Genomic DNA, 60,591 nt, shown 5'->3' with positions numbered 1-60,591 from the left:
AATGAAACCAGGATGATGATACTGCCCTCTAGTGTTGAACAGTGAAAGTACAGCTCATGCTCTCGGTTGTTGGGCAGAATGGGCCTGGCAGCCCATAGATATTAGAAAGCTAGATACCATATTGACTGTCGAGTTCTATTAGGTGGCATCGTAAACGCGGCCGCCATGTTGGTGGGGGCAACAATAACTGGAGGCCAATGGAGAAACACGTGACTCTGACTGGAAATCAAACAGGTATCTCTGATTGCGGCAAGTGTTGCTGTCACTCCTCCATAGACAGTAAACGTGCTGCCCCCACCAAGATGGCGTCGCTATTTATGTACGTTCGGGAGCCCAATGTGGTATCTAGCTTTCTAATATCTATGTGGCAGCCCATGTCCACACAGGATGGTGGCGACAAGGACACACTGAGGTTGGGTGGTGATGGGGTGAAGACACAGCAAACAGCAAATGTGGATTGTGGCGAAAAAAAAGTGCAGATTTATTCAGAGTGCTATAAAAAATATGTGATCTGGCACACACTGCCAACAAAAATTACTTTTGCACAAAAACAAACAAAAATAAACCCAGAGGTTTCTTAATTCTATAGCACAAATTCTAAATTCTCAAATCCAACACTCCGTATACTGTACAACCTGCAGATATTCTATCTATCACAGACACATTGAAATATAGTTCAGCATACATTTCAGGACGACTACTAATAATAACATTAGTATTTGCCTATAATTAAATAATAACTACATTGCAATACAGACAATCATTTTGTATTGTGACAATAGCTTCCTCTGCTCAAATCACACTTTCCCCTGTCCCAAACAGGAATAGACTAACCATTTCTATGGGGCTCGTGTTCCTTGGGGAACTACACTTAAGAACAAAATTATTCATACCCCTGGCAAATATTAATTTGATGTTGATTTTCTCTTGACCAATATGTTTGTTCTGACTGAACATGACACTGTCACATCCCAAAAGGTAGATAATGTGGTAGAAACATGGAATCAAAAAAGAAGCATTTTTATCATTTTTTTTACATTTTTATGAAAAATGGCATGTCCAAAATTATTCATACCCTTTTTAAACAATCACTAGAAACATCTTTATTTGCCATCACAGCTCTCAAATTGATTCATATAATACCTACCAATCCAAAATGATTCTAGACCACACCTTTTTAGCAGCAATCTGGGTTTTGAGGCAGGAACGATTATTTGCCATCACTCTGGCCTTGTGTTCACTTTTTTGAAAGAGTGAGGTCTGGACTATGGCTGGGCCACTCTAAAATCTTGATATTGTTCTCTGTTAACCATTTCTTGTCTTGTTTGGCTGTATGTTTTAGATCATTGTGTGGTTTAATGGTCCAATGCCGCCTATTGGGACAAGTCTCTCGTCACACTGCCTGATCTTTTCCTCTAGAACCTTAATGTGGGTGGGGCAGCCGTGGCCTACTGGTTAGCACTTCGGACTTGTCACCGGAGGGTTGCCGGTTCAAACTCCGACCAGTAGGCACAGCAGAAGTGTCCTTGAGCAAGGCACCTAACCCCTCACTGTTCCCCGAGCGCCACTGTTGTTGCAGGCAGCTCACTGAGCCGGGATTAGTGTGTGTTTCACTAATTCACGGATTGGAATAAATGCAGAGACCAAATTTCCCTCACGGGATCAAAAGAGTGTATATACTTATACTTACTTACTTATGTAGCCTCTTGTTTTAGTGTTACCGTTTACTTTGAGAAAGTCACCAGGTCCCCTACAATCCTACAGCTGCCGACTGAAATTGAAATGAGTTGATGGTCATATTCAAAACTATGAAATTTAAATATGACTGTCAACTCAGTCACTCAGCAAACATAGGAGGACATCAGAAAGATGTGCAGTGGTCTCTTTGTTTTCCCAGAGCTGTATAAAGCAAATCCATGCACTGTGAACTTCCTCATCTGTGTGCTGACCAGGCCTGGTGTATAACGTGGTGTGGCGCGGTATTACATTACAGGTTTTTTTTTCCAATTGCTAAAACACAATTTTGCAAACTAGACTGGTTTTATCAAAATTCACACACAATTCACAAAACCACACACCCAAAACTGCAAAATACCTCATATATCTATATATAACAAAAAGTTGAGTGTGTTCCCTCCTCAACGACTGTGTACGGGCCAGATAAGCTCTCAAAGCCCTGACGCTCTGCCTGTGAGGCAGCAGACGGCTGGAATTGGGTCAGCTCCAGAACCTGGTTGATAGACTGCTGATTTAGAACCTTAGGCAGGAAGGCTGGATTAGGCCAAAGTGACACGCCAGTGCCCCCTGCCTGCCACCTTAGGCAGTCTTCGCTGACGGAGAGGGCGCACAGCTCCCCGACGCGCTTGGCTGAACAAAGAGCCAGGAGAAAGCAAGTTTTAAGAGACAAAGATCGCAGATCTGCATCTAAAATGGGCTCATACGGGCCTTCAGTAAGTGACCTTAAAACAGTGGGCAAATCCCAGTTCGGTGCCCGTGCGCACTGGGCGAACCGGGCGGGCCCCTTTTAAAAAACTGACCAATCAGTGGATGCCTACCCAAGGGTCTGTTATCCGCACCCTGGTGAAAGGCTGAAATGGCCGAGGCATAAACCTTCACAGTACTGACCGCCTTGCCTTGATCCAAATAGGACTACAAGAAGCGCAAAACTTGTGGCACAGGGCAACCGCTGGCTCAAGACCCAAGCTGGCACACCAATCCGAAAAGATCCTCCACCTGAGTGCATAGCAAGCTCTAGTAGAAGGAGCCCTGGCATTGTTCAGAGTCTCTAGCACAGACTCAGCTAGATGTTCAATGACGGACTCTGCAGGGGCCAAACCCACAGGCGCAGGGCACCTGGGTTCGGATGCCAGATCTGCCCGTCTGCTTGGGACAGAAGATCCGCCCAGCAGGGTAACTGCCATGGCTGATCCTGCAGGAGCCTGAGAAGGTCTGGGAACCAAGGCTTCGCCGGCCACCGTGGAGCAACCAGCAGAACTGTGTGTTGGCCCTCCCTGATCCTCCACAGGACCTGAGGTACAAGAGGGGATGGAGGAAAAGCGTACAACAAGCCTGTCGGCCAGTCTTGTGACAGAGCATCCAGGCCCAAACTGCCTCCCTGTCCAACGAGAGAGTACCACTCTGGGCAGTGAGTCGTTTCCGCCGACGCAAACAGGCCCACTTGTGCAGTCCCATACTGAGCCCAGACCTGGCTGACCACCTCTGGGTTCAATCTCCATTCCCCCGGGAGTGGCCCGGTCCTGGAGAGAATGTCTCCAGGCACCGCCTGGACCTTGTGCCGCCTTGGTGATTGACATGATACACCGCCGAGGTGCTGTCTGTCCTCACCAGAACATGTTGGCTTCGCAACCCTGGCAGGAACCTCTGCAGGGCGAGATGGATGGCCTTCAGCTCGAGGGCGTTGATGTGCTCTGGCGTCCAGGAGGGAGGCCACACCCCTCGCTGACAGCCCTTCCCAGACAGCTCCCCAGCCTGTCAGAGAAGCGTCTGTCGAGATGACTTGCCTCTTGTGAGGAAGGCCCCCCAGTGGAACACCCTGGTGCAAGAACCTCCTGTCCCTCCAAGGGCCTTGGGCTCGGATGCAAGCAGGAGACACCCGCAACTTCACATGCCTGTCGTCTCTCGGGTGGAGCTGAAAGGCATTGAACCAACACTGCAGGGGGCCTGCCTTCAGCAGGCCCAATGGCAGTACCGCAGCTGCCGTGGCTATTAAGCCCACGAGCCTCTGGACTTTGTGGGCGGTGACCAGTCTGCCCAGCCGAAAGCCTGTCAGAGCCTCGGTCAAGCTGTCTGCCCTCCGTGGAGTGAGATACGCCGTCATGCTGACCGAGTTGAGGAGGACACCAAGGAAATCCGCCTGCTGGCGGGGCTGCAAATTGCTTTTTTTCCAGTTGACCGTGAAACCCAGGGCCTGGATATGGGTCAGAATTGCTTCGGTGTCGTGCACCACCTGCACCTGAGATGGGGCACAAATTAGCCAGTCGTCCAGGTACGGTAGGATCTTTAGGCCCTGGACCTGGAGGGGGGCTAGCGCGGCTGCCACCACGCGTGTAAAAATTCTGGGGGCCAGTGAAAGGCCAAATGGGAGGACCTGAAACTGGAACACCCTGCCTTGGAAGGCGAAGCGGAGGAAGGACCTGTGTGCTGGGCAGATAGAGACGTGGAAGTACGCGTCTTTTAGATCCAGAGATGTAGACCACTCCCCTTCCTGGATGGACCGAATCACTATTCCAGTGTGGACCATTTTGAATAGCAGCACCTTGAGGTACTGGTTCAAGGGCCTGAGGTCTAGGAAGGTCACAGGCTGCGCTGCAGGGGCTGTCGACATCCTCCAGGAGGTGGGCGGCCCCAAGGCAAGCAGGACACTCTCTATGCCCGTCATTGGGGACCATCGTGGCCCTGTAGACTCTGCAGTAGTGTGCCGCCATAGCCTACCACAGAAAAACACAATGCAATACAATACAATACAATACAATAAGGCACTTACCTTGGCCGTTCAACGCACTGGGTCTGCAAGCAGCAGCCCGTAAAAGAGATACACCAGTGGTGTAATACCCGTGCCGCGGGTGGCCTGGAAGCAGCGCGGGACACGCAGCAGGCTCACACTGGCCCAGCTAGCTGCGGACAGCGGCGACGGGGTATAAAACAGATGTACAAAGAAGGCGGTCACCAGTGCGTGAACGCACCCGCCGACGTACACTAGTGGACAACTGGCAAAGAGACACACAGCAGCCCGCACCTCGTGCAAGACTGCACCTAGCAGGCACAAACAGCTAAACTTACCTTTGCAAGTAGCCTAGCACACAACAACAAAGCTAACAAGAAGCACCCAGTAACATTAGCGCCTAAGCGGCCGAGCACATACGCGCTGATCAGGCCCACACAGGTTCCGGCTGCCAGAGCAGTAAACAGAAATAATAATGGTGGCCCACGCCGGTGCGCGAACGCACCCAGCAGACTCACACCAAGCCCAACTAGCCGTGAACAGCCAGATAAGGTACACAGTAGTTAACAAACAACAACCCGGAAACCTGGCACACACAAAAGGGAAAATAACACCAAAACGGTGGCCCGCAGCAGTGCGTGAACGCAGGCAGCAGGCTCACACTAGCCCCTCCGCCGTGCGGTATGGGGTGAACTCAGGAAAGACGTCAACAAGTTAAACAAAGTTAAACAAAGTTAAACGAAGATTTCCTGAAAAAAAAACACAGGTTACAGCCACATGCAGACTAACAAACACAGTCAAGCAAGAAAGCAGTGAAAATACGTACTCACGTCTCACAGGTCTCAGATGAGGCGATCAAGGTGAGAGACTGAACCGGGCAGCAATCTCCGCTATTTACAAGCTCGAGTCGTTCTGCTTCCGGAGGTCATGGGCATGACTTTGTTGACATATGGTCTCGGTGATAGGCAGAACGAAGGAGATCATTCCTTTTTTAGACCGTAGTGACGGTCAGAGTGAGGTCGAAACAGATCGAAGTCCATGGAATCCAAGCTGCCTAGAAGCGTGAATAAAATTTAAAAAACCCAGGCTATAGTGCAACATATGCACAACAGATATATTTACATCAGAGTGAACAAAAATATGCTCACAAAAAAAAACAGTAAACGAAAGAAAATTGCAGAAAAATGTTTGAACTGCCATGAACTCCTCTACCAGCTCTCACTCTTCCTCTACATTAGTATTAGTTCCACTGTGCATACACATTTGAGTCTTGCTGTGGTTGATGGCACAAAATAAATCAATTTGATATCGGATCGCCCCGTATTACCACCAGCCCTGTGTTTCCATCCTCTTACGTGTATGTGTCACTTACTATTCATTTCTACACAAACCAAGACGGCGGATTCCTAAAGAAACGCAAGTACCCACACCATAAGTGTATCTAAATTAGTACCAAAAATTTACATTTTACCGTGACTCAAAGAGCTATACCAGGCCAGCACTAACCTCCGGATAGTTCAGGCAGTAAATACCCCGGTAAGAACCAAACCAGATTTTGTTCAAATCTACACACCTATGGCTACTGAAAAATGTAAGGTTAATTTATCAAATGTTATTTTAAAGTATGAAAAAACATCGTTTTTTTAGAATTTTCGGAAGAAATGTGTGATAAATGGAGGTGTTACGATAACTCAATAGATGTTCTGGAGTGAGGCTCGTCTGTGGAGGGTGACAGGAAGTGTCCACCACATCATCTTGTTTATTGCCACTTGTATTCACATCTAGATGGTTTGTGTGTGTGCGAGTGTGCCAGCGTGTGTGTGCTAAGGCCATGCGTATTTCTATACAGCAGTTTTAAAAGACAGCTACTGTGTGTTTGTTTTAAAAACATCTTATTGGATTTGTTGATCATTTAGGCAGAATGATGAACTTTGCTGAACTGATTTTCATCCTGACAACTGGACTTGCCTTTGGACAGGTAACCACGCCACCGATGACTTTAAAAACATGATTATGTACATGATTAACACAATACACAGGAAAGACTTGGGGGAAATTGGGGAAAGTACCTGCGTTTCCTTATTTGAGTTGATGTTTCATTTTGGTTTTAGTTCTTCCTGAAGCACTGTCAAGGTTACCCAACGTCTGGTCAATAATGTTTTTCAAAAGGATCATGTAGCATGCAAGGGTCACCCCTTTCTGTGTGTTAACAATTGTGTAATGTTTGATTTGGGAGAGAACCTGAGTTTTCCTTTTGAGTTGATGATTCATGTTTCATTCATTCATGTCCCCCCCATCGTATTAGTTAAACTTAGTGGGCATTCAATAGATCAGCAAAACTAGAAGGAAGGTCTTGTACCTCCCCTTCCTTTTGCGACAGTATAAAATAATACCTCCACACTGACGAAGGTACTGTAACTTGCTGTATGTCTCCTCCAGGTAAGATTTGTGTGTATTTTCAGGATGTACAGGATTCTTTTTGGATGTACTAATTCCATTGCTGTTGGTTACCATTTTCTCTTACTTTATGGTAAGGGTACATGAATTATCATGAATTCATGTATGACTTAATTCAAAATTATGCATTTCGTTATTTCTTAATTGCATGGACCATCAGGAATGCACATTAGTTCATAGGCAGAAAATATAATCATCATGATTATCATGATAATCACCGTACCTAATGCTTTAGGCTACGTTAAGACTGCAGGCAAAAGTGGCCCAAATCTGGGCCAGGTCAGACTTCTTCAGAAGTAGTGTGAACACTCAAAAATCTTGCCCAGATTCCATGTGTGTTATCCACTGTCTTGCATTCAACCCCCTCCACATACATGAATGTATAATGTAACATTGCACATTGTTCATTAGAAGATACTTACAGAGTATACTGTCACATTGACAAGAAGACAAAACTGTTTTGACTATCTTAACATAAACAATGGCATCATGACTTGTCATTTTGATTGTACTGATGTTTCATTAATATTTGCTTTTCAGGCATAAACTAAGCATTTTGAGCAAGATATGTGCTTTCGCATTTTATCCACTATGTAGTGCAGTTTGCACTTATTGTTTTGTGAAATGCACTAACTGTTGTGCAAATGATTATTATGATTTGAGAAATGCACTAAAGCAACTGAGTAAAACTGTAAGATGATTCACTCTTGGCGTCCCCCTACAGTTGGGGCTATGTTGCTACCCAAACACAGAAAGTTGCTAGGCTGGTAATCGCCTCTAGAGGGCCGCTAACACAATGGCAGAAGTGCCGTTTGTCAAGTTATGTGCCATGAAAATGATTTTGGAAACGTAATGTTAAGGTAAAAAAAAAACTCTTAAAGGTGCCTTTAAAAAACACTTTTTTTTTTCATTTAAATTGAAATTGAACCTGCAAAATCTTACAAGATAATTTTTTGCAAACATGATCCTGGACATGCTGCAGAGAAGCGAAGACAACGAGGATGATGATGGTGAAGATGGCCTCACCTGCACTGATTCTTATCTTCACAGCTGGAGTTGCCCTTGGACAGGTAAACTGTGTTGCCATAGTATAGCACACTTGGGCACATCACCGTCTTTTCATTCATGTCTCAGATAACCAAGTCTCTAATAAGGGCCGATGATGTACTGTTGCTTCAGGATGAAAGACAAGCAGTCGAAGGACAGGCGCTTCCACTGGATATGGCGGTGGATTCGGTTGATGACCAATACCAGGGTTGTAGGGACAACATGGCAGAATTGGTGAAGACTGAATTTCTTCCACGTGAACTTCAAAACACGACAGTCTTTGGTAAAGCATGGAGAAACATAGAAACAAAGAACAATCTCTATTATTGTGACAACGATGTCTTGTCAAGGAACCATTGCATTGCTCTGTATGTGTACACTGATAATGATGTATATGCTGATTTCAATCAGGCTGATCGTAAAGGTAAACACAACTACACTACCGGGACTTATGAATGGTACTCACTCCAGTTTTACTTGACGGAGGCTGTCCAGATTCTAACAGGAAAACAAAATAACTGCAAAATAACATATCGTGGTACAAACCTCACTTTTGATAAAAGAAATGTTCTAGACAAAGTGGTCCGATTTGGCTCATTTGCATCCTCTTCTTTTGTTCTTGATGAAGCACAGAAATTTGGAACAAAATCTTGTTTTAATATCACTACGTGCTATGGTGCTGCAATGCAGAACTATTCCAAATATTCTTACGAGGAAGAGGTATTAATTCCTCCATACGAGAAGTTCATTGTCACTGATGTCTTAGAGAAAACAAAATATCCTGACCTCTGGTGTGACACTGTGTATGTGCTGAACAGCACTGGAACCAGAAGTGACCTGAACTGTGCCGTAGCAACAATACCAACAACAACAACAACAGTATCTGGCCAATCTCTCCCCTTGCATCTGGCAGATCAGTCTCTCTGGGTGGCCAGTCTGTGTGTCATAGCTTTATTTCAGACTGTTATGCAGTAGGTAGTGGGGAGCTTGCACACCTTGATAAATTATACTACAAGGTGCAGCTGTTATTCAGTAGGTAGTGGGGAGCCTGCACACCTTGATAAATGATACTACAGGTGTGCAGCTGTTATTCAGTAGGTAGTGGGGAGCCTGTAACAGGATGTCTTTGTACTTGTACTCTGCACAATGACAATAAAGTTGAATCTAATCTAATCTAATCTAATACACACACACACACACACATACCTCTCACTATCTGTATATGCATGTGTGTGTGTGTGTGTGTGTGTGTGTGTGTGTGTGTGTACTTCACTACACTACAAAACATGTTCTCACACTGAATAGTTGCAGAGAGGAAAATGAAATCATCTCACAATGCAACAACAGCACCCCCACACACACACACACACACACACACACACACACACCACACATGCATGCATGCACACACACTCACCACCGCACTTTAAAAAGCGTGGGAAAATAGTTTGTTTCCTGTTCATGACCTGAGAGATGATGCAGCCGTTTACAAGACTCACTAGAACAGTAGGCTGCACTAGTAGAAATCTCCTCCTCATCTCTCCTCCTCATCTGCTGTTCTACTGTGCCTCCATACAGGTAAGCCACCCCATAAAATTAATATATAATACAGTATATAGAGACATTTTTTACTATGATGTAATGTAAAATATGTGATGCGATCTGGGAAAACCCTTCACATTTTAAGTGCAATTTTACCAACTTATGATTCTGATACCATCCTAGCAGCATTTTGGGAGGATGGGATCCAGCATTTTGCTTCTCAAAACAGCTTTAAGTGAGACAAAAACGCTGGGGTACTTTTGGTTGGACCAAAACCAAAGCGAGACATTGTTCTTTTGTTCTTAGTAATCTGGGGAACTTGGCACACGGTCAAACCAAAACTAACAAGCCAGTCGGTGTCATCTTAGATGCAGAATTAAGTTTTAAGCCCCATATCAGTAAAGTTACTCAGACAGCCTATTCCCACCTGAGAAAAATTGCCAAAGTGCGGCCCTTTTTAACTCAACAAGATGGACATATAAAAACATATAAAGAAATTGGCACTCATACAGAACTCTGCGGCTAGACTTCTAACTAAGACCAAGAAGAGAGAACACATCACCCCTGTGTTGACTGAACTGCACTGGCTCCCTGTTTGGAAGTGGAGAAGCTGCTTTTATCCATTATGCCCCAAAACTATGGAACACCCTGCCTCTGAACATCAAGCAGGCGAGTTCAGTAAATATTTTTTAAAAAGATCTGAAAACATACCTGTATAAGAAAGCCTTTAGTTAACTCATCTTATCTTGTAGACTACTTTTTAAGGGAAAGGCAGAGAGCAACTGTGAGAACATACTAAGGCGCTAACCCATAGAGTCCACATCAACAGGCCTAAGCATTTGTTAGCCTAAGGATTTGTTATATATATATATATATATATGCTAAGTATCATATGGATCATAAATCATATGGATCATAAACGGCCACAGCAATGAAGGGAAATGACTGATAATGACTGACTCCTCTTTATTATTGTCTTACACGTTCCAAATGTAAAGTACTTTCAGCTGCATTCTGTATATAAATACAGATTTGCTATACAAATCAAGCTTATTACAAATAAAGCTTATTGTGATAGGAAGTGTCATTTTCAGTTTACTGCCTCTTGTATTCACACCTTACTATTGTGTGTATATATGTGAGTGTGTGTGTATGTGTGTGTGTGTGTTTGTGTGTGTGCATGTGTTTGTGCGTGTTTGTGTGTGTGTGTGTGTGTGTGTGTGTGTGTGTGTGTGTGTGTGCATGCACGCTAAGGCCATATGTAATTCTATACAGCTGCTCTATACAGTTACAGCTACAGTACATTACAGTATGCCGTTACAAGTATGACGTTATCAGCTGTGTGCTTGTTTTTAAACATCTTGTTGCGTTTGTTGACATCATTTAGGCAGAATGATGAACTCTGCTTTTCTCATTCTCATTCTCATTCTGACACCTGGAGCTGGCGTTGGAGAGGTAATCTCACCTCTAATCACACACAAAAAAATGATTACGTATCAATATGGTTGTATTCATGAGTTAATCATATGTGTGTTGGGTTACTTGGGTCTTGTTGCTGCAGGTGGAGTATCCATTGGACACGATGGAGATGTCAGTTGATGATCAGTACCAGGGCTGCACAACAAATATGTCACACTTGGTAGAGAATACATATCTAAAAAAGGAACTTGAGAGAACAAAGAACTTCAGTGCAGCTTGGAGTGAAGGCCAGCAGTGGTGTTCCAGTAATAAGAAAGGAGATAATTTGGGAGGAATTAATTACTGCACTGCCTTGTACGTGTATACTCTACTTGACCCACCGATATATAAAGCTTTCAATACTGACACTCGTGGTGGGAAAACTCAATACACAGGACAGACATATCAGTGGTATTCTCTTCACTTTTTGTTGACACGTGCAGTACAAGTTTTGAAGGATAGAGAGAGGAAAAATGGAACTGAATGCAGATCAGTGTATCGTGGTACAGGGGTTCCATTTAAAAAATATGTTTTGAACAAAGAGATTCGATTAGGCTCATTCACATCCTCTTCCCTCAAACTCAACGTGACAAAGAGTTTTGGAAATGTATCGTGTTTTGAAATCAACACATGCCATGGTGCCAACATCACAGAGTATTCTGCCAATCCAGATCAGGAAGAGGTACTGATTCCTCCATATGAGACGTTTAACGTCTCTCAAGTCTCAGAGAAAAGAAACAATCCTGGCCTGTGGTGCAACACTGTGTATAAGCTGCAGAGCACTGGGATCAAAACCAACCTGAACTGTTTTGGGGTGTCAAATCAGGCTTCAGGCAAATCTCTGATTTATCACACATATGTGTTGCCAGTCATGATTTCATTATTTTCTTACTCTGAAATACTATGCTGATCATTTCCTTTTACCAACATTTTAACCACTCAGTTTATTTCAAATCTTAAAAATATGGAGGTCAAAATATGAAAGGCCTAATCATTCACCTTTCTGATAATCCAGAACATAAAGGTACCTGGATGATCTGTATTTTTCTGATAGTCTGTAACATGCAGTGTAGTATCATTTAGACTGGGTGATGAGTAGTTCATGTTTGTGATAATGTTTCATGTATCAGTGTGTTCATGTATAGACTGGTCAGTCTGTCTGTCCTTTGCTCTGGGAGATGGCAACTCTTAGCATGGGTGATTAGCAGTGTTATTTCCCATACAGAAATTAAGTTTGTCTTATATTGTATTTTTTTAGGCAGTACACGATTCTCCTCCTTTATTATACATGTCATCACATTCCTCCTAATTTACTGTCTGATTTGGGCCTGCAATCTTTATCTTGTTTTGGTACGGCAATCTTCATCTTATGTTTTTTGGTACGGCAATCTTCATCTTATGTTTTTTGAGACTGCAATCTTTATCTTATGTTTTGGGACTGCAATCTTTATCTTATGTTTTCGGGACTGCAATCTTTATCTTATGTTTTTGTTTGTTTGTTTTGGCTTGCTTGCTTTGGTGTGTATCTTTTCTCTTTAAATCTCTTTAAGTTGTAAGCACTATACTTACAACTAGCCTTGCTAATTCTAGCACTTATCTTATATTTGGGGCAGCCGTGGCCCACTGGTTAGCACTCTGGACTTGTAACCGGAGGGTTGCCGGTTCGAGCCCCGACCAGTGGGCCGCGGCTGAAGTGCCCTTGTGCTGAAGTGCTACCTAATCCCTCGCTGCTCCCCGAGCGCCGCCGTTGAAGCAGGCAGCTCACTGCCCCGGGATTAGTGTGTGCTTCACCTCACTTTGTGCTGTTTGTGTTTCACTAATTCACCGATTGGGTTAAATGCAGAGACCAAATTTCCCTCACGGGATCAAAAAAGTATATATACTTATCTCCTGACTAGAACTGACACCTGACTGTATAAAAACAGCACTCACTGTTGCACCTTTTCTTATTGTACTCTACCTTTTAAATTGTTCTATTATTGTTCGGAGAATTGTTTTTAAAAGCTGTAAACTGTTTACCATGTTGTAAGTCACTTGAAAGTGCGTCAGCCAAATGTAATGTAATGTAATGTACTGTAATGTAATGTAATGTAATAAATTAAATGTGCTATGACACGCATACACGCACATTTGCATACACAGAGAGGAGCGTGAAACCAAAGATTGTCTAATTACAACTACTCACAATGCAGCCCCCCCCCCCCACACACACACACACACACATACACACCCACACACACACACACACACATACACGCACGCACAAACGCACACGCACACACACACACTTCACCACCCCCACAACATGTTATCTCACAATACAACGGTTTCACATCTAATTCACAGCATGAGAAAATATTTTGCTTCCTGTTCCTGACCAGAAACTGTCATGATGCAGCAGTAAAAAGGTCAGTTTACAGTCAGTCAGTTCTCCTGATCTCAGTGCAGCAGTTTATAAGTCACTTGACTTTACACATTGAGTCTGTTTTTTTCTGATCTCCTCGTCTGTTGTCCTACCTTGCCTCCATACAGGTAAGTCATGTGTACTGGTCTTTAGAAAACTCATTTTTCACTTTTACGTAATATAACATATAAAACAAATCCATATACTGAGAACTTGCAGACAAAGAGGAGCTGGCTAGAATCTCCAGATATGCTCCAGTTAGTAATGTTGGATTTCTGACAGAATTAACCATATTTTCACATACGCCATTAAGGTGCATTTTTTATACACCTGTGCCTTCTTTTTAGGAGAAGTATTTCATTTCAGCAGGTGTCTTTCGTTACATCGCAGAAAGGATATTCTAGCCTAAATTTTGACTAGACTGAAAATCTGACATGATATTTACCCAGTTCATTAAATTAGTATTAGTTCCACACATGCATACAAGTGTTATGTAGTTGATGGCACAATGTAAATCAATTGATAACCCAATGGATGTGTTTCGTCATAGTTCTGGAGAGAACATTTCCACATTCATTTCACTCTTGATACGTCTGACCGTAAACGGAAGCTTTGTGCGTGAGGCCCCAGAGAGAGGATGAGGGGAAGGCAGACAGCAACTGTGGCCCCTCAGTGGAGGGTGACAGCCCCGCCACATCATTTCCTGTTTACTGCCTCTTGCATTCACACCTTACTGGTGTGTGTGTGTGTGAGAGAGAGAGAGAGAGAGAGATGTGTGACTGTGGTGTGTGTGCATGCGTGCGTGCGTGCTTGTGTGTGTATGTGTGCGCATGCATACTAAGGCCATATGCAACTCTATACAGCTATTCTTTACAGTTACATTTTTCAAAGATCTTGTTGCATTTGTTGACATTATTTAGGCGGAATGATGAAATCTGCTGTACTGGTTCTCATCCTGACAACTGGAGTTACCTTTGGAAAGGTAACCTCACCATTGATCCCTTGCAAAAACATGATTACGCATAAGATAAAATGACCATATGTGTGTTGAGTTATTCGTGTGTCTTCTTCCTGCAGGAGGAGTACGCATTGGACATGGCGGACAACTCTGTTGATGATCAGTACCAGGAATGCACAGAGAAGATGTCACGCATGGTTGAGAATACTTATCTAAAAGATGAACTGAAGAGGTCAAAGAACTTCAGCGCAGCTTGGAGTGAAGGCCAGCAGTGGTGTTCCAGTAATAAGAAAGGAGATAATTTGGGAGGAATTAATTACTGCACTGCCTTGTACGTGTATACTCTACTTGACCCACCGATATATAAAGCTTTCAATACTGACACTCGTTGTGGGAAAACTCAATACACAGGACAGACATATCAGTGGTATTCTCTTCACTTTTTGTTGACACGTGCAGTACAAGTTCTGAAGGATAGAGAAAGGAAAAATGGAACTGAATGCAGATCAGTGTATCGTGGTACAGGGGTTCCATTTAAAAAAGATGTTTTGCACAAAGAGATTCGATTAGCCTCATTTACATCCTCTTCCCTCAAACTCAACGTGACAAAGAGTTTTGGAAATGTGTCGTGTTTTGAAATCAACACATGCCATGGTGCCAATATCACAGAGTATTCCGCCAATCCAGATCAGGAAGAGGTCCTGATTCCTCCATATGAGACCTTTAAAGTCACAGAAGTCAACAATCCTGGTCTCTGGTGTAAAACTGTCTATAAGCTGCAGAGCACTGGGATCAAAAGCAACCTGAACTGTTCAGAGGCGCTAACAAGCAAGGCTTCGTCAGACCAGCACATCGACGAACTTTGATTTGGTACACATCCGCCACCGCCTTTTAGGGGAAAGCAGATCGCTTTGATTGAGTGGAAACCAATGGAGCAGCATCAACGTGGGGAGGGAAAAGGGCTAATGGGAGTCAGGTTTCTGGTTGATATACAAGGATACAAGGATACAAGGAAGTTTATTGTCACATGCATATAGTTACTGGATGTAAGAAATGCAGTGAAATTATGTCTGGTGTCAGCCTATTTGTGCATTTATTGGGGGGGGGGCAAAAGTGCAGTAGAAGAGGGGTTTAGTAGATTAAGTGGCAAGGGCTGCATAAGAAAGGTGGGGGGAGGATTGGGATTGGGGGCACCAACAAGGAGCACCAAGAGCAACAGGGGCAAGGAAAAACTCCCTTACTAAGGAAGAAACCTTGGGCAGATCCACGGCTCAAGGGGCTAACCCAACTGCCAGGGGTCTTTGTGTGTGTGTGTGTTGGGGGATGACAAGGGGAGATGGGATAGTGTGCTGGGTATGTGGGGAGAGGGCAGTGTGCAATATGTCATGAGACAATGTGCTGTGTATTGGGGGGGGGCAGTGTGCTGTAAGTATGTTGCGGATGTGTGTTGGAGAAGCTTCCTGATGAAATAATGTGCTTAATGGACTTACTATTGCAAGCAGAGTACTGTATGTATGATGTATGTGAGTGATGACAGTGAAGATGTGTGTGTGGGTGGGAGGGGAGTGGAGCAGTGACTGTGTGTGAATGTGTGTAGTGTGTGTGTGGGTAGGTGGGGGCAGTGTGTTGTAAGTATGTAGAGGATGTGTGTTGGAGAAGATCCTGAAGACAATGTGCTGTGTATGTAGGGGGCAGTGTGCAGCAAGTATGTAGAGGAGGCTTACTGTAGCAAGCAGTGTGCTGTATGTATGTATATTTTACATATATATTATTATTCGGCTACTCTCATTTTGCGTTCATTGACTGTGGTTTGTGTTGCATTCATTAATCGACTTGTTAAGAAGTCCTTCCTCAAGTGGCCGCGACAGAAAGATCGCTAAGGCCTCTTGCACACTGTCTCCACGGCGTGAGCGTGCACACTGTCTGTGTGACATGCACGTCTCAGACGTCTCTTTTAATATTCAGCGGGGCCGCCACAGTGCCGCAGGCATTGTGCAAACGGCCTAAGGGCTGTTTCAGGCACGTTTCACCCCGGGTTCATGGTATGAACGCGGCGTGTCTGCTGCGTGTCAGTTGCGTGCCGCTCACCAGAAACGTGTCTGACGCTGCGCTGCGGCGGCCTCGCTGCCAATTAAAACGTCTCTACATTTTTTTTCTTTACTGTTTTGAATGGAAACGCTTCCAACACGCTTGCGTGTCTCATGAAAAATAGGCGTCGGTCCTATTCCTTGCATGCACTTGTTTTCGGCGTGGCTCGAGCTGTGCCTGAGACGTGCGTGTCACGCAGGCGGTGTGCAAGCTCTAACCTGTTAACATGGGAGCCGAAATAAAAACGGACACGCAACGCAGCTGACACCCTCACGCCACGCACCCGGTGTGAAACGGGCCTCAGACCAGGTGTGTGGCGTGAACATCGCATGTCTGTTATGTGTCAGTTGCGTGGCGGCTGCGTGCCAGTTTTCTATGTCTTTGCTTACAAGAAACGTTTGACGCTCACTCCATGCACCCGGTCTGAAACGACTGTCTTGCTCTTAAACTGCACCAATTAACGTAATTATGCTCTCCTGTTAACTTCGGGAAATAGACCCTAGGTTGTTTTTGCTCCTTTCCATTTCTGTTAGGCTATTTGCAGGTGTGCCCATTCACGGGATACTAAACGTCATTAACCACCTTAGTCCAGACTAGAAGATTGGAAACTTATCATGGTTTAAACTTACATTGTACTATGTCAGAACAAGTCGTAATTTTGATGTTGGTTAGTTGAACAATGCATCATACCACATTAGTAAAAAGCTAACCTCCGTAGTTGTACAGGAAATGCACCCCAGACTGGGTGATGAGTATTTAAGTTGTAAGTTATATTGTATTGTGTTGTAATTTCTTATGTAGTATATGGGAACATCGGCCCTCCCTGAATTCTCTGTTTTGGCTTGTTGTGTACTTATTCTCTTTACTTTGATGCACACTGAGTCTTTCAAATAAATGTGCCATTATAAACTTGACTTGAGTCTCAAATGGCATTAACATTGGGATCCAGATCATCCAACACACATGCACGCACACACACACGCTCAAGCACGCACGCACATACATACACACACACACACATACAAACACACACACACACACACACACACACACACACACACACACACACACACTTCACCTTCTACATTACAGTCATCCTCTCTCTATATGTTATTTCATAATATGTAACATGCAGTGTGGCATGGCTGATTTGTAGGCCTATTTTATTATAAATTTCTGATAATCTGTAACATTACATTATATTACATTTGGCTGACGCATTTTTAACCAAAGCGACTAACAACATGGTAACAGATTAAGTTTTAACGCAATTCTCAACAATTTTAGGACAATTTAAAAAACGGTAGAGTACAATAAGAATAAGTGCATCAGTGAGTGCTGTTTTTAACAGTTGAGTGTCAGTTTAAGACAGCTGGTAGCCTGGGTTTTCCCATGCTGCCTTACACGTGCGATTTTATTTACGCTGCTAGGCAGCCTGGATTCCATGGAGCAAATTTTGGCCTCAGTTTGGGGACCAATTACGGTCAAGGGAGGGAGGGCAGCAAGACGATGACGACACACCGAAGCCGTTATGAGCTACGTACAGACGCATTTGTTAGACATTCGTAGCACCCAATAAACGGCTCTGGGCATTCGTAAACCACATTTCAAATACGAGAAAATGAATGTCTAGTTCCCAGACTATCCCATCTCAATGATATGAGGTCTGAGTTAGCCAGGCTAGACGGCTGGTAAGTGCTGGTATCAGCATGACTAAGTGGTGTTATGAGAGGAGATGTTCTCTAAAGAGCTGGGTCTTCAGGAGTTTTTTAAAAATGGAGAGGATTGTCCCTGCCCTTGTAGGAACTGGCAGTGTGTTCCACCAACGAGGAACAACAGATGAGAAAAGTTTGGATTGGCCTGAGCGTACCGATGGTAAAGCTAGACGTCGTTCGTCTGAGGAGCGCAGCGGTAGCGTATGTCTGTATGAGGCCATTCAAGTAGGTGGGAGCAGAACCGGAGACTACTAACATGCAGAGTGGTATCATTTAAACTGGGAGATGTGTAGTTTCTGATGTTTCTGATAATCTGTAACATTCAGTGTGGTATCATTTATACTGGGTGATGAGTAGATCATGTTTGTGATAATGTTTCATGTATCAGTGTGTTCATGTATAGACCTGTAAGTCTGTCTGTATAGACCTGTCAGTCTGTCTTTGCTCAGGGAGATGGTAACTCTTAGCATGGGTGATTACAATGTACAAGTTACAACTAGCAGTGTTATTTCCCATACAGAAATGAAGTTCTATTGTGTTGTGGTGTATTGTATTGTATTGTATTGTGTTGTATTGTATTGTATTTTCTTAGACAGTATATGATTCTCCTCCTTTTCCTATAAATGTCATCACATTCCTCCTAGTTTACTGTCTCTGATTTGGAACTGCAATCTTTATCTTATGTTTTGGCTTGTTGAGTAGGCCACCTTTTCTCTTTAAGTCTACAGTATATAAATGAAATGTGCTATAAATGATTAAAGTAGCATACATAAGATAGCATCGGCGTGTTTTGGACTGTTTGCTGGCAACACCCAGAATGCTGTGCGGGAGGTTTATGGTTTATTTAGGAATTATGTGTGCTGTATACTGGTCTGCGTGTAGCCCTTCTTGGTTCTCTGGTGTGTGAATGTGACTACCCTGTTCGTGCATCGGTGTGTGTGAATTTGCATAGGTGCCAACTCTCACACATTGGCCGTGAGACACACGCATTTTAATAGTTTCACACACTCACACGCCACACCCCCGATTTCTTACGCTGACGTGTCAACACGGTCGGTCAGATGCCTGAAAAATGAGTTTAGCCTATCTAGACCTGTTGTCAGAGACGGTGAGAGGGTTCAAGAGCACCCCCTGTCTGTGGAATTTTCTAAATTTTCTTTCATTTGCGATGCTTCAGAAGCCATCCCAGGCGCATTCCCCCCCCCCGCATTTCCCCGGCTTCAGGTATGCTTTGAGTATTATTGAGTATTTTTCACGCTGAAGTGTCAACCTGGTAGGTCAAATACCTGGCAGATGAGGTTCAACTAAACTAAACCTATACATATGATATCACACATCGTGAACATGAACGAATCTAAGCTTTCCAATGATATTAGCGCCAAGTTGCTGTGATAAATGGTTCCCGAGTGCACTTTAGGCTAATCATATGCATTTTGCACACAGTGCACACCCATTACTCTCGGTTTAATATTTCACTAACCCTTCACACAACACGTGGCAAACCCAATATCAGAATAAACAGCAAACCGTACCGAATACGAGGATATAAAGCATGCCTAGCAACTATAACAACCTGTTAAAATGTAGACCTACCAGAATTCATGAAAGTACGTCTAGTTCATCATTTTATTTAATGGTGTAATATTAGGGCCATTGCCATAGGCTATGGAGCAGGGCCGGTTCTCCACACTAGGCCCAGCAAGTTAATAAAGGCCCCCTCCCCCTATCTCCCCTTCAGTCAAACTTGCGACAGGTAGCCTACAGTTATAGCGACAGCAAGTGCCTACAATTATAAGAAGATGAAGCGGATTTACCCTTCAGGGCATGAAAAACGAAAGAGGAAATTACAGGAGAATGAACAGCGGGAACAACACTCGGGTAAAGCCGTGTTCGTTCGTTTAATGTCGACAAATAATATTACTACGCAAGGCTCCCACCCTCGTATAATGGATCCGACGCCTATGGGGTCAAGTGCCCGTATGCACGCGCTTAGCCTACTCGAGGTGACGCAATGTGACAACGCTGAGCGCACCAGACACCACGCGCAGACAGTCGTAGGCCTGTAGCGAAGTTTGACAAGAAATGGAAGCTACTTTTCTTACAGTTCTTCTAGCTGTTTGCAGGTACGCTCTCTGTAAAGAGGCACACATCTTTGATGGGGATGTTGTTAATTTCGCTGTTGGGGTCGATAAACTGTTAGTCCTCACGGATAGGCCTACTCAGCTTCACCAGATGCGGCTCGACCTCAACCCAGAGACGCGGAAAGAAATATAAAATGCAACAACTTCAAACAAAGTGATGACTTTCTTTTCATCAGTAACGGCGCAGTGATAACATGTGGAACATACGACTGCGGATACTGTGAAGTTCTTGACATCAATAATATTTCCAAGACGATACACAAGGAAACCATGATCGGCATTGGAGCCTATCCAAACATAGCGGTTATTATTGACCATGGACATGGAGATAACAAATACTTAATGGCGGGGGAAAACACAGAAAAATCAGAATGTGAGATCGATGGCCTGGTAACATTGCGGGACACAAAAGATGGACAGTTTACAGGTGGAATTTTCTCTAAAACAGACATCCATGGCAGTGGCGCAAAAAGTGGGTATGCGCTATGCGGCACATAGGGGCGCAGCTCCATGGGGGCGCCAAAGCGATGTTAAAAAAAATAATATATTTGGTATTTTCTATATGTAGCTACTGCTGTCCGTTTCTAAATCATTTCAACATTTTCTCAATGTTCTATAACATTTTAGAGCACTAACAGGCTAGAGTAGGCGCCCTATCTCATAAGATTCCATCATAGAATTTTGACATAGAAGAGGGAGTGGGGGCGCCGTGGACGAACAGATAGGCCTCTGACGAGTAGTGAGTTGCCGTCTATGGAAAAAGATGGATACAGCAAAAAAACCTGTTGACGACTAAAAATAGAAAAAGAAAGAGGGAAAAGGAGATGGCATGTCAAGGGATGCAACAGCAGTTAAATAAGTGGATGGTGAAAGGCAACAGGTAGGATTTAAAGTGATGACGTCTGTACTTGGAGGCTTGCAAATATGAATGTTAACAGACTAACTAGCGTTTGTTAAGCATAATGCCGATTGAAACATAGCCTATTCCATTCAGATAGCTGGGTGGCTACCATGATTAAACTGCACTTTTAATGGCCAACTGCAAACAGAAATGTCATGCTAGCAGCAACATGTTTCCATATCCTAACAATGAAGGCTCCTTGTAATAACTTAATATTGTGTTGTCAATGTGGTGCAAACAAACAAGGCTAGAGTGCCTATCAGCCTTATCCATTGTGAGCAATAGCTGGAAAAAGGACATTATGAGAACCGTTTAGACTCTCTTAAAGTGGCAATGCACCATTTATCAATAGGCTACTTATCAAGTATAACATCAAGTTAAACATTAAATTGGCAGCATTTCTTTAAAAACATATTCAATAGACACTAATGCAAAGTAATAGTGTAAATTGTTGGCCTTTTGTTTTGCTTTAGTTGTTTGTGTTTTTTTTTTTTTTTTTTTGGGGGCAATTGTTGTTGCATACCCCTCAAAAATGGGTAGCTGCGCCCTGATCCATGGGATGCCGTCCGCAAGCATTCACAATATTAGTGGCTCAGGAGTAGAGTTTGTCGATGGCTTCCAGCACACATGCCCATGACCTCGAGGAAGCAGAACGACTCGAGCTTGTAAATAGCAGAGATTGCTCCCGGTTCAGTCTCTCACCTTGATCGCCTCATCTGAGACCTGTGATACGTTGAGTACGTTACTTTCACTGCTTTCTTGCTTTGACTGTGTTTGTTAGTCTGCATGTGGCAGTAACCTGTGTTTTTTCAGGAAACTTCGTTTAACTTTGTTTAACTTTGTTTAACTTGTTGGCGCTTTTTCCTGAGTTCACCCCCATACCGCCGCGGCGGAGGGGCTAGTGTGAGCCTGCTGCCTGCGTTAAGCGCACTGCTTTCGGGCTGCCCGTTTCAGTGTTATTTTCCTTTTGTGTGTGCCAGGTTTCGGGTTGTTGTTTGTTAACTACTGTGTACCTTATCTGGCTGTTCGACCTGGAGTTGGACTTGGTGTGAGCCTGCTGGAGTGCGTTTAGCACCGGCGTGGGCCACCGTTATTATTTCTGTTTACTGCTCTGGCAGCGGAACCTGTGTGGGCCTGATCAGTGCGTATGTGCTTTCGGCAGCTTAGGCGCTAATGTTACTGTGTGCTTCTTGTTAGCTTTGTTGTTGTGTGCTAGGCTACTTGCAAAAGGTAAGTTTAGCTGTTTGTGTCTGCTAGGTGCAGTCTTGCACGCGAGATCACGGGCTGCTGTGTGTATCTGTTGTGTACCCGTTGCTGCTGTCCGCGGCTAGCTGGAACCAGTGTGAGCCTGCTAAGCGTGTCCGCCGCGCTGCTTCAGGTCACCGTGTACTGTATTACACCACTGCTGTATCTCTTTACGGGCTGCTGCTTGCAGACCCAGTCGCGTTAATGCGGCCAAGGTAAGTGCCTTATTGTATTGTATTGTATTGTGTTGTATTGCATTGTGTTTTTTTTTCTGTGGTAGGCAATGGCGGCACACTACTGCAGAGTCTGTAGGGCCACGATGGCCCCAATGATCGGGCATAGAGAGTGTCCCGCTTGCCTTGGGGCCGCCCACCTCCTGGAGGATGTCGACAGCCCCTGCAGCGCAGCCTGTGACCTTCCTAGGGAGGAACGGCTCCGCCGGGCTGACCAGGCATGTGGCCACGTGCGTGGACGGGACAGGCGGCGCTCACCCGACCGACCATCCCACTCTCATAGGCATGGCCGTAAGCATACGCACAAGCGTAAACGGCAACATGAGTCCCCTTCCAGGCATGATCAGGTGGAGGTCCCTGGACCTGCTAAGCGCTCGGCTCCAGCTGCCGTGACCGAGGGTAATGGCACGGAGTCGCTTCAGATTCTCTCAGCTCTCCAGGCTCTGGCTAGGAGGATGGACAGGCTGGAGGGTCTCCAGGGCACGTCATCCCCTTCTCTGCCCCCTGGCCAGGAAGGTCTCTCCCCATCCAGGCCTGAGAGCCATGGTGCGGATGTTGATCTGGGTGATGTGGATGTGCTGTCGCTCCATGCCCCTCGTTCTACGATCGATGACGTAAGCGGGGACGGCCTCCTGGATGAGCTACATTCAGACATGGTGCAGCCAACTGATGAATCCACGGTGCCAGGGGAGGTCCCCGTCGGCTCCTTGATGTCACAGGTGTTGAGTGCCTCCAAGATCCTGGGTCTTCAGGCCCCTATGCCAGACATGGCTTCCCTTGGGGGCGTCTGGGAAGGCGTCTCGCACAGCAGCCCACCACCCTGTATACCTGTGGCAGTGGATTACACGAAGGTGCTGCAGACGGCATGGGGTAAGTCGCTACAGCGCCCCCAGTTCAATCCAGGTTGCCGTCAGCTGGCAAAGGCTGCCTATCCGGCCCGACTCAGGGCTGGGGATATGTCACCCGGTCGAGCAGTCCATCGCCGCCTGGACTTCCCTGGGGCCTGCCAATGCATCTCCCAATCCACGCTGCCAGCGTAAGGAGTGTGCCAAGACGGACCGTCTCATCAGTCACTGCTTTGGCCGCATCAGCACGGGCAGCCCGTATGGGCAACGCCCTGGCCATCACTCTGGCGGCTCTGCGAAAAACGATGAGCCCGGAGGACCATGATGCAAGGGCCCTGGTGGATGCCGCACTGTCAGCCCACTCCCAGCTGACGCGTGATGTGGGGAGTGCTATGGCCTCTGCGGTGCTGTGCCGTAGACAGGTGTGGCTTGCCCAAACCTCTCTCCCTGATGCCATCAGGACAGACCTTTTAGGTCTCCCCGTGGTGCCTGGGCATGTGTTCCATCCAGACTCCCAGGGGGTGCTGGACAGAGTGGAACAGGCTGGCGCTTCTAGAGAAACTGGTCAGCGTGTGTGCCACAGGCGGGCTCCGGTTCCCCACAGGGCAGCATCAGGTAAGTATGGGGGGTGGGGCAGCCCGCCCGAACACCACAGGTAAGTATCAACTATGCTGCCCCACGGGACCCGGCGGCTTTATGCACCAGACCAGGCTCAGCCCCAACTCCCTGGCCCAGAGGGACAGCAAAGACCTCGGCGGGCGCCAGGCAGAGTTGCAGGCAGCGGTGGCGGTCCTGCCCTGGGATCGGGGCTGCACGTCGATTGCCCTTCCCAGCTGTCCAGGACCTCCTGGGAAGGGATTGTGCCAGACTCTTGGGTTGTGGCTACGGTGACTCACGGTTACCGCCTACAGTTTCGACGGCGGCCCCCTACGTTTTCAGGGGTCAAGATGACGTCTGTGAAAGACCCCCTTTTAAATTCCGTGCTTGTCAAGGAGGTCCAGGAGTTGCTTCTGAAAGGGGCCATCTCAGAAGTACCGCTGCACGCACGGCACACTGGGTTTTATTCCAAATATTTTATTGTGCCCAAAAAAGACGGAGGTTACCGGCCGGTCCTCGACCTCAGGCCCTTGAACCAGTACCTCAAGGTGCTGCCATTCAAAATGGTCCACGTTGGAATAGTGATTCGTTCCATCCAGGAAGGGGAGTGGTTTACGTCTCTGGATCTAAAAACGCAGCGTACTTCCACGTCCCTATCTGCCCAGCACACAGGTCCTTCCTCCGCTTCGCCTTCCAAGGCAGGGTGTTCCAGTTTCAGGTCCTCCCATTTGGCCCTTCACTGGCCCCCAGAATTTTTACTCGCGTGGTGGCAGCCGCTCTAGCCCTCCTGCAGGTCCAGGGCCTAAAGATCCTACCGTACCTGGGCGACTGGCTAATTTGTGCCCCATCTCAGGTGCAGGTGGTGCACGACACCAACACGGTTCTGACCCATATCCAGGCCCTGGGTTTCACGGTCAACTGGAAAAAAAGAGCAACTTGCAGCCCCGCTGAGCAGGCGGATTTCCTTGGTGTCCTCCTCGACTCGGTCAGCATGGCGGGCGTCTCTCACTCCACGGAGGGCAGACAGCTTGACCGAGGCTCTGACAGGCTTTCGGCTGGGCAGACTGGTCACCGCCCACAAAGTCCAGAGGCTGTTGGGCTTAATGGCCGCGGCAGCTGCGGTACTGCCATTGGGCCTGCTGAAGGCACGCCCCCTGCAGTGTTGGTTCAATGCCTTTCAGCTCCACCCGAGAGACGACAGGCATGTGAAGTTGCAGGTGTCTTCTGCTTGCATCCGAGCCCTGCATCCTTGGGCCGGACAGGAGGTTCTTACTCCAGGGTGTTCCACTGGGGGCCTTCCTCACAAGAGGCAAGTCATCTCGACAGGCAGCTTCTCTGACAGGCTGGGGAGCTGTCTGGGAAGGGCTGTCAGCGGGCGTGTGGCCTCCCTCCTGGGCGTCAGATCATCAACGTCCTCGAGCTGAAGGCCATCCATCTCGCCCTGCAGAGGTTCCTGCCAGGGTTTCTTGAAGCCAACATGTTCTGGTGAGGTCAGACAGGCGCCTCGGCGGTGTATCATGTCAATCACCAAGGCGGCACGAGGTCCTGGCGGTGCCTCCAGGTGGCGGAGGAGTTGCTGTCATGGGCATGGCCGCGTCTGGCTTCAGTGAGGGCAGTACACGTTCCAAGTGTGGAGAACAGGGCGGCCGACATTCTCTCCAGGACCGGGCCACTCCCGGGGGAATGGAGATTGAACCCAGAGGTGGTCAGCCAGGTCTGGGCTCAGTATGGGACTGCACAAGTGGACCTGTTTGCGTAGGCAGAAACGACTCACTGCCCAGAGTGGTACTCTCTCGTTGGACAGGGGAGGCAGTTTGGGCCTGGATGCTCTGTCACAAGACTGGCCGACAGGCTTGTTGTGCCTTTTCCTCCATCCCTCTTGTACCTCAGGTCCCTGCGGAGGATCAGGGAGGGCCAACACACAGTTCTGCTGGTTGCTCCCACGGTGGCCGGCGAGGCCTTGGTTTCCAGACCTTCTCCGGCTCCTGCGGGGTCAGCCATGGCAGTTACCCTGCCGGGCGGATCTTCTGTCACAAGCAGACGGGCAGATCTGGCATCCGAACCCAGGTGCCCTGCGCCTGTGGGTTTGGCCCCTGCAGAGTCAGTCATTGAACAGCTAGCTGAGTCTGTGCAGGAGACTCTGAACAACGCCAGGGCTACTTCTACTAGAGCTTGCTATGCACTCAGGTGGAGGATCTTTTTTTTAGTTGGTGTGCCAGCTTGGGTCTTGAGCCAGCGGTTTGCCCTGTGCCACAAGTTTTAACTTCTTGCAGTCCTATTTGGATCAAGGCAAGGCGGTCAGTACTGTGAAGGTTTATGCCTCGGCCATTTCAGCCTTTCACCAGGGTCTGCGGATAACAGGCCCTTGGGTAGGCATCCACTGATTGGTCAGTTTTAAAAGGGGCCGCCCGGTTGCATCCAGTTAGCACTGCGGGCACCAAACTGGGATTTGCCCACCGTTTTAATGTCTCTTACTGAAGGCCCGTATGAGCCCATTTTAGATGCAGATCTGCGATCTTTGTCTCTAAAAACTAGCTTTCTCCTGGCTCTTTGTTGGCCAGGCGTTGAGGAGCTGTCGCCCTCTCCGTCAGCGAAGACTGCCTGAGGTGGCAGGCAGGGGGCACTGGCGTGTCACTTTGGCCTAATCCAGCCTTCCTGCCTAAGGTTCTAAGTCAGCAGTCTATCAACCAGGTTCTGGAGCTGACCCAATTCCAGCCGTCTGCTGCCTCACAGGCAGAGCTGCGACAAGTTGCTCACTCTGTGCCCAGTCAGGGCTTTGAGAGCTTATCTGGCCCGTGCGCGGTCGTTGAGGAGGAACACACTCAACTTTTTGTCTGTTATGGGCGGCCGAAGCAGGGACTACCGCTTTCCAAACAGCGGCTGTCGCGTGGCTGGTTGAGGTTATTTCCCATGCCTACCAGGCTCTGGGAATGCCGGTCCCTTCGGGTACAAGGGCTCACTCCACCAGGAGTATGGCTACGTCTTGGGCTGCCCTTAAGGGGTACCAGCAGCGATATCTGTGCAGCGGCTTCATGGGCGGCCTTGCACTTTTACCAGGTTTATAGGGTGGGCGTCCACTTTCGCCCAGCTCGGTTGGCGGCGCTGCCCTCATGTCCGTGACCGGCGAGGTTTTAATGGTTAGCTTAGAGCTCCTCGGCGACTTTTTTGGTATGTGTCATCCCTTTTTGGACCGGAGTGACGGTCAGAGTGACGTCGAAACAGATCGTAAAGTTACGCGTGTAACTATGGATCTGTGAGACCGAGGATGACGCCACTATCCTTGTCGCCGGACCATCCTGAGGCGCTCAAGGTAGGAGACTGAACCGGGAGCAATCTCCGCTATTTACAAGCTCGAGTCGTTCTGCTTCCAGAGGTCATGGGCATGACTTTGTTGACATATGGTCATCCCTCGGTCTCACAGATCCATAGTTACATGCGTAACTTACGTTTTCGACATCAGCCGATCACACACAGCGCCTGTTTCAGGTTTCTGTATCAACAAAGGTGACGCGTGTCAAGATAAAGAAAAGAAAGAGGTAAGAAAATGAAAAGTAGTTATCAATGTCCTTAATGTTGACAGCTACAGTAAGAGCTAAATGTAATTTTGCCGTTATAAAGTCCAAGTGCAATATCCAGTGTGGATAAGCTATGAGCCACATCATGTAATTTGCGTGTTTCTCTTTATTATAGTCTAATAAAATCACGGATAAAGTTCTCAGGCCCGCTGCTGTGGTGTTCAGGAACAGCTCCATCACATCTGTCGCTGCTTTGAAGAGCAACTCCTGGATTGTTCTTTTCTTTGGCACTGGAACTGGACGACTGATCAAGGCTGGTCATAATTTCACAAGTACAACACAGCAAAAGCTTCCTGTTTTTGTTTGTTTGTTAGTTTGTTTAAAGGAGAATTCCGGTGTGATATTGACCTAAAGTGTATTGAAACATGATACCGAGTGTGAACGTATGTCTCATAGCCCATCTCGGCTTGTCCTCTGCACTCCAAAATCTGGCGCTAGTTAGCCGATGCTACCAACAGCTTTTTCAATAGTGGTGCTTCGGCATCGGGCTAGCCATGCAAATAAATCACTGTTTTACACCCATTTACGAGGCTCAATGTATCTCCACACTTCATTGGTAGACTTCCGAGGGCCCTGACATTTAAAACGAGACATTGAGAACTTTGAAAAAGCACTGGTAGTTTACTTACAAGACGATTTCTACAGACAGTATCTTCACGAAGTTTAGCGTTTGCAGCCATCTTGAATTTAGTCACGATAAGTCGAGCAACGAGTAAGAATGAACAGGTATGATAAGGGATCAGATTCCAAAAATAATTCAGAGGAAATGCATGGTTTCCAGTTGCTGCTACTGAATCCATGCTGTTATGAACATTCTCATGCTTTTTAAGACTTCTATTCTCTGTTCCGCTCCAGATGCACGTTCCAGGATGACTGTTCCAGCTCGCACTGGGTCTCTCGGTTCCTGGGAAGTCCCAACAGAGGGACATTATGTCTGTCCACATGGTCAGACGCAGCACTGGGCAGGTAGAGGAGGCTTTTTTTATGAATGATTTAATTGCATAGTTTAATAGTCTTATTATGAGTCAGATCCTGGTATGAGTCTTTGGTTTTCTTGTCTTGTCCCATGTCAGAACATCACAGTGACAGCTGCACCCAACCTGAATGGAGGCATATGTTTCTCATGTGCTTTAGAGAAGTGTGACAGTCTGGGCCCCTCCAACTGTTCCTGCACCTACTAGTGAGAGCTTCCCTGCTTATTACTGCTCCAGTAAACCACAGTGGACAGCTGTAATATATAATAATAATAATAATAAGCTTTATTTGTATAGCACCTTTCATACAAAGAATGCAGCTCAACGTGCTTTACATTTGGAACAAGAAACACAATAATAAAAAACATCAGTCATTCCTCGTCATTGCTGTGGCCATTTATGATCCAATCAGCAACATATCAGAAATATAGAAAAAAACATGTAACACAATAATAGAAAAGAATCAGTAAGTTATCTTCGTTGTAGTGTGTGTGACCCAGAGAGCCTCTGTGTGTGCTAATGTGTGCAGGACTCCGCCTCAGAGTTAGGATCACATTCCAGACGGAGACGCTCACTAAGGACGTGCTTTTGAAAAACTGCTCCAGCATCAGAGGAAGCCCGACTTCTGCTTTGTAAGAAAGCTGTTTTCCTTCCTCATATTCAGTGTGTTTGAAGCAAATGAAAAAGCCCAGAGTTCTTTCAAATATATATATTTTTTTTAATCAATTTTGCAGATTGTGTGTGTGTGTTCCACAGGTGTATGGAGTGCTTCTCTGCAGGGTGTGTGTGGTCTCTCTCAGGTGATGCTTGTACCTGGAGAACAGCATCCTCAGATAACTCAACCAGTACACAGGTGAGACAAGCCTCTGGTACATCATCAACAACAACAACTACAACAGCAGCAGTTCTTCATCTCTTACAATTACTCTCAGATAACATATTGGCTCTTTCTGTCGTCCCTCTCTCTCCCTGGCTAGGATGTTTGCCAAAACTGCCCGTCAGGTCAAAACTACTCGGTAAGTTGCGCCCTCAGCTCCATCTTATGTCTAAGAAGCGCAGGATAGACATGTTACCTGAAAAACAACAGTTGTAAATGGTCACACATGGAGGATCTGATGGGGCATTTGGCTTGACAACAGAACATTTTAACAGGGGTTGCAAATCTTTGGGTGACACACCAAAACAACTTAAATAGAGGCCTAGGCTATTTTTAGTGTCATTTAATTATTTTATGTCAGCCTTTTTATCAAAGAAAAATACTTTGTCTCATGATTGTTTTTTTACTCATGTCACCTGAAGCATGATGGTAGAAATAGTTATTCAAAAGCACAGTTGATCTGTGCATGCCATGACCAACTTTTGATTATTTGATATGGAAAGCAAGTTTATTATTTTGGTCTGCTATTACATTTCAATCATTTCATTTATATTTTAGTATTCTCTCTCTCTCTCCCTCCTCCGTAGTCTCTCTGAGCACCCATTCCCCCACACATGTTCTCTCCTCTTTCCTCAGAAACCAGAGATTTTGTCTCTGATACCAGACAGGGTCTCCCTCAAAGGCACATGCTACGCTCTTATAACTGGAAGGAACCTGGAATCAGTCACAAAGATCGTCTTCCAAGGACTGGACTGCAATCCCAAAGAGTAGGTACCTCTCCTGAAAAAGAATGTTGTCTGAATTGCCCTAGTAATTTAACAATAACAACCTTTATAATAATAATCTTTACCTTTGCCCTGAGGGTTTGACACATAGAAAATCACTTCTCCCAGATAGACTTGTTGAGTTGGAATAAGATTTAACTTATTCATAGATTCCATAGATTAACATTTAAAGAATGAAAAACTCATTGGCATAGGCCCCGACATTGGTGCAGATGTAATTGAATCTATACCTATAGGAGTGACGGCAGATTGCCTTCTGTGGAACAAACAAAAGATTAGATAAACATAATATCTATACAAGGCCTTGTGTAGAGAAAGGATATGGAATGGCAGATGGGGCTTGATTAATTACAGTAATTAACTCCTGAAAAAGAATATCTTGAAATCATACTTACTGTATAGTGATTGGTTATGTTACGACCCGGCTCTAAGCCACAACATAAAGAGGGAGTCGGGACAACAGAGATAACTTTAACCAATCAAGTATTTATTTAAAAGTAACCAAAAGCTATAAATAATAGTGATGGCAGTCTGACACTGAAGCTTCGATACGTGCTTCAAACCATTAACTACAATTCCATTTGAACCACTGCTCCAAAGGTTGCTTTGGTATGGAAAAAGCACGTGACATATGACACCCGAAGCAGAAACTGCTTCATTCTCTGAATGGAATCACCTGAGTGTTTTGCAGCACCACAGCCTCGCGAACCGATCAGGCACGGCCTCGTTTCTAGTCTGAATTGTAGCACGCTCAAAGCATAAAAACTTTAGGCCAAAGCACAACATTGCGTTTGGTTCGTAGCCTCTACTGTGACAAGCATAGTTTGTTCGTATCAATTTATTTTTATTACAATGTAAGAGAGACGTGGGAAAACTTTATTCTGATGGCTCCTGATCTTTATTTATAAAAAGAATGATATCCCATTCTTATTCATGTGCACTACGTATGTGGGGGTGGGGTGGTTAGGTGCGTGCACTAGATTTATTTCACTAGTAAAGCTTCCTGTCCACTTTCTAGCCAGGATAATTTAGATGCAGTCTTGGCTTTTCACCAGGAGAGGTCGCTGTTATTTAAGCTTCAAGTAATGAACCCATTTTCGAATCAACTGTTCAAAGTGGTTCAGTGCTTCACCAAAGCTTCATTTGCCCATCACTAATAAATAACCATTATCAAAAGATGTCTAGGGGAAAGTAAAAGTGTGTATGCAAGTGTGTTCCAAAGTCAGTATGATGTTCAAAGATAGTAAGAGAAGGTGCCAGTGGGCAAGAGATAACCCAAAGGTGCCTGCAACAGAATGTGCCTAACAGAAAAGTGCCCCAAATTAAGAGAGACTGCAAACCCTTAAATACCCACACACTTTTACCAGGCGTGTGTGATTATCTAATTGGGCAAGCTAGGCCTGCATTGCCCATGCAATGGCCATGCCAGGCCTGAAGGGGTCACATGGGGTCGTAACAGTTAGAACAAGATTTTTAATATGATGTCCTACATATAAATTCTTTCAGGCTGTTATATTAATAATAATAATAATAATAATAATAATAATAATAATACATTTATTATGAGAAAAGCGCCTTTCAAGGTACCCAAGTACACTGTACAATTAGGTATAGGCAAGGAAGTACATAAAACATGGAATCACATCCATGGATGGATTCACTGACAGTATGGACGGTACAGTACATTCAGGCAGGGACAATGAGAGAGCAAGCATATAGGAAAGACACAACACTTTTGAAACCACTTTCCTATATACAGACACACAGATACACATACACACACTCAACCACACTTGCACACACTCACACATACTGTCCTACCTGTCTGTACTTTTGACACTCTACTTCCCTGTTTTGTCACATGACCAGGTCCCCAGTGTTGTCCTGTTCAGGTAACTCCAGCTTTGTGGAGTCTCTGACATTCCACATTCCGAGCGGAACCAAAGGTGCCGTGAGAGTGTGTTTGTTGACGCCGGATGCCCAATGCCATGGCAACGCCAAACTCTCCTACGATTCCCAGAATGCACCATGTGACCTCCTGCTAGACTCCTGGTTCCTGGCCCTGCTTCCTCACTGCTTCAAAGTTGTTCTCCTCCTCGGTAAGAGCTTTGTTTTTAAAAGCTTTCACAGAAATATAATATGCAAACATGCTGTGTAGGACAAGAACATCTGTGATGGTCAAACACACACACACACACACACACACACACACACAAAACATAATGGTCACACATTTACTTCCTGTTTCATGTTTGTATGCATAGGTGTCATACACACATACACATACACACACACACCAGCAGCAGCAACTAAAACATATCGTAAAGAAAAATACAGACAGCCCAGAGTGTACAAGGCTGCAGTCAAATGCAGATAGAACTCATATCCAGCTCTCTGAAGCAGATGTGCTCGAATGGCCTACCTGGCCATTTCCAGAAGCAATGAAAACATATCTGTTGTGTGTGTGCGCGAGTGTGTGTATGTCTGCGTGTGTGTGTGTGTGTGTGTGGTGTGTGTGTGTGTGTGTGTGTGTGTGTCAGGTCCTAAGCTTTCTATTGTTAATAGCACTATGTGGATCAATAATGTGTAATAATGTGTTTGACTTTAGCTATTGCATTCTACATGCTCAAGACAAAGCCCACTAACCTGACCCTAGCCAGATGAATTTCGTTCCGCTTAGCTCCGCCTAGCTTCACTCACATCCATCTGGGACCTCTTCCATTGAGAGTGATTTCTGCAACCGACTTTATGGTTCAGCCAATCAGGACGCAGGGTGGGAGTTTCATAGATGTGACGTAGTGGAGAAGCGACCGTGAGACTGTTATCAGCGTCGCGGGTTGGCTTCGATGTGAGTGGTTGAAGTAGCACGTCAATAGATGACGGACAAGTGGCTTATTCAATCATATGCAAGCATTTTTTTTATTAGGCCCAGCCTTCTGAAACACTATTCCAATGGATCGGTTCCAGATGGATGAGTGGAGCTAGGCGGAACGAAATTCATCTGCCATCTGGGTCAGGTTAAAAGCCCACTGCTAATGAGGGTGAAGACAAACCTGTGCGATACACCAGACGCACCTCCTAACCAGGTAAGTTGAACATAAATTTATAACTGTTGTTCACAAATGCTGAAGCTTAATGTTTTAGATCAACACACAGCATAATTTGTGGACCAGAAGACATGATCTACAAAGGTCATTACATAGTTCATAGTAAAACTGGACAAAAGTGTCTGATAAATGCATACAGTACCATAACCATAATTATCATGTTACTTTGTCATTTTTTCTCAGCACTGCTTGTCTGTGTGTGTGTGTCGAGTGTGTGTATGTCTGCGTGTGTGTGTGTGTGTGTGTGTGGTGTGTGTGTGTGTGTGTGTGTGTGTCAGGTCCTAAGCTTTCTATTGTTAATAGCACTATGTGGATCAATAATGTGTAATAATGTGTTTGACTTTAGCTATTGCATTCTACATGCTCAAGACAAAGCCCACTAACCTGACCCTAGCCAGATGAATTTCGTTCCGCTTAGCTCCGCCTAGCTTCACTCACATCCATCTGGGACCTCTTCCATTGAGAGTGATTTCTGCAACCGACTTTATGGTTCAGCCAATCAGGGCGCAGGGGAGGGAGTTTCATAGATGTGACGTAGTGGAAAGCGACCGTGAGACTGTTATCAGCGTCGCGGGTTGGCTTCGATGTGAGTGGTTGAAGTAGCACGTCAATAGATGACGGACAAGTGGCTTATTCAATCATATGCAAGCATTTTTTTTATTAGGCCCAGCCTTCTGAAACACTATTCCAATGGATGGGTTCCAGATGGATGAGTGGAGCTAAGCGGAACGAAATTCATCTGCCATCTGGAGTCAGGTTAAAAGCCCACTGCTAATGAGGGGTGAAGACAAACCTGTGCGATACACCAGACGCACCTCCTAACCAGGTAAGTTGAACATAAATTTATAACTGTTGTTCACAAATGCTGAAGCTTAATGTTTTAGATCAACACACAGCATAATTTGTGGACCAGAAGACATGATCTACAAAGGTCATTACATAGTTCATAGTAAAACTGGACAAAAGTGTCTGATAAATGCATACAGTACCATAACCATAATTATCATGTTACTTTGTCATTTTTTCTCTCAGCACTGCTTGTCTGTATGAAATATTGTTTTGTAGCCTATGTATGTGTGTGTATTTATATACAGTATATGTATGTATGTATATCTGTACATTATTGTCTTATTATTATTATTATTCCACTGCTTGGTTGAATTTCCCATTGTCCTAAGTAATTTAGAACGACCATTAACCACCGTATGTTATCTGCACACCTATGAAGTAGATCCATTTTTTTGGCCGTATCACACTTGTATATTAATTCGCTGAACTCGTTCTGAAGTTTAAATGAACTGTCACGTTGCATCCGAGCTGTAAAATGCAGACGTTCAGAACATGGCAACATTGTAGCATATGACGGAGGTGGCTTTTAGCTAGATGGATGACAGCAGGCTAAGTAAAATAGCGATGTTTCAAAGCTAAAGTTCATCAGAATTTTGGGATACACCCGCTTGACAACGGGAGAGATAGAACTAACGACTGGCCTTTGGCCGTAGCAACCATCCATTTAGAACTAGTAACGGCAGTTTGTCCTGCAAGTTGAGAAATTAGTTGATATGTGTCGGAAGAAATTAGTTCTACAAACAAGCGATTAAAACGTTTAAATTGTAACAGGAAATGAACACAACGCAAGTGGCAACAGTGGAATAAGCGGGATAATGGACTCCATGGTGGTCTGTTCACAGAAATGAATGCACTTACGAGGTTTAAACGGCCCTCCGCTTCGCGTCGGGGCCGTTTTACAACCTTGACCGTGCATTAACTTCTGTAAACAGACCACCGTGTCGTCCATTATCCCTTAGCCTACTTGTAATGCTAGTGTGAAACCAGCAACCAGAACCAAATTCCTTATGTGTGAACAGATTCTGATTCAGCCCAGAGGAGATGGCGCCCTCTTCCTGTGGAGCCAGTACGACTCAATTAACTTCACGTCAGAGTCTCTATTCCTGTGGAAACTGATGTCTTATTGTATAGCCAAAGCTTTTGTCTTATTGCATAGATTTTACATGTTTTCTTCGGCTTGCAAATGCATGCAGCAGTAGAATAATATTGTCAGACATTACAAAGAACTTTGTCATTTTAAAGGTTTCTAAGCTAAAACATTTTTTGTCACATACAGCAAACATCACCTCACAATCCGCTAGCTTCCTGTCCCCTGAATACACTGTAAAAAAAAAAAATCAAGGTCTCTGTAGACAGCCCAGGTTCCGGAAACGGCAACAAATACAGCCTGGTGCAGCCTGGGCTTGCTGTTGTATGGAATGTATGGGAGTTGGTGGCCTGGAGTTTTTATTGATGTGTAATTATAAAATAAGTAAAATCCAAATTAAAAAGTAAAATCCATACCTTTATTATTACAGTATTTCTTGATTGCTTACATGCACTTAATGGTCCTGTGATCTGCTTGACCTTGAGCCTCACCTATGGGCACAGCAGAAGTCATGTGTTATCACTTTTTCATCGGTTTAACACATTTATCAGATCCTTTTCCAAAACATCTAACACAGTTCTCATACAGAGTCCAAGCTCTATTGGATTAACTGTGTTGAACAAATGGAAAGCAATTACTCACATCTAATTAATATTGCTTGCAAAATTATTAACTTCTAATGTCACTGTGTGACACTTTGCACAATTCTTCAATCAGCAATCATTCGTTATCCATTTGCAAGCATAGATCTAAGGCACATTTAGAGAAAGTATTGAGACAATACAAAACCTGACATGTCAAGATGTTTATTGTAGGTCTCTATTTCAAGTTGTAGTTCAATGTATGAAATGTGTCTTTTAGGTACTTATAGTCCTACATGTCAATGACAGTTACATCTTGGGAGGAATGATAACAATTCATTTTATTCAATACATTAACTACCATACCATACAAATTAGATACCATACAAATTAGAAAAAAATGACACGTACATGTATTTTGTTGTCCATTGTGTAATGATTGATTGAAAGCATAGTGATTTGACTACAAGTTGTGTTGTTTGAAGGTAAAAAAAAACATGTTTTTTTTGCTGATTTTTTAAACATGTTTTTTGAACATGAGTGCAAAATGTATAATTTTGGCCAGAGTGCTTTTGTTTAGATTTATATGTTAATTGTTTTGAAAACTTAATGTCTGAGTTGACACAAGCATTAAAGTGATCAAGAAAAAATGTAATCGAGCAAGGCCAAGTTAGTTCAGCTGGTTGAAAAAACAAAACAAAACAAATCCTGTCTTGTCACCTGGATGTATAACTGCAAGCACACCTGCCATTGTCTGGAAATAGGCCAAAGAGAGAGTTGTGACACTGTTTGATGTTGCCGCCACGCGATCAAAAGTTCCAAAAAGCCTGTGTAGAATGGCTGTATGGCAGGAGGGTGGGATGTATTTCTGATGCTGGGGGGCATATTTAGCGTAAAATCTGTGGGTAAATAATGCTACTTCTTTTATGTTCAACACACTTCTCTGTTATTTTATATTCTGAGGATCCACCCCATAAATGGTGTGATGACATATAAGTCATGAAACCCGACACCGCCACACCGCTCACATTATCAGTTATACTGAGAAAGATCCACCCCATAAATGTTGTGATGACGCATACGGGTTACGTCTCAGTTAATGTGCCAGTAGGCCATTGTTTCATCTGTATTCTGGAAAATCTATCTAAACTCAACACAATCGTTGAAAATCCCTACTAAGCCTGAGCATTGTCTTGTTGCAGAGAGAGGGAAACATTTCACAATTAGTGATATTCCCTTCTCTTATTTTTGCCATTTCACAAAGAAAGTGTTTTGCAATTACCAGTCGAACAATAGATGAGTAACCTGAACTGTGTACTTTGAATATGACCATTCACTGAAAAACACTATAAATAAGCAGAGAAATGGTAAGTATACATCATTCAGAATCTCCTGCTCAGAAGCGAAGATCCTGCTCCTTCTTGGACACTACACACATACAAAGACAGTGAGTGCCTTTCAGACAAATCCCAAGATATTTTAAAGCAGCATATTTTCAAAGTATTAATGTCATAAAGAAACACCTCAAACTACTAAAAATATACTAAACTACTAAAATTATAGACTACTAACTACATGTTGTGTCTTCTTGCAGACATGTTTGCGCTGCTGGCCTTGTGTCTTCTGTGCTCCAGTGCCTGGGCTCAACGTGAGTACCTGTACACATCGCTAAGCAGACCATGAAACCCGACACCGCAGTGGCTGACTGCCAACAAATGCAGTGAATCAGACTCACAGCGGCAAATGTCGGCAGGAAACGGCGGTGCTTTGGCACCATCAAACCATGAACGGAGCCGGGAAAGTGGGGAATAATGAGGGTTGTGGCAGCAGGTGATAACGTTTCCTAACGTATGATCTCTCCTCTTTTGTCACACAGACCAGACGGATCGGTACTCTTTCTCTGAAACCGTGGGCAGCGGCACCGGAACCCGGTATGCCACGCCTGGAACGGGCCGCATCACCGCTGTTAGAATGTGGGAGCAGAACAACAACATTGTCACTGGGTATGTAAACTCAGAATGTTGTACTAGTGGGCCAGTTAAGCACAAAAATGTATCACTTTGTATTCAGCAAAGTAAAAAAAACTGATCAGATTTAGAATTTTAGGCGCCTCGGATTTTGGCCCCTGTGATACCAGTAACCACTATGTAAGTTTTCAAAGTGAAAAACAAAGGGAACAATAAAGGTACGCTGTGTGACTAGGACACGTTCAAGTACATTAAAGCAACACCAAAGAGTTTTTTTGTACCTTAAAATAATGTTTCAAAAATCGTTTCAGTGGTTCATCAACCTGTAACAGGGTGAACGGCACTTCTGCATTCGCTTTGCGGCCCTCTATCGGTTATAACCGCACTATGTAAGTTTGCCAGATCTGGTAGCAGGTCTGTAGTTTGATGGAATGAGACATAAGAAACTACAAATTTGACTTGCATCTGATGTCGCAATACATCATACTTTCATAAATCGTGCAACATATTCTACCTTGTCTGTGGACATCGTTATTTGCCAAGCTGGTGCTGGATAAACAAATAGCGTGCGTGCGACAGAGGGAAAGTCCTTTGGTGTTGCTTTAAGAATATCAGGCGCCTACAACTCCAATCCTTCACAGAACAAAAAGGCAGCGCTTTCAATGAGCCACATTAAAATTAATAGGCCAAAATCATGTGTTTTTACAATATCTGTGCCTGAGGTTCCTAATTTAAGTCCAGTGCAGAACTGAACAAGAGAATCACAAGGCTATGTACTGTATCTTGAAGGTCCTGTAAGTGAATAACTTGAAGCACTAAATATCTTCAACCTCAATTATGCTGCTAATGAGGAAATAAAATCGTTATTTAGATGAGGTGAACTTTTCCCCACATTGGAATATACAATGGGATGCTACAAGGAAGGGAAGGATAACTTCCATGTCTTTACCTGCATAGGTCTTTACAAAAGGAGGGCTTCACACAAGGGCTGACGCTTCAGCAATAGCCTATACTGATACTGTGCTTCATTGAACACGGCTGTTTTCAAGTTAGCTGATTGTAATTAGCGAAGACCATTATTGGCTATTTACTCATTATTTATTATACCACACTGCACACTTGCACACACATTCCGTGTGCCCACGCTCCACTCACATCTGCATTATTTTTTTCGAACAAGAACAATAATAGTGGGAGTAGGCTATTATAGTTTTTTTTTACTTTATTTTTATTGGTAACAACAAATACATACATAGATACATACATACATTTTAGTGTTTTTGTGACACAAATAAATAAATAAACTAGATGTACCGCAGAGCGGTACAAAATATGACCGCCGCCCAGTCCAGCACATGTTTTCCACAGAAATAAGTCACGCTGTAAGGCATATATGATTCTAACTGTCTCACTGAATTGCATTATGCACACTCAATTCTCACTGGTATCTGCTAGACAACAAGTACCAAAACATGATTAGTTATGATAGATTTCACATGTAATATACATTTTATACAACCCCACCCCCATCTTGCCTGTTCATAATTCTGAGAAATTCTTGAATTTTGTGCATGTACATGTTTATGTTTATGTGTGTGTGGGTGTGTGGGTGGGTGTGTGTGGGTGGGTGTGCATGTGCTTGTGTGTTTGCCTGTTTATGTGCCTGTGTGTGTGCATGTGCATGCATGCGTATATATGTCTACTGTGTGAGTATGTGTCATACGTAGGATTACTGTGAATGTTTGTGTGTGCGTGTGTATCTGTTTATGCACATGTGTGCATATGGAATGGGTTTACATGACCCCTGGAGGCAAACATACGCAAAAAATTGGTCATCCTAGGCCCTACGGTTCTCAAGATATTCACAGAAAACTGTGTGTGTCCTACCCTCCTTTCGGGGGGTCCAGTCCAGCGGGGGGGCTACAGATCAAAACGAAAAGCGATGGTTCCATGCTATCCATGTGGGGTTACATGCCCACCAAGTTCCGTGTACCCCGGTCTTTCAGTGTCCCGGGAATCCTTGTTGGTGTATGGTCACTAAATGTACACATAAATTATTTTATTGTAAGGCCCCCCATGAACGAAAGTCCACGAAACTTGGCATGCATTCGGAGGGTGTCATAATGATCCTACACTTTCAATTTCGTGCAATTTTGACCATGTCAGCCAGAGATATTGTGATGAAAACACCTAATGTTTTGCTTTTTAATTTTTAACTAGGTGGCGCTATACATGAAATAAGTGGTAATGGGATAGGTTGACATGCCCCCTTAAGACCAACATACAAAAAAAAGGTGGACCTCCTAGGCCCCTACGGTTCTCGAGATATTCACAGAAAACTGTCTCCGCCACCTACAGGCCAGTTGGTGTATAGTAACATAAATTAATTTATTGTGTGGCCCCCCATGAACGGAATTCCACGAAACTTGGCGTGCACTCAGAGGGTGTCATAATGATCCTACACTTCCAATTTCGTGCAGTTTTGACTATGTTAGGTCACAGATACCTCGCGATTACAACACCTCATTTTTACTTTTTGTGTTTAACTAGGTGGCTATACATGAAATGAGTGGTTATGGAATGGGTTGACATGGCCCTTTGAGATCCACATACAAAAAAAAATGTTCCTCCTAAACCCTACGGTTCTCGAGATATTCACAGAAAACTGTGTCTGCCCTACCCTCCATTCGGGGGGTCCAGTCCAGAACAGGAGGTTCCATGCTGTCCATGTGGGGTTACATGCCCACCAAGTTTCGTGTACCCCGGTCTTACAGTGTCCTGGAATCCTTGACGGAAATTTGGACATGCGAAAAAGAAAAAAAAAGAAAAAATCGCTATTCGCTGCGCGGCGGTCATAATAAGGGGGGCTATAACATGCGGGAACATTCATACTCTACATTTTTGTTTTAACTTGGTATGTCTACCTTCAATTCATTTTGTAACTACTTTCCCCAGTTCTTTTCATATAATTCTTCTTTCATTTTTAATTTGTACAGTATGTTATCCTTTCCATCCCTTGGATTTCCTCGATAGTTCACCACTGTTTATGATTTGGTATGTTTGCTTTCAGCCAATTCTTAGTGATAGCCTTCTTACTTGCTGTAAGCAAAATCTTTACTAGATATTGGTCATCTTTGGATACATATTCTTCCAAGTCTCCTAGGGCTATTATAGTTTTACATGAATATTTTCAATTGAATGAATACACAATTTAACATCAATACCAAGATAACTTGTTTCTTTTGACTTTAAAACAACTGTATTAGTTAGTTCATTTCTGTTTTCTATCCTTTTCCACCTAATAACATCCATATTTGACTTTAAAACAACTGTATTAGTTAGTTAGTTTCTGTTTTCTATCTTTTCCACCTAATAGCATCCATATGACGGTCATGGCCCCCAGGGACCAAATCTGAGGCGGCTACGATTCTAAATCTGATCAGACCCCCTTTGTGAGTTTACTCCACTAAACTTAGTTTAACTGATTTCAGCAATGAGGAAGTGCTGAACAAATTGTCTACTAAGCTGTCAGATTTGTAGAATAATTAAATCATTCTAGACTGCTTCTGCAGTTCTAATAAATATAGATCTATGTTAGCTATGTTTGGCCATAGCTTTTGGTAGGTAGACTGATGAAAGGAAAGCCTCTAGCTCCAAAGACGAAGGTCATCCCTCGGTAACTTATATCACCTTCCTCTATATTTGGTGTTCCTCTCAAAGAGGGAAGGCAGCTTTTGCTGCGAACTGGAACTTTTACCCCTCTGGAAACACTGAGAATAACCTGCCTCTTATATGGTCAATTGATCGCATTCAGGTTTCAGTTGAAGTATGGCTTCGCCTGGAGTCCTCAGGTCGGCCGCAACACCACCAACCTTGTGGAGATGTCCCTCTTTAAGGGCGAGGCCATCGTCCAGGTATCAGGGAAGTACATCCCCAGCAACTTCATCTCCCTGCTGCAGTTTGTGACCAACAGGGGCCGTGTCCTGGCAGCGGGCCAACCTCAGGGCCTGTCCTTCAGCCACTACGGCACCAACAGCGAGAGCGAGCTGAGGATCCTCAGCGGGCGTGCCAGCAGAGCGGGCATCACCTCCCTAGGTGCCCAATTTGACAGTATGGACGATATGGGGTACGAGACGCATGGCACAGGCAATACCACTACCATGGTGCCTTTTCACTAAGGGCCACCTTTCATTTTAATTATGTCAAGCTCAGCTCTTACATACTCATAAAAGTCTTTAATTTAATCTTTAGTTTAATAATTTAATCATTTAAAGTCTGTCAAGATTAGTATTTTGTATGTTGAGTAAACGTTTGAGAAAATTACATCTTCTCATATTGGGTTCACATAATGTCCATGCTGGTTGTGGTTTGTTTCGTGACAAATGCTATGAATTAATAGTATTAAATGTATTAAAATATGACTGATTGAAAGACATTAAACATTCATTAAAAGGCAAAGTCTTTGATTACCTATGATGACACATCACATTAAATAGTTTAATACTTCTATTTTAAGATTCACATGAGGGGAAATCAATGTTCCAACACTTTTAGTTTGAAAATTATTTTCGGACTGTATCACAGACCAACCCTTACAAAAACTACACTAGAGGCAAACTATCAGCAAAAAATACACTAGAGGCAAACTACCAGCAAAGTTCTGGCAACAATGAGAAGTTTGCCACTAGTGGCAAATATGTTCGCCAGTGATTTGCCACCACACTTAGCCAGTAGACGGCAACAGTCCCACCCCCTGCTGATTACGGAAGTAAGAATTCAATACAATTTCTCAATTGACAACTGGAGTATGATGTTTAAATTTATATGTCGTTCTGTTTATGACTCCTATGTTTGCATGTGGCCATTGTTTTGAACCTATGATCTTCCTTGTCAAAAAAGAAAGGCATTATTAAAGATAGGCCCAAAAAATAATCTTCGCGCCCCACCTGTCATGTCTGTTTTTCCCACTAGTGAGAACCACTGGTTTAATGTGTGTGTGTCACTTACTGTACAAGAAGCCCAGGCAGTGGCAAGGAGAACACTGAAGACAATTACAGCCCGCATTCTGTAGGGCTGTACAGAGAGTCAACATCAGTATTTTTGAACTGAGTCATCAATATACACCGACTTGAAATGAGAAAGCTAATATGAGGAAATTACCTTGTTAATTTAGTGCACAGTCCAGACTGTATTTAAAGAGAAAAATAAATGCATAAAAATGCATGCTACTTAACAACAATATTCACATATACATTATTTATTGTATCAATTATATTATCTTAAAAAAATAATAATCATAATTTTCCAAAAAGCCACAATAATTATTTTGATAATTTTCAGGATTGCTTGCAATTAATAAGTAAAGGAAGTTGAATCAAAGTGTATACTGTACCACTGGTAAGAGGCTGAAGGCTTGCAGTCAGGTTGGGTCAGCGCATGAGAAGCTGGCGAGCGCTCCGAATGCTCACAGAAAACCTGTAGTAGTGTGGCTGGCAGTAATACACACACACGCACGCACGCACACACACATGCGCACACACACACACATGCGCACACACACACACACGCATTCACACACACACATACACACGCATGCACACACACACGCACGCATGCACACACAAACACACACGCACGCACGCACGCATGCACACACATACACGCACACACACACACACACATAAACCTGTGAGCAGAGTTTTATACTGGAGTAGTGTGGCTGGCAGTAATACACACACACACACTCACACGCACGCACACACGCATGCACACACACGCACACACACAAACCTGTGAGCAGAGTTTTTTATTGTATCGTAAATGTGCTTATTACCAACCATTTCGTTTGAAAATTCTTAAAACAACGATGTTTTTTAATACTTAAAAATAACATTTGCCACGTTGATCTATCTTCTCTTAAAGTTGGCTACACACGTTCACATTCTATGCCTGACACCGCAGCCTCTGCATGGGTTGTTCTCCCCTTCCAAGAAGAGTTGGTTGGGTCCATATAGCCCGTCTTTTCGAAAAAGTTTTTTCAGATACCATAGCCGTGGTGATGAGCGTCAGGGAGGGTGGATGGTACGAAGAGGCCATGAGGGTCTGGAAAGGCCAGGTAAAAAAGACGAAAAGTATTGGGGGAAAATGCTGCCAAGTGTGCCAAGCTTCCAGATACAGCTTCCGGACAGACACAAGTGGCAACTGGTAAAGAGAGATAGCCATGATTATTAGCGGCGTAATTATTGGGCTAATATTGGACATTGTATCGTTGTCAACTTATTTGCGAGCAACATATTAAATGAATTAAAATATTTGCCTTTTTGTATCATCCAATATGGCGATTCATATACTTTGCAAATATTATGCAAATATGGATAACTAATCTCAAGCTTGAGAAGCTGTGTATGCAGTAGCCTAGGCCTAAAAACGAAAGTAGCCTCTGAGCAACAGATCAGTCCCCCGCTGAAAATGATGAGCCCGAAATTAGCTATAACTAGACAAGTAGAAAGGATAATAGAGTTAACCATATGAATTAAAGTTATTTAATGTAAGAAAGAACAGTATATGACGGCAGTAGGCTACATGATCAACCTATATGCCTTTGCTCAGAAGTGGGTGTGGTAAAGGAGTAAATCACCAAACAACAACATGATAGCTGACCCATGCAGAAAAAACATGTAAACAATAGTTCAATATGCCTCTTAGTGAAATTGTGGGATACATTTAATGATTTATTTCTTCCTTCCTTTTTTTGTTAACTTATCAATCTATCCTTGTGGAATAGTGGAATATTGGTACTACTAAAAACTACAGGATAGTAAGAGCGGAACTATTGTTTTATTTATCCAATTTCCACCACCACTAAAAAAGTGGGCCGGTCTTGGACCTGAAACTCCTGGGCTGAAAAGTGGCTCCACTCCGGGCCCTGGTCAGGTGGGTGCGGATGTTAAAAAACCTTAACCCGCGCAACACTACTGTAGAGCATATTGTAATGCAGCGTTGAATGGATGAATAGCTTACATAAGGGTACCCAGCACTTTTCAAACCACACTCAAGCTTATGGTTATTGTCCCCACCACTTCTAAAAACAAACTGACGCCCTTGATCGGGAGAGTCGGGAGGATTCCCGGTGGGGCCGGGCTGATTACTGTAGTGTGATCTCAAAAAGTGCATGCTATTGCTGTTTGAATTAGGGCTGTCAATCGATTAAAAAAAAATAATCTAATTAATTACATACTCTGTGATTAATTAATCTAAATTAATCACATATATATTTTTTACTGTGAAAGTATTTTAAATATTTAAATTCAAATGAATCATTGAATAATCAGCATTAGTGACATTAAAGTTCAAAAACTCTTTTATTATTATTTTCACTGTTCAAATAATGGCCATAATAATCTATGATATGACCTAATATGCTGAGGAAATAAATTCAAAAGTGCTTCGGGAAGAAGTTTTTTTTTTTCACATACAAGGCATTTCAGGCCACAGATATAACCTAGGGGACACAATGAATATAAATTAACACTCCCCTCAATGTCAACACTTATTTCTTTGAATTGATGTGCGACTATAGAGTTGATGAACTCCGGTGATATGCAAATTCCTTGCTGCTGACATTGCAAAGGACTTTATTTTCAACACTTTATTTTTATCAACACCATCAGGCCATTTTTTAAAAGTGTAAAAAGTGTTTTTTAAAATGTTCCAATCAATGATCCAGGCAGCACGTTTTCTTCTCTTATTTTTCCTCAAATTAATTAATCGAAATTAATCAGTTATTTTGACAGCCCTAGTTTGAATATTTTCTTTGCTGTGCTCTCCAGCAGCCTGCACTGTGCGACTGCAGCGCTTCACTTCTCACTCCCCGCGCCCCTTCCCCACAGCCCTGGAAATGACTGCGATGACCTGCAGGCTACCGAGCCAGAGCGCCCTATACATTCACCCACATTGCGTGAAAATTTGCATATTATCAAGCCCTTTCTCCCTGTTGCATCAAGTTAGCGAGAAGATGAAGCAGAACTATCAGGCTGTGTGAGCAGGCTACTCCTGCACAGAACCTCTCTCTCGGGCCTCCTTTTCAGCGGCTCTCTGCCAAAACACACACATCCCTCTTCGCTGCTCCTCAGTCAGCTGGGAAGAGACCACACACACGTAGCCTACATACACATACACACATGCACAAAAACAAACACTCATCAAGCAGCACTGTGTAATAGCAGTCAGGGTGCAAGTTCATAGACACAACTACATTTATGTCAACCATGAGCTCTCGTGGCCTCGTTTCGTTTAGTGTCGTTATCTTGAAATAACGTGATAATTTCATATAAAAACGTGACAAATATCTTGTAAAAACTTGAAAAAATCATATCTTGAAATAACATGATATTTTCATGTTATAACGTGAAAATATCATTATCATGAAATAACGTGATAATTTTATGTAATACCGTGATACATATCTTGTTAAAACGTGAAAAAGATATTGTTATAACAAGAATCTTTTTACGTAGGCTAATTACGTAATACTGAGCCTTTTTATTTATTTTAGTGTGGCAGCAATACGCTTCCGTAAGCTTGTAAACTAAATTTAAAGCAACACCAAAGAACTCTGTCGCACGCACGCTATTTGTTTATACAGCACCGGCTTTGCAAATAACGATGTCTACAGACAAGGTAGAATATTTTGCATGGCTTATAAAAGTATGATGTATTGTGACATCAGATGCAAGTCAAATTTGTAGTTTCTTATGTCTCATTCCATCAAACTACAGATCCGCTACCCGATCTGGCAAACTTACATAGTGCGGTTATAGCCGACAGTGGGCCGCGAAGCGAATGCAGAATTGCCGTTCACCCTGTTACGAGTTGATGAACCACTGAAACGATTTTGGAAACATTATTTTAAGGTACAAAAAACTCTTTGGTGTTGCTTTAAGGATAGGCTACCTGGAAGAGATGCATCAGTAACAGTGGTCTACTTTGTGTTGAGACATAGACTGTATATATAGTTCTATATATACAGTCTAGGTGTTGAGACGCTTGGCCCCCAATTGTTCTGTTAAACTGACCTGATTTCCATGGTCAGAGATGCTATCTGGTGGTAGTTTAGTGTTCTGCAGTGACTCGTAATGCAATGATGTGGTCATGTTCTGGTGGTTGCTTAGTGTACTACAATAGAGAAGAATGTAATTTCGGTGAAAATGTTATTTGCATTTCTTCATGCATCATTACACATTGCAGATCGGGGCTGGGCTCAATGTGGGGCAGAGCTCAACATGTCATTGCCTACACGTCATCCTCTGTAATTTATTACCTGTTTGACTGCACGGTGGACTGCACAGTCCAAATCCTTGCCTACTCCATCAACCCACTAGCCTAGAAATCTAGACGCGCCCCTAGCGGGTGTTACATTTGCTGCCAGGGCTAGTCTAGCAACTCTCCGTTGGCTTGTGAGCTCCAGAAATCGAAAACTCAATCAGGCCAATGAAATCGTGTATAGAGTCATTAGGTGGGCTTAACATAATGATTGATGGCAGAGTTGCAACGGTTTGGCTTGAATTCCCTGCTACTTGTCCCCTACCATTCCACAATGAGTGCATCACTTGCTGTTTCATACTTCAGTAGAGAGGGCTTAGCTCTATTTCCATAAAGGTTATAGGCTACTAGATGTAATATAGATTCTTGTTGCTGGTTTAAATAAAGACCTTTTTTGTATTATTCTCGTTTGAATAAGGTTTGTTTTTAGCTAATGTGCATGTTAGCTTTCTAAGGTGATCTAGCCAGTTAGTTTGTTAACATTGGTCATTCCTTAACTGTGTTATAAGCAGGGTGGAAATTTTACGGTGGTAAAGGTTCACAGGCCACTGTGGCCTTGGTGCACATTTCTTTCTGAAGGCCTGATTAAGCTAGCATTCACAACGCAAATTAATTTAGCCTATGTCTTTTACGCAGTGGAGAATGTGACAGCGCACGGACTAGGCTATCGGAGTATAGGCTGAAATAGCCTATACACCGATAGCCTACTCTTCACAAAGATATTACATGTATCACATCACACGAAAGAGCTTTTTCTCAGCTTTTAAACGATGTTGGCCGCAAGCAAGTTGTGGTAAACGGTTCGCGAGAAAAGTAACTTTAATTTATCATGTTACATTCTGCGCCCATCTCCCTACCCATTCATCTCGGTGAAATACTTCACGAATTTTTCCCGAACACATGACAAACCATATATTAGAAGAAACAGCAGACCTTACCGAATAAAAAGGTGTAAAGCATTCCCCTGTACAGTTAGCCATTCCAGAGTAATCCGGTTTTACATTTGCAGCAATGTCTGCATGTCTCCAACTTTGGGCTTCAGGTTTCACAGTGTGTTCAAATTGTCCAATACATGATTTCATAACAGGCCACATAGAAGAGTTTGTCAAAGTAGCCTTAATGATGACAAAATGCTAAGCATGCATGTAGACTATTTGAGTTTCTTAAAGCTGAACTGTGCTTTAATTCTTTAATACATGATTTCATAACAGGCCACATAGAAAATAAATGTTAAATATAGCCTAGATATCTGTAAATATTAAAATCAGGTCTATTATTAACAGTCTATGTAATATGTCATGTTTGCTATTAGATACGGGTTTTAAGGTGAAAAGTAAGGCATTTGTAGGTGAAACTGAGCGGGGTGTATTCATTGTGCCCACAATGTGCCCCCCCAATCTGAGCAGCCTAGATCCGCGCTTGCTTCTTCTGCAGCTCCTGCGTCAGAAGTGCTGATAACCACCACATCCTGGGCCTGCAGTAGAGGAAGTGAGGAGCAGTGGGAGGGGGTTTCAGCTCCTGTGATTGATGTTAGATTGTATGGTGCAGTTTACATATGTCATACATTTTAGTTCTACTTCCTCCAGTGAAATATCTCTGTGAGCAGAGAGACTTTCCAAGTCTCCACAAACTAATGCCCAACAGAGCATGCTAGGGACAGGAGCTTCAGGACAGCAGAGTCAGATTGTTCACGTCATGCGTCAGAGTTTTTTAATCATGATCTGCCCATAAAATAAAGGCATTTTAAAGAGAAACTGGCCAGGATTAGCTATATTTCCCCCTCTGCTGGAGAAGTTGTGTATTATGCTATTCTAACTGTGGAAAAAGGTAACATAAACATACCTGTCAACATTTAGCTTTCCAAAAACGGGAGAATTTTTTTTTTTTTTTTTTTTTTTGGGGGTCCAGTGTTTATACCGGATCTGTGTTTGCCTATTTAATATGTTTCATACACGTGTTTCAACCTATGGTTTCAACACTGCATTTCGGTCGTTGCTTTTACCTTACCATTACCTTACGCATGCCAGTTATGTATCCACCAGCTGCCTGCCTGCAGCCTAGGCCTGCCAAAACTCCAAAGCTGCTTGCTGTCAGATTTGGTTCCGAGGGCACAAGTTCAGTGTACAACACTCAATAACAGTTTATGTGATGTGTTAATGAATTAAATTCCGACGAGACTCAGGCTGCGCAGTCGGCACCCGGTTGAAATTTGAAACTAAGTGATCGTGTATGTGTAGGGTGTATTTCATACACAATCTGTCAACTTGAGAGATTTCAGACTAATAGAAAAAATTAATGCATCAATGATTTTAAAATGAAGTTTGATGACCATGCAAATTACGGGAGTTTTCCGGGAGAAATAACAAAACGGGAGGGTGCCGGGAGATGACCTTGAAATACGGGAGAACCCAGGAGTGTTGACAGGTATGAACATAAAGCACGTGGATTTGTTGAAAAGGTAGCGAAGCGGTTAGCAAAAGTTTGGCATAACAATGTGGACGTTACAAGGAAAGAAACACAATTTAAAACGAGTTTCTTGTTTCTCACTTCTCTTATCGTGACGGTAGTCCCAAAGTTGCAAGGTAGGTTTTCTGCCTGGGGAAGCTAGGGGGAGCGGGGAAAGTCACAATTTTCACCGAAACAGGTCATTTCAATTTAAATTTTCAATTTAATTTTACTTATAGAGCGCTAAAACATTACACATGTCTCATGGTGCTTTTTCAGAGTGTTAGGATAATCAGAGAAAAAAAAAGAAGGCCCATGGGTAACAGGGGCGAGGAAAAACTCCCTAGAATTGGAGATACATATGAAGAAACCTCAAGCAGATCCACGACTAAAGGGCTTGACCCATCTGTCTAGGGTCAGTTACAGAACAGTGGTCTGTAAACATGATGAATGCATAAGTTAGTCAGATGTAGGCTAGAGAATAGAACATGGTGTTCTATTGCTCAAAATAGAGGCAGCCGTGGCCTACTAGTTAGCACTAGTTGGCTAGTTCAAACTTTTGCCAACTTAATAAAAGCTTAACTCGTGTCACACTGTTCGCCAACAGCAACATTATCTTATTTGTTTTCAAGTAGCAGGGAATTCAAGCCAAACCGTTGCAACTCTGCCATCAATCATTATGTTAAGCCTGCCTAACGACTCTATACACGATTTGATTGGTCTGATAGAAGTTTAATTTTTCGAGCTCACAAGCCAACGGAGAGTTGCTAGACTAGCCCTGGCAGCAAATGTAATTTGCTGCCGCTAGGGTGCATCTAGATTTCTAGGCTAGTGTTTGCCTGGTTCCCCATCTAACAGACCCATTTGGTCTGTTCTTCTTGTTAGTTTTCCCTCCTTTTCTGCTTCCACACCTGTTCCCCGTTATTGTCTAGTTGGTCTCGTCCAGTCCTCTGTCTTTCTGTTGATTGGTCTGTGTATTTCTACCCTCCTGTTTCTCTGTTCCTTGTCGGATTGTCTCTCTGTTTACCCTGTCGAAGTTCTGTCTGTTAGTAGGTTTGTCCATCATTAAAGTGTGTTTTTCTAAATTTTGCCTGGAGGAGTCTTGCACTTGAGTCCTATATGCCTACCCTGACAAAATGACTCATTACAGGGCGAATGAAGACTCTCTTGCCCGCCCCTAGGCCTACTGCTTGTAGGAAGAATATCCCGCTTGCAAGTTCAGTGTATCGTACCTGCTGACCTTCAGTCTCACAAAGTCTCAGACATCGCGAGAAGCAGGATCAGTTTACATCCTGCATTCCCAGCACAGGCAGGCTAACGAAACGCTAGCGATTCTTGCAAACGTGTGTATAATGGCAGAGCCGGCGAAGAAGCATCAGCTTCAGACCGAGCGAGGGCTCGCACACGTATCGACACATACAGACCCTAGGGGGCGTTTCGTAGAGAAAAAGCATCAGGCTTGCCTCGTGTCCCTTTAAAGCCACCTGAGGTATATGTTACAAGAGGTGGGTTACATATCCGGTATGATAATGCATTAATCCTATTTAGCATCAGAAAGTTCAAAATAGTCCAGTGTAGGAAATGGAATTGTCCAGGGGGATTAGGAGTTGTCATAGGGCAAGTAGTGGGTCACTAGGCAGTACGGGCCAGGAATCCAGGTAGGGGGGACAGTTAGGCGATGGTCATTTAACCTTTCAAATGATTTCTAAACGGGTTTATTAAGTTGAAATAGTTGCCAAGTTCCTCTTTAAGTTTTTCACCAGATGAGTACCTTGGTATCTTCTAAGTTTTAGATTTAATTTATTCTTGATAGTCTCATATTGTCATGTGACATAAAGCAGTCTATGGGTGACACTTTCACAGTGAAAACAAAATTGTGGTTATAACTGTTCATTGAACGTAAAAAAAAACGGTAACACTTTCTATGAAGGTTGTATTTATAATGCCCTATGAATGCATTCATAATGTTTTATAAGGTGTCTATAAAGCATTGTAATGCTCATTATTACCATCTATATGTATTCACAAGTCATCATAACCAACTTCATGATGCATTATGACAGCTAATTATGAATTATTATAATTTTAATCTGAATAATGCATTATAAATATGTCAAGATCTGCCTTCTCACTTGTCAGTTTTATGATGCATGATAAATACTTTGCTTTGCTAAATGCGTATAGTGATGCATAGAGTTTTGACTTTTACTGAAACATTTTTAATCTAATAATATTTTATAATCCAACTATTTATTACAGAGTTGTGGTTTGTATTATGTTCATAGTTTTAGAAAAAAATAAGAGACCACTGCAATTTTGAAATCAGCATCTCTGCATGTATGACAGCCATTCCATTCCAGTGTCGGTTGAATTCCAGCACACCTCATTCTACTTAATGGTACTGATTACCTGAACTAAATCGTATTTAAGAAGGAAAAATATAAATACCACTGCTGTGGTCATCACTATCCTCTTGCATTAAGACCATCTGGATGGCAAAAATAGTGCACGTAATTGGAATCAAAAGATAACTATTGACCATGCCAAAAGAATTGGAAAGAACACTATTTACCAAGGAAAAGAAGGGTTCAATTCAGGCTTTACTGCAATTTTTTGAGGTCTGAAAACACTGCATCTTTTTTGTTATTTTGACCATTTGTCATTTTTTGCAAATAAATGGTCTAAATGGCAATTTTTCTTTTTTGGAATTTGAGAGAAATATTGTCAGTAGTTGATAGAATAAAACCAAACTGTTAATTTTACTCAAACACATACCTATAAATAGTATTCTGAAATTCTTATTTTTTTCCAGAGCTGTATGTTTTTTTTTTTTACTATTCTAAGCTATTACTTAAAATTGTTTATTTTAATCTTTATATAATGTTTATTGATGTCATGGTTAATCGCTTTGGACAAAAGTGTCTGCTAAGATCCTTAAACATAAATATAAACGTGATAATTCAGCTTCTACACTAAAATATTCTGTAGTCTATATATCCTTCTTCTTGTGTAATGCCATGTGCCGGAGGTTTGAAATAGAACACAATGTGTTTTCTAGAACTGCACTAGGACATTCTGAGGGTGGAATATCCTAATGTTTCACTGAAGTGTAGAATATTCTCTGTGTAAAAGATGTGGTGTAGACTCTATTAATGGCACACAGAACAAACACTGAAAGATTAGAAAGCTACAGTGTGTCAAATCAAACCGAAACACAATCAAATCATATGTAGCAAATCCTATGAAATAAAAAATAACAAAATAATCCAAAATGTATTATCCAGAAATTAAATTTTACATTATGATAAAACATTTATATTTACAGAATTTGTAGTAGACAACGTTTATTAAAAAAAAAAAAAACATCAAAATCAGTGGTTCACTTTTAAATGTTTCATATCTTCTCAGCAGCAGGAGGCGACAAAGTCCATGTATTCCTTGTGAAATAAACGCTTATCCTTTGATTCCCATTGTCGATAGAGATGAAGAGAACGTACAGCAATTCAGCGACTTTTATCACTAGAGGTACTAGATACAGGATGTAGTTTGGCATTGACCCTTGTGGGATATGCCTGGACCTCCCTGCTAATTTGATACAGTACAGGCCTAGTGAGCTCCTATTCTGTGTGTGAGAATGGGATGGGAGTTTCTGTAGCCTATTAACCTACATTAGTAGTCTGTATTGGACACTGTGTAGTCTAATGGTAGGTGCTTGGAGTACCCTCTCATTTACTGTATACTTTAGTACACTGTTTAGTCAAAGGTGTTGTTTTTTTAACAAAAGACCTTCAAAAGTAATCGGGCCGTATACATTAAAAGAATAATTGTTAATAGAAGAACTGAATAATGCTTGTTATCCCTCTAGCAAACAGCATGTGTGTGTTTTTGGAGATTATATTCAGTTTATACAAATTTGGTTACATTGTGATGTGAGAATGCTGAGGGAACATAACTGCCTGTTTGAAGAGGTCAGGCTGTGGCTGCCAATGTCTTTCCATGTAGCAGTACGCTTCCTCGTAACAGAATTTCCAAGAATCTTGTAAATCTCTCTCTCTCTTTTTTTTTCTCTCTCTCTCTTACACACATACACGTTTTTCTTTTTTTCTCTCTATCTCACCCACACACACACACTATCTTTTTCTCTCTTACACACACACACACACACACACACACACATTATCTTGATCGACTAGTGACTGATAAGACTGAATATTTATTGGGTTTGAGATTTGAGAAAGGTCTATGGTCAATCCGTTATGAGTCTAACCAGTCAGAGGATGAATTTATGAACAGGTTGGCAATGGCATTTGTGCACTCTTCCACTGAGAATGATGAATCTACCTCTGCTTTTGTTATGGGGGACTTTAACATTGACTCATCAAAGAGCAGCCCATTATTTGCAAAACATTTTATACAGTTCTGTAATGACAGCAATGTTGTTTTATCCATCAAAATGCCTGAGACCAGTTGTACTAACATTAGTGAAGTCCAGAACTTTCAGTCCTGGTTTGATCATCCATTGCATGTGTATAGTGGATGCTTATACCTCTCTTGTCAATATGGAGATAAATGATGTGATAGCTACCTCTGATATCAGTTTATATTTCATTAAATGTTGAAAATATACGCTACCGGTGAAAAGTTGGGGGTCACTTAATCATTTCCATTCCACTCAATTATAGACAGAATACCAGCAGATTACATTATGTGCTTATATAATTGCAAAAGGGTTCTCCAATGTTTTCTCAGTTAGCCTTTTAAAATATCAGATTAGTAAACAGAATGTGGCTTTGGAACATTGGATGAATGGTTGCTGATAATGGGCAATGTAGATATTGCATTAAAGATCAGCCATTTCTTTCTACAACAATTGAGAACCCTTTATGTAAGCTCATAATGTAATCTGAAAACCGCTACCCTGATTAAAAAAAAATGCTACTGATCTCAGCTGGTATTCTGTCTATAATGGAGTGGTATGGAAATTTCTATGTGACCCCAAACTTTTGACCGGTAGTGTAGCCTACCTGCGCTGACTTCTATCAGATGTGTGGCTACTGGAAAACTGGACTGGTCAAATTTTACTAAAGAGATTTAAAAATATTTCACCACAACTTAAAGACTTTTAAGCATGGAGATGCTTGCTGTGTTCTAACATAAACTGTCAAAATTGACATCATTGAATTATGATGTATGGCCTTGTGGCAACTCCTGATGGTTCTAGTAAGCATTAATCCAAACTTATGCAAAATAGCATAATAGCCTATTAAACTAAATATATTAAAGCTTACAATGACTTAAATTAACTTATTGAATGTGTTTTCTAGTGTTACATTTACTACAGTAGGCTGTTGACATGATTGACACAATTAAACCCATTTGTTTGGGTACCGTAGGCCTACTTGGGTACCATTCCCACTATTAAGGTGGCAGGAATAATTGCCTGTGAGCAGTTTCATTTGCAAAGTCGCAGATGCGCAGTGTTACGATTTAGTTTGAAATAGCGCTTCACTATCGCTTCTTAAAGGGATATTCCACCATTTGGGGAATTACAGTCATGTTCTACCTCCCCTTGAGTTAATCAATTGATTTTATTACCTTTCTCCAGTTCATCCAGCCGTTCTCTGAGTCTGGCGACACCACAATATCTCCAGCCTAGCATAAATCATTGAATCGGATTAGACCATTAGCATCTCGCCTATTAGCATCACGTTTAAAAATGACTAAAATGTACGGTAATTTTCCTATTTAAAACTTGTCTCCTCTCAAGTTAGAAAGTGTAATAAGACCACCGGAAAATGAAACATGGCGATTTTCTAAGCTGATTTGAGATGGAACTATACTCTCATTCAGGCGTAATAATCCAGTCACTAAATTTGTCTGCTGCAGCTCAACCTTGTTGCTGGAAGTTAGCCTATGGGGACTATTTTCAGGCTAATGCTTACATGTGTGGCCATAAACGGACTATTTTCATAAAAATAACATTTCACCTGTCAGTTTTTCAGAAAAGTTTTCCTTTACACTAACCAGGGTATATGCCTTCAAGAGCATTCCAAACCTGTACGTGGCAGTGTAACGAGAAGCTCATGCCCATGTTAGCCAATCAGAATCCCGAAAATATCAACAACGAATCACTTCCTCTTTCTCTTTTGAACTGACTAAAAATCTCCACCTCGTCACATAAATCTCTGTTTGTACCTCTTTAGTTTAGACGCAAACGAACAAACAGAGTTTTTCCCAAAAAACGATCAGCCCAGAGTTTTTAAAAACTCTGTTTGCAGGGGATAAAACCTCCGTTTGCGTCTAAATTACAGGGTCAAAGGCAAAAAACCATCACCGGTTGCATCGTTTTCGTTGTCGTCTAAACAGGGCCTCAGGTTCTGCATATCATTGTGCAATTTGATTAATTTAGTTAAATAGGTAGTCAAGTGTGAGCTAGGATCTTAGGAAATGGAATTCACACTGTCAGGAAAAACATATAAAGACAGGAGGTGAATTCAATTATTTGTGTAAATTGATTCAAATTACATAGATTTGCATTAGGTCCAGGTGGCCTACCCAGTTGATGTACTTCCAATGTTATTTGTGTCGCACTACCTTAAGAAAACGCTTTACTGACGTACCACGTGATACGATTCCTGGAAAGTTCCTAGAACTCGTTCTTTTGTGTATTGATCTGTTCAATCGGGATTGTTATTATATACCAAAGAGACGCTGCGCTGAAGTCACAGAAAAATACGTTTATTTTGGAGTGGAATGTATGTCGGTTAAACTTAGACTTTCATGGTGGGTAACAGTCTAGCCATTAGGCTACATGTGAGTGAAACGCAGTTCACGCCAACAATCTGTCTGTCCCCCGCAGCTAACGTTACGCCTCCCTCGCAGCGTTTGACACGGCTGTTTTTTATAGCCTATACCTTGCCTGCTCTCATTGTTCTTCGTGACATTTTGCCAGTCGACATAGGCTATGATCATGCCACGGCGCCTACTAGCTACCGACACAATACAGCCACTGCGTTATGTCCAGCACTGTTTCTGTGACAGTTCGCTATCCAGAGTGACAGGCTTGTGAATGGCATTTATTCAGAGTTTTTAATGACTTCCGTACAGTCGTCGGGATCGCCATTGCAGGTTAACGTTAGGTCAGGCGTCATTGAAATATTTGGTTTGTAGTGCTTGCTCGTTTCCAGAGAGAGCATATCATGGACCCTTGTCTTAATCTCAGTTTTAATAAGAGTAAGTGTTGTGTTTGTTTATTACAATAAGTAATTGCTTTATATCATATTGTTTAAATGCAATAACATGCATGCAGATCTCGCATTTCGCCCACACATTTGAATCGAATGTGTCTGTCAGGCCAATACTTTACCGTTTATTACCATGGGTAACATAACAAGCACATAGCAGTACGCAGAACTGCCCAAATGTGATTAAATTGTGATTTGCGTAAATAACTGTTTTTTTATTATTGTCAATCTAATTGCTTACTTTTTTAAGTGGAGAGCGATCGTTTGCGCTGAGAGGACGGGGACTGTCATTGCCATTTCCAAGTAGGCTTGTTAGTGGTGGTTCGGAGAATGCGCTACCCTGCATCCCTGATCGCACACTGAAAACGAGTGTCCACGTTCTGCTGGAATTAAGTCTGTCATGTGTAGACTATTGTGGGTCAGTTTATGCGCTTGTCATGAAGGCAACATTTAACAGTGTATCAGGCTACTCGGTGTAAGACGGAAACAAAGGGAGGCCATTGATAGCCATATAAAACAATCTATAGTGTTGAAGATGTGGTCTCACCAGTCTTTTTTCTCATTTGCAGACGGACATGCAGCTTTGCACATGATAATGAAGAGCTAAAAGGATTATTTTGCGCACAAGGGAACTGTCTTATAAAAGCAATTGGAACCTGTCGTCAGGAAGGGGACTGTAACGTGTGTTGGATGTGTATCGCTCTTCTGGTGGCTAGCAATTCCAATGACTTGCCACTCATCCGACTCCTCGGAAACCATCGAAAATAATCGGAGATCGGAAACTGAAAGCCGCGCCGTAGAGACTGACCAGAGTCGCGTGGCCTCCGCCATGAGAGACCTGAAAAATACAGGTAACAGTATTTGTTTTCCTAGTTAATGATATCTTATGCCAGCGCGGTACATTCCTATCTTGGTTGACTGACTGAATTTTTATTTGGTCTGCAGCCATACCTAATGTGTTCAAGAATAACCCTGAAATTGTGTTTGAAATGGAGTTGTTGAATAGCCTGAGCTCAACCAAGGCAGGTGTAGGCTACGGAATAACGCTTATCTAGGCATATTAAAAACTATTTCCATCTTGCTCAATTAAAGAGAATTAATCCGTCAGTCCCATCCCCTCTCAAAATCAACGATCATTAGGCTATATAAAAGCGGCATAATTAACTTCGCTAAAATGCCTCTCTCATACGTATCCTGTTTAGAATATGGACGTGTTGTTTTTCTTCCTAATTTCCCAGAACGAATAAAAACATGATCATATTTCCGTTTGGGTTAAGTAGGGAAAGCTGCCGTGTGCAGAGCTGTAGGAACGGTCTTGATACAGGCTTTACCGAATTCCACAATATATTTCATAGTCAGAGATAGTATGCATGTAGAACAATCTCAAGGATTGAGGTGTTGTGTGCGTGTGTGTGAACGCGGGTGTGTGGGTGCTTGTGTTAGTTGTTTTATTGTTGAGATTAAATCAACTAAAACTTAGTTAAATCGTGGTTCATATTTTCCGTGACAGTTGGAATGTGCTGTAAAAATGGACCATATTTTGAGTCATGATGTAGCCCTATAACAGCACACCGAAGCTATGGCGATTGGTGAACCTCTGTACTAAACTCTTTACTTCAGACCCTTTTTGGGTGAAATAGGTCAGCATCTACCATACTAGTGTTAAATATCTAACTAAGCCTCAGTCGAAAAACAAAAACCCTCTAAGAACTGATTACAAACTCCAATTTGTATTACCCGATAATATATATAATCTTTATTCTTGCATTTCATCATATTTTCTTATTGCGCATATTTTAAATCATAGCAATGGAAAATAAATACATTTTGCATTTTGTTTTTAGAAATATTCAGTAAAGGTAGCCATGAAACATTCAGGGTACTAGCATTCATATATTGCATTCCACGGAATAGTGGAGCCTGGCTGTACACCCCGTGTGTGTGTGTGTGTGTGTGTGTGTGTGTGTGTGTGTGTGTGTGTGTGACTGTGAGATTACCCTTTGCTGACCAAAACCTATTCACCTCTCACTGGCCATACATGTGTGTGTGTCGTGGGCATGTTTGCCACTTGTATGTGCCATCCAGTGGCATATGAGCTGCACCTGTCTGCCTGGTGAAGGGGGTCTGAGCAGGGTGCAGCTACCCATTTTTGAGGGGTATGCAACAACAATTGCCCCCAAAAAAAAAAAACAAACAACAACTAAAGCAAAACAAAAGGCCAATAATTTACACTATTACTTTGCATTAGTGTCTATTGAATATGTTTTTAAAGAAATGCTGCCAATTTAATGTTTAACTTGATGTTATACTTGATAAGTAGCCTATTGATAAATGGTGCATTGCCACTTTAAGAGAGTCTAAACGGTTCTCATAACGTCCTTTTTCCAGCTATTGCTCACAATGGATAAGGCTGATAGGCACTCTAGCCTTGTTTGTTTGCACCACATTGACAACACAATATTAAGTTATTACAAGGAGCCTTCATTGTTAGGACATGGAAACATGTTGCTGCTAGCATGACATTTCTGTTTGCAGTTGGCCATTAAAAGTGCAGTATAAGCATGGTAGCCACCTAGCTATCTGAATGGAATAGGCTATGTTTCAATCGGCATTATGCTTAACAAACGCTAGTTAGTCTGTTAACATTCATATTTGCAAGCCTCCAAGTACAGACGTCATCACTTTAAATCCTACCTGTTGCCTTTCACCGTCCACTTATTTAACTGCTGTTGCATCCCTTGACATGCCATCTCCTTTTCCCTCTTTCGTTTTCTATTTTTAGTCGTCAACAGCTTTTTTTGCTGTATCCATCTTTTTTCCATAGACGGCAACTCACTACTGTAGGCCTATCTGCTCGCCTAGCGCTCACACCCCCACTCCCTCTTCTATGTCAAAATTCTATGATGGAATCTTATGAGATAGGGCGCCTACTCTAGCCTGTTAGTGCTCTAAAATGTTATAGAACATTGAGAAAATGTTGAAAGGATTTAGAAACGGACAGCAGTAGCTACATATAGAAAATACCAAATATATTATTTTTTTATTTTTAACATCGCTTTGGCGCCCCCATGGAGCTGCGCCCCTATGCGCCGCATATAGCGCATACCTACTTTTTGCGCCACTGGGTCTGAGATGGGCCGTCTATTTCATGACATAGGGAAGTCCGACACGACCGAGTAGTTGTCAGCAATCTCAGCATCACTCCGCATGTCTAAACTGCACATCGTGGGTTGAGCCACTTTCAACCCAGGCATCAATATGATTTATCACAGTCATACAATTTAGTTTATGGGGTTAGGAAAGGGAAAAAAAACACATTAGAGGTTGTAGCCCAATCCTTGCACCAGACACGTGCGTCGGGAGCAGCAGTCATAAAGTCTTGTGCATGCCTTTGCTCACCTGTAAACACGGACACAAAAGCGTCAGTGAGTGTTTTATGATTTGTTGTGGAATGCCATGTGCTGGGTTGGGTCACATGATGCCAGGGTAGGGTTGGGAGATAAGGTGTCGGTATTTATGTAATCCAATGAGAGGAACCAGATCCACATCACTGTTACTGACACAACTTGGTGTTTATACTGCAGGAGTGTGTTGGGTGCTTGTGTTTTATATTATTGAGATTCAATTTTAGTGATAAAAATCATCCAACTTGTTTTCAGTGGTTCATGTTTTCCATGACAGTTGGA

The 60,591-nt window shown here is 43.0% G+C and overlaps 5 protein-coding genes and 1 long non-coding RNA gene across 11 annotated transcripts in view; all 6 read left to right on the top strand.

Moving 5' to 3' along the window:
• The first annotated feature begins 8,044 nt into the window (after positions 1-8,044).
• Positions 8,045-8,941, top strand: LOC125311036 (ecto-ADP-ribosyltransferase 5-like). The gene has a single exon (XM_048268844.1). It carries the CDS (start codon positions 8,045-8,047, stop codon positions 8,939-8,941), a length of 897 nt encoding a protein of 298 aa, XP_048124801.1.
• Positions 8,942-9,491: 550 nt separating this feature from the next.
• LOC125310825 (GPI-linked NAD(P)(+)--arginine ADP-ribosyltransferase 1-like) lies at positions 9,492-12,360 on the top strand. The gene is made up of 3 exons (XM_048268544.1): positions 9,492-9,544; positions 10,896-10,963; positions 11,070-12,360. The coding sequence occupies exons 2-3, from the start codon at positions 10,901-10,903 to the stop codon at positions 11,874-11,876; spliced, it is 870 nt and encodes a 289-aa protein (XP_048124501.1). The 5' UTR covers positions 9,492-9,544; positions 10,896-10,900; the 3' UTR covers positions 11,877-12,360.
• A 1,052-nt stretch (positions 12,361-13,412) lies between these two features.
• LOC125310833 (GPI-linked NAD(P)(+)--arginine ADP-ribosyltransferase 1-like) lies at positions 13,413-15,306 on the top strand. The gene is made up of 3 exons (XM_048268563.1): positions 13,413-13,498; positions 14,291-14,352; positions 14,448-15,306. The coding sequence occupies exons 2-3, from the start codon at positions 14,296-14,298 to the stop codon at positions 15,192-15,194; spliced, it is 804 nt and encodes a 267-aa protein (XP_048124520.1). The 5' UTR covers positions 13,413-13,498; positions 14,291-14,295; the 3' UTR covers positions 15,195-15,306.
• Positions 15,307-28,544: 13,238 nt separating this feature from the next.
• On the top strand, positions 28,545-29,263 carry LOC125310150. Its single transcript, XR_007196251.1, has 3 exons — positions 28,545-28,634; positions 28,742-28,848; positions 29,172-29,263. It is a non-coding gene; the product is annotated as an uncharacterized LOC125310150 (long non-coding RNA).
• A 3,970-nt stretch (positions 29,264-33,233) lies between these two features.
• Positions 33,234-42,794, top strand: LOC125310186 (zymogen granule membrane protein 16-like). Of its 4 annotated transcripts, none has more exons than XR_007196257.1 (5): positions 33,234-33,390; positions 35,280-37,576; positions 37,805-37,931; positions 41,272-41,347; positions 41,710-41,778. XR_007196257.1 is itself a non-coding variant. In XM_048267362.1 (5 exons), the coding sequence occupies exons 3-5, from the start codon at positions 37,525-37,527 to the stop codon at positions 42,071-42,073; spliced, it is 543 nt and encodes a 180-aa protein (XP_048123319.1). In that variant the 5' UTR covers positions 33,234-33,390; positions 35,280-37,375; positions 37,523-37,524; the 3' UTR covers positions 42,074-42,794. The 4 variants fall into 4 exon arrangements, 3 of the variants coding, with proteins under 3 accessions (XP_048123319.1, XP_048123316.1, XP_048123317.1); XM_048267362.1 differs by lacking the exon at positions 41,272-41,347 and having other exon boundaries at positions 35,280-37,375; positions 37,523-37,576; positions 41,710-42,794; XM_048267359.1 differs by lacking the exon at positions 41,272-41,347 and having other exon boundaries at positions 41,710-42,794.
• Positions 42,795-56,329: 13,535 nt separating this feature from the next.
• socs2 (suppressor of cytokine signaling 2) overlaps positions 56,330-60,591 on the top strand; it is a 10,553-nt gene continuing 6,291 nt past the window's right edge. The window contains exons 1-2 of one of the 3 annotated variants that reach the window (XM_048268626.1): positions 56,330-56,444; positions 57,475-57,756. In XM_048268626.1, coding sequence (XP_048124583.1) covers positions 57,630-57,756 — 127 coding nt within the window. In that variant the 5' untranslated portion in view covers positions 56,330-56,444; positions 57,475-57,629. Of the gene's footprint in view, positions 56,445-56,476; positions 56,895-56,954; positions 57,324-57,474; positions 57,757-60,591 lie in introns of those variants that run through there. The other 2 variants (XM_048268625.1, XM_048268627.1) reach the window with 2 other exon arrangements.

Source organism: Alosa alosa, chromosome 17 (genome assembly GCF_017589495.1).
Source record: "Alosa alosa isolate M-15738 ecotype Scorff River chromosome 17, AALO_Geno_1.1, whole genome shotgun sequence".
In the NCBI taxonomy this organism is placed as follows: Eukaryota; Metazoa; Chordata; class Actinopteri; order Clupeiformes; family Clupeidae; genus Alosa; species Alosa alosa.
This window is presented reverse-complemented; position numbering and strand designations above follow the sequence as displayed.

Coding starts and splice junctions, on each gene's coding strand:
- LOC125311036 (XM_048268844.1), top strand. CDS start 8,045: ATGTCTCAGATAACCAAGTCTCTAATAAGGGCCGATGATGTACTGTTG.
- LOC125310825 (XM_048268544.1), top strand. CDS start 10,901: ATGATGAACTCTGCTTTTCTCATTCTCATTCTCATTCTGACACCTGGA. Junction 10,964..11,069: donor CTGGAGCTGGCGTTGGAGAG/GTAATCTCACCT, acceptor TTGTTGCTGCAG/GTGGAGTATCCATTGGACAC.
- LOC125310833 (XM_048268563.1), top strand. CDS start 14,296: ATGATGAAATCTGCTGTACTGGTTCTCATCCTGACAACTGGAGTTACC. Junction 14,353..14,447: donor CTGGAGTTACCTTTGGAAAG/GTAACCTCACCA, acceptor TTCTTCCTGCAG/GAGGAGTACGCATTGGACAT.
- LOC125310186 (XM_048267359.1), top strand. CDS start 37,504: ATGTTGTGTCTTCTTGCAGACATGTTTGCGCTGCTGGCCTTGTGTCTT. Junction 37,577..37,804: donor CTCCAGTGCCTGGGCTCAAC/GTGAGTACCTGT, acceptor TTTGTCACACAG/ACCAGACGGATCGGTACTCT. Junction 37,932..41,709: donor AACAACAACATTGTCACTGG/GTATGTAAACTC, acceptor GATCGCATTCAG/GTTTCAGTTGAAGTATGGCT.